General features: G+C 43.3%; 2 protein-coding genes across 2 annotated transcripts in view; one reads left to right on the top strand and one right to left on the bottom strand.

Moving 5' to 3' along the window:
* Window positions 1-6493, top strand: part of SMIM13 (small integral membrane protein 13) — a 13446-nt gene extending 6953 nt beyond the window's left edge. The window contains exon 2 of the mRNA XM_075084060.1: window positions 2859-6493. Coding sequence (XP_074940161.1) covers window positions 2859-3052 — 194 coding nt within the window. The 3' untranslated portion in view covers window positions 3053-6493. The remainder of the gene's footprint in view (window positions 1-2858) is intronic.
* Window positions 6494-19590: 13097 nt separating this feature from the next.
* NEDD9 (neural precursor cell expressed, developmentally down-regulated 9) lies at window positions 19591-59029 on the bottom strand. Its single transcript, XM_075084059.1, has 7 exons — window positions 58941-59029; window positions 41626-42066; window positions 27069-27170; window positions 25770-25871; window positions 24098-25321; window positions 23665-23754; window positions 19591-22277 (listed from the first exon to the last, which is right to left on the bottom strand). Exons 1-7 carry the CDS (start codon window positions 58950-58952, stop codon window positions 21744-21746), a joined length of 2505 nt encoding a protein of 834 aa, XP_074940160.1. The 5' UTR covers window positions 58953-59029; the 3' UTR covers window positions 19591-21743.
* Window positions 59030-71744: the final 12715 nt, after the last annotated feature.

Genomic DNA, 71744 nt, shown 5'->3' with positions numbered 1-71744 from the left:
TTTTTTTTTAACTTTCCATCCAAGCTGACAATGTAACTAGAGCAAGTGAAGGAAAGAAATCTTTCTACTTTTATTACCTTACACCTAAATGTCTCTGGTACAGGATGGAAGATGATGTGAGGTTTTGAAACTCTAGTTTCGGAGCCTGGTTACCCTCCTGCTATTATCACTGGCTGAGCCTGTTATTTTCTTTTCAGTGCACTGCATCGTGGTTCGTTTCATCTGTCTCTTATTATTGGTCTGGTTGGTTGTTGACTGTAACCAGTCTGGTTGGCTGATTATATACACTGTCTTGTTTGTTGTCTTGAGGTAGAGAGCTCTGAAATCTCTTTATGGCACTCAGTATTTTGGATACTCAGACCATTGTGCTCTAACTCAAACCAAACATTAAAAAAACAAAATTAACGCTGATTTTTGAGAGTGTCTGAGAATGAAGTGTGAATTTTCTTTAGTATTTCTATCTGCCTCTCTTCAAATAGTGATTCTGTATTAAGTGACCTGTTTGCAGTGATAGAGGAAGCATGTGGTCTGCTTTATCTAGCCCAAGTTAAAATACCTCCCTTATTTGGTATAAGTAAATACCCCATTATATTCAAGTCATACTTCTATAAAGTGCCCTATAACTCCTTTTTGGGAAGGTGCTGAATATTTTTGGCTGCCCCTGCCCCAGCTCTGCCCCCACTGCCCCAGTGTTCTCTAAGTAATGTGTCTGTTTCACAGTAATTAACTTTGCAGGTGTTTGAGGTAGGATTTTAAACAAACAAACAAAAACCCAACCAAACAATTTGTGGCTGAGAGTATGCCCCTGCACACTGCACCAGATGCTTAAGTGGATTTAGTAGAATGTACCACATGCTTTTCATGCACTTCTAAGTCTGGTGTCGCAAATCTTGGCTCTGCCAACAAACTGGGGAGTTGAAGACATTTTTTAAATTGCTTGTAATATTCTGCCTAGGTCTCACATTCTTGCAAGTTTCTTACATTTATTTGGAATATTCTATGCATTTTCTTTACCATGTAGACTAGAAATGAGCATGGCTTTTGGAAATTTGAATACTTTTAATGATGTGTAGACCCATTAGAAGAATGGATTGATTTATGCTCTTCAGAATGCACAAAACATTGAAGTTTCTGGAGACCTGAAATACCTCTCAGTGGAAACAACTTTAAGAGAGTTGCTACTTCAATTTTTACTTCTGGATCTGAAAGAAAAAAAGATGCCAAAACCAGGCATTGGCAGTTGAGGTTTTTTTTCCCCCCAGGTAAAAGAGTATTTCAGGCATTTGTGGGACATCACATTCAATTTAATCACAAGTCATTTAAAGGTTTAGGCATTAATCAAAAAAGGACATACTTGGTGTAGGCTTTAGGAATTAATTTAAATTGTAAAAGGCTGTCATGTTAAAGCTTTCCTCCGACTGTCCTCAGCAGCAGAAAAGTCCCTGCAGGATGTGAAAAGTATTCCAGGAGGGAGGGGAAGGGTGAGATCTTGTTTCCTCCTGAGCTATGGCCTGCTTGTATTGGCACGACTGATTACAGAAGAGGAAGAAAAATAGTAGTACGGTGGTTACACAAGTGCCACTTGTTAGTGTTTCTTCCCCTTGCCCAATATGCCCCTGTTGTCCACGCTCAGAAGTCTGTCTCTGCTGACAGCTGTGCGATTGGGAGGGTGGGTTTCCCTAGCTCTGTAAAATCAGGCTCTTAATATTTGTGTAGGTCTGCAGTATAGGCTTGAATAGCTAGCAAGACCACCTGAACAGAGGATGGGAGTATTAATTTCTAGCTCTACGCAAGACAGATGGTTTCTGGTGTTGCAGATGATGCTTATCTAGCCTATGTTTTCAAATAGCTGTTTACATTTTATGCTGCTTAACTGCATATTTCACAGGCCAGTTACATTCCTATTCTATGGATGATAAAATTTGACTGGTTAGCTAGAGGGCAAGGGATATCACTGCTGCTCAGCTGGGTAAAACTCCAGTCTCTGTTGACCTAAATGCTTAGATAAGGGAGACTTTTTAAAAGGAAGATTCCGGTTTAGGTTTAGATAAATTTATATCTGCTTTTTTAAGTTCCTTGGCTATCTGTTATAGAAACACCTGAGGAGCTGGATCTTAAATATTTTTTCAAGGTATATTCTAGAAATGTGAGCATCTCAACTCTTTACTTGCATAGTTTTGGGACCCAGAGCATTTTAGCAGTGGAGCAGAACACATATTTACCAGAGAATGTTAATTTTTCTTTAATGGGATTTGGGCATGGTGAGGGAACACCTTGAATTTGGGGGATTTGGTCTTTTAGTGAACATGTTAAGGAAGACCGTGTGCATTTCAGAATAGCATGTTTTATTATAAAACCTATCAATTTCAAGATCTCTACAAGTGGCCTTAATACCAACTATGTAATGCTGCTTTTAAAATATGATTTTTCAGAATGATGTGTTTGCTGAGTGAGGCTACAAACCCTGGTACTACCTTTTTACATTGCCTGTGTAATGAATCCCAACTTTGTGTTTTAGGTATAACCACAGAAAATACTTGTCTCCTGACAATTACGGCCCTCATCTGTGCCGTGGTGACCACCGCTTGCTGTGGCAGTACAACTTGGAATGTGTAGGTCCTTGCCTGGAGCTTAAATGTTTGCTTCTGGATGAGGACAAACTTTATCAAGTGGAATTGGTATTGTAGGACCGTAGAAAGGAGTGGGTGTGTTGTGGAGGGGTGTTGGGGTTGAGAGCTGGCAGTTAGATGATGGGAGATGATGGAAATTTTTCTCGCTTTTCTGGTTTACTTTGCCTGAGAGCTGACTATCAATTTGTATGAAGTAACTAAACAGTACCTTTTTTCTTTCTTCTGCAGGCTGGTACGTGGTCTGGCAATTGTTTTTGTCTAAATTCAAGTTCCTGAGGGAATTGATAGGTGATACAGGGTCCCAACAGGGAGACAACGAGCCTTCAGAGGCTGAAGCTGAACAGGAGACTCCACCCTCGCCTCAGAGAAGCAGGCAGAAATCTGCTCGACAGCGAAGGGCACCTACAGAAGACACAACTTAAAATACTCCATTGAACTTCTGACTAACTATGAACGGTTAAGCACCTCTGCACTGTGTCATTCAGTGGTTTGATCTTACTGAAAAACTGACTTAAGAGGTAATATTAACACCTGTGGACCTTTACTTCTGAACTACCAATATATGCTTCTTCAGTAGGGGATCAGGGAGGGCTTCAGCAGCAAATCATAGAATCCTGGAAGAAAGGAGGGGTGGAGAGAAATCTCCATCAGAAAAATGCTGAGCTCCTGTAACTCCTATCTCTGTACACAGATTAAAACCAGGTCCTGGACGATAGGCTTAGCCTTTGCATTAGTCTGAACACAGTAAACGATTCAGACTTGAAATGGTTTCTAAATTATTTTTTCTTCACAGCACTGTAACTACATATAGTGAAATTGGGTTTTATTTCCTTAGCTATATATGAATATATTTTTTTCTTCAGCCTTGAGAATGCATGTGAACTTGGAAAAGTTGAAAGAATATCCTGCTTTAGAAAGTATTCTAAAGTGAGATTTTTTTAAGTTGCATTCTTATATATATAAAAAGTATAAGTGAAATATGAAAAATCAATATTAGATGCACATGATTTGGAGGTTTTTATTATCTCCTTTTTTAAAAAAAAAAGGAATCGTGTGGTAAGACCTGTTTTCTTGGTTTTGACATAAGAAGGGTTACAGGTTAAACAGTCCTGCTAGGTTTCTGTATGTTTCTCCTGAACCTTTTACTCAAAGTCCAACTTGTGTTGGAAGGGGGAAGGTGCCTATGTTACGTACTCACTGAAGTGTCATCTTTGGGTTTTGGATGCAAAGCACTTCCGTAGTTCACTTTGTACACCTTTACATCAGGTATATGGTACCTGACATAACTTCTTCCCTGGAACCAGTTACGGCATTCTGACCAATTTGATAGATGTCACTGTAACACTTTGATAGTGTTTTAGCAATGAATTTGGTACCTCATGTTTGGTGGAGGACTTACTGATTTTTTAGTTTTTTAACTGGTAACAAGCAATTGCTCCTGTTTTCTTTGAGGATGAGTTATACAGCTGTTTTGACATTGTACTTCAGAATGAGAATGAAGAGCTCTGCTTCTGTTCCTCTAGCCACTCTGATGCATGAGACCTCTGGGAAGAGGGAGGACATGCATGTACCACCTCTGATGTGTGTATGAGAGAGAACTACCAACATATCATATCATGAACAGCTTCAGTTATCTCTCAAAGCTTAGATATGTGGTGGAGTTTCGATCATCAGTTCCCTGTATAAAAACTGTTAAACAGGACTACAAAATTAGTCTTGTTCTTTGAGCTGTTAAAAAGTTTAAACCTATGACTTCCAAACTTGTGGTTTGGTTCATTCATACGGCTAGAAACAACAACGTTTAGCTTTTTCGTCAAGCAGGCCTGCATCTGGGAAAACAGCACTCTTTTAGTGCCTTTATGTTTTAATTTGTCATTGGTGAATACTGTTCAAAAGCTAATGAGAGCATTCGCTTCATAAAATACATAAGATCAGCCCCAACCTTCCTTCGGAGTCTAAAAGTCTTTGTTTCGTTTACTAGCATGTATGTATAAGCATGCTTTGTATTACAGGGTTACATTTTCAAGCATGATTAGGCAGTGCTCTGCGCACATCCTTTAATCACGTGTAGAAATATTGATAGTCTCGTTCCTCTGTCCTGTCTGCTGGCAAGGGAATGCCGAATGTTGGGGTTTTTCTAATTGGTAAAATTCCCATTTATTCAAACTGAGCAAAAGCAATCAGATTCTATTCCCTGCTGCTTTTGGTCGTTTGCCTTGCACAATTTAATGCCACACTATTCTTGTGTCTGTATAATCTTTTCAAATGATGAGACTTTCAGTTTAGCAGTGCTAACCAAGTACTGGTACATTTTTCTTAAGAAACATATTTAGCATCTTTGTCTTGAGCTTTGCAATATAGGCTTATGAATAAAGATATTTTTTTGTACTGACAATAGGATATTGACACTCCACTGCATTTCACTTTTACCTAGACTTTAGCGCACCGAAGGTGGCAAAAGGCTGATGCTTACAGTATCCCTGGCTGAGATAAGTAACAGTTAACTCAGTCTCCGCTTCTAGTAGCTGTGAAGAAATGTGAAGTTACAGCAATATACACAGCTAGTCAGTATAGCTCTAAAAGTGCAAGAATCATGACTCTGGAGCAAGTTAATGAAGGAAAAATCCATACGGGTTTGAATGCTGACACTGATCAAATATGCAATAAGATGGATGTGGAGCCTCTGCGCAGCTCATCTGCTCTAGCCAAACAACTTCCTTCTCCCGTCCTTGCTGTATGTAGGTGTACATTTCACTCCCCAAAGTTATTTTCAGGCTCTTTGTTTTTAAACAGCCAATGCTATTTTTTTTAACGTTGCTGTGACATAGCTGCCAATAACGCTGTCTGCCTAGTGTATAACTTTAATCATCTTAGCAGTAGCAGGCCAAAGGTCTATATTCTGTGGTTTGGAAGAGTTTTGGAATGCTGATGTCTTCTGTCAATGCATAATTTTTCCTGAAGGAATCTGTAGTAAAATCTCTGTCCAGGGCGCTTCGTGCAAAAGCGAAGCTGTATGTGTGAAAGCATACTTGTGATAAGACCTGGGTTGTGATTGCTGGCAGTCCAATATACTCATGTCTTTGAATATTTTAACCAAGGATCTTCTGAAATGTTACCGGTGGGTAAGCACTTAATTTTGAATTGACCCATTCAAGTCTGAAACCATACAAAGGCAACAGGTTACACAGTTGGTCTTGTTTTGTTTAGTAGCACCTATTTTTAAAACTGTTTATTGCCTTTTTTGTTGCAGCCGTTCTCTTGAATGTATTTTGGGTTCTTTGGGTTCTTATTTTAAACACAGTCATATCACTTTGCAGGGGCTCTGTAACTCCAGGATAAGCAGTAATGATTGGTGTTGTACATGACAGTTAATTTAAAACAGTTACTGCAATGAAGGCTGGAACAAACACAATTGTTCCAGTGGGGGGAAAAAAAACGACAAAAGCTATTGCTAAAATGAGTGTAAACAATTTTGTTCATGTTGAATTGCGTAATTCAGACCTGTTGGGGAGCCACTAAGGTTATTATCGTGGTGACTTTATGTTTGCCCGTGAGGCTAATTCTATGCAGTTTATCCACTAAGCACTGCTGCTGTAGCTGTTTGCAGTAAATGCCGTATACTGTGCTGCAATCTGTGAGCAACTTGCTGCTTAATATCAGGTTTTACACTGAACTAGACCTGTGTGTGTACTTCTGTTTTGTTTGGGAATGACCGGCATAAAGAACGTGCTCAATGCGGTCATTTGCTTCTTCAGTGTTAACAATAATGTACCTAAAGCTTCTGTGGTTGTCTAGTTTCATCGTTAACGGTTCTTTTAACTGACTGCACAGATGAAAAATAAAGTAACCAAACTTGATATGAATACTTGATCTGAGTGGTTTTCTGGCTTTTTTTTTTTGAATGGGATTTTGCCTGAAGAATAAGACTTCTTGTTTGAGTGTGCATCACTACAAAGGAAGCCTTGTCAAAGGTCACGTTCTAGCTGGCGTAATAGCTACAGATGACTTCATCTTAAAGAACAGGTTAGTGTGTATCTTGTAGAACCTTAGTTATTAAAGGTGTTTTTCTGCCTTATCCTTGAAAGTTGTAATTTCATTTTAGCATTTAAAAAAAACAACCCCAAAAACCAAAACAACAAAAAACCCTAACAAATCAAACAATGAAACAAACCCAACAAAAACGAAACCACCTCCTTCCTCCTGTCTTGATACTTTTAAGATTGGTTGTAGACTTTCTAGTTTGTCTAAAAGTAATTGTGGTGGTAGAGTAGGAAGTTGTCCTAGTTTGGAAAAGAAAAGGAAATGAGAATGTGCTTCATTTCATCCCTGATTGCTTCTCAAGTAAAATGCATATATTGAATCCAGGATTCTTTTATTGAAAAATAAGAGATTAAAAGGAGATTTTTGGAGGGGGAAAAAAAAAAGATAAAATCTCTTTAATCTTGAGATTGAGATGGTTTGCTATTGTCCTACTCTTCTCACTTGTAAAAGCATAGTGCAATAAAATGCCATGGCATTGTGTAACTTGAGCACTTGGGTCTCTTGACTTCAAAAAGTTCAAGTTGGTGGTTTGGAGGGGGTGTTTGGGGGGGTTAATGTAAGTGGGAACGATGTAAAGACTTGTTGTTACCCTTGAGTCCTGTAAGACCCTGCGTTGAGGACGTCCTAGAAGAAACAGGAGATACTGCCTGGGGACCTGAGCAGTTGTGAGAGGGCGGAGCTTGGTGCAGGGCTCTGGCATCTGCAAGGCACGACCAGGCAGCCCTAAGACGACTCGGGTAGGTCAGGCACACCAGGTATGCAGCATCGATTGTGTTCTCTAACACTGATAAACCCCCTGAAGCCTGCTTGGTTTGTGGCTGGATGGCATCACATCTGCTGTGACTTCTGATTCTGGCACAGTTTGACCTTTGTCTCTCCGAAAGAGACTGTTCTGATCGACCTCTGATGCCGGGGGGGTGGGGGCACCTTCACAAACAACGGGCACAGGTACTTCCATATCGGAAAATGCTCATCCTTCCCCCCCCCCAGAGCAGCAGTGGGGCCATGCCAAGGCAGAAGGCAGGGAACTGGGAATTTCACTCCATGGCTCTGATTTGCAGGTCTTCTACTGACTCTTGGTGTTAGCCTCTTTATTTTCCAAAATCGTGAAGTTTCTTTAACAATTGCAAGGTTTAAGTGTTGCCAGTGATGCTTATTGCAGCCTTAGCTTTTACACTTTCCAAAGGATTTGGATACTGAGGACAACTTTGATACTGCTTTTCCTTGTCCTGATTTCCAGGATGCCCTCACATTTCTTCTGAATCCTGGAGTGATGGCACGGGTAGGGGAAAGTGCTTATCCCTGGACTGGCTGCTTAAACAGGTGAATTGCTTACAGTGCAGATCCAGTCTAAAACCCTGGAGGATTTTAGTGTCAAAGGTGAGTAGAAAGGGCGCACTGGGGCTGGTGTTTCACCACTAGATGGCATGGCCCTTCAAGATTTGCCAGTAGAGGTCCACCTCGCAGGAGAAACACTGAGTGTCCGTCGGAGCCAACGCTGTTGAGCTCCTTTGCATTTGCTTTCCCTGTTTTTTGTCATTCTGTTGGGGCTTGGCGGGGCTGGGAAGTACAAGGGCAGCTCCTTGCAGGGCTGAGCCTGGTTCTTGTTTGGCTGTATGCTTCATGCCGAAAAAAGCTGTGGGACACATGGAGTCTCGTGTCTGGGGAGCTTGCATGTTGCCCTGCAGCACAGGAGGGACACTGGATTTTGCTTTGTAAAGAAAGTGACCTCGAAAATTATTTGTCCTAAGAAGGGAGGTCTCAAAAGTGCCAGAAGGGATCTGCTTTTCTTAGGTCTCACCGTGCTAAAGAAAAAACCACCAAAACACACCACAGCAGCACTTCTTCAGGTCTTGGGGTTACAAAGATATTGTAACACTATGAACAGCAGCTTAAAAAAATGTTTTGGTTTTGTGGGTTTTTTTTCCCCAGTCCAATCACAAGGGCAAGCTGCCTGTGGTCCAGATCTCTTCAAAATCAGTTCACAACTGTGTGTTCTCACACTTCTCATAGTTTCACTGCAAAGATATGAAGTAAAATGTCATTCCACTGCAGCTGGTCTAAATCCTGCAGGTTACTGACCAGGTAAAACAGAGGCTCACAATCAGCTCAGTTTAAAATCTTCTCCCCAAGTCCGATATTAATATTAGACCAATAGTCTAATATTAATTTTAAAAATACAATGTTGATCTAATATTAATGTTAGACTGGGGAACAGAAAGCCTGTGCCGCATTTTCTTTACAGTAAAGACAAATCCTTGAGAAAAGCAACAAGATAGAGATACATTTGGAGCCTTGTTGGGTTATCCTCCTGATGAATTCTGTATTCAGGCTAAAGGAGGAGGAGGGAGCACTTTGTTGCACAAGGCTCTGGAGAAATCTCTTTTCCCTTTCCCGAGCCCCTCATTTATTGACTAGGAGTAACAGCGAGTCCCTATTAGCAGATTTAACATTTACACTTAGAGAGCTGCTGGCATATTTCTTTTCAAATGTGATTTTTTCAGTCTGTGTGGCTTGCCAGGAAAACAAGGCTTATCCCAGCTGTGCAGGTGTGTGCCTGAAGAGTCTATCTGCTCTTTGGGTCTGGAGGACTGCTGCTCTTGTGTTAATGATCCTTAGTGCTTGGCGAGACTGTCTAACTCACAGCTGAGAAGAAAAGCTTTGGGATTAAAAACTGGCTGGCTGTAATCACCTAGCAGGGCTGGGGCTGACACTGGCTTTTACACTGCAGCTCTGCCTGGCGACAGGCAGCTCCACAGGGAGCAGGAGCGCTGCTGGTAGCATGGGACTGCTGCTGGAAAGGACTTGCTTGCCCATGTGCAGGACTACTGCCGCTGTGGCTGCCTGCCCACCCTGTGGGGGCTCAGGCAGAAGGAGAAAGCCTTGGCCCTGGGGCCAGCAGAAGGAAGGACCAGCCTCCTGTGTAGGTATTATTTAGGTCCTAAACTAGGCAGGGTTTCTGGTTTTTTATTGTCTGGACTCCACCCCAAGGTTGACTAGCTAAGATCCATCCATCACATCAGGGAATACAACAATCACACCAGTTTTTCTCCCCTCTCACTTCATGTTAGGTGAGCTGTGCTCACCACCCACACTTTAACCAGGACTGGAGGATGCTTTGAAAGTAATTGTGAGGGACAGCGGGGTAAGCCTGCCCCAAGAAAAGGAAGAAAGTGTGTTGAAAGGAGGAGTGTGGTGCTGGCAGGGTTCGGTGTGTGCTTCCTGCTCCGGGAAGAGGACGCAACAGTCTGAGGACACTGTTTCAAGCTGCAGGTACACGACAGGAGCAGCATTTTTTCTAGGAATGCTAAGTACTTCAGTGGTGGCTGCAACAACAGGTTTCTTGAGATGTCCCACATGTAGATAAACAAATGTACTTAATTTGGTAAGTAATGAAAGCCTGTAACCTGCTGCCCCAGGATGTCACGAAGATACATTTGTGAACCTGCAGATACAGGCTAATGGAGGCCTCCCTGGGCAGATCCCAAGTTCATAGGGTAATGAGAGGTATAGGCAAGGCTGTATTTCCTGAACATACCCGCCTGCCCGTTAGAAACAGAATATGGGGCTGCGTGTACCACAGCCTGATCCAACACGACAGTTCTTACCTCCTTAAACATTGGCAGGCTGATAGCTAGAGATGCTCAGAGAATTAAACCAGTAGAATATTGAACACACATATCCCTCCAACTAAAAAAGTCCCCAAAGTCCAGAATGAGAAAAAAAAAATCCTTTGTTTTACAAATAGCTGTTGCGTTTACTGCTACAAATGACCAGCAAGAGACCAGCATTTCTCACCCACCTGTGCCCATGGCCTGGGATGCTGGGCTCTTCTTTTGGGCTTTGTGCTGCTCTCAAGCTGATTAGCTCCCACTTGTGCAAAAGGTGGGGTTTATAAAGCCTACCTATTTTTTTTTTTTAAATTTGTGTTCTTTACCTAAAGTGCAAGTACTAGAGAGAAATCAGGCCTGGAGGACTTGCTGCTGTGCACATGGAATGAGCTTTAAAAATAGATGCATCTCAGCTGGTGATGGGGCCACAGCTGTGGCTTTTCTGTACATACGGCTTGTGCCTTCATCTTTGTGTCTGAGGAAAAGCAGCATTGCTGAGGAAGGGAAAGTAGAGCCTGCTGAAGTACTCTCCTGGAAAGCTATGGATATGTCCAGGTACAAAACACTTACTTTACTGTTCTACTTTATTGTTTTTCTGTAAGATGAGAAGCAGAGCAAAATTCACAGGGCATAGGGATTTTATTCTCTGTTGCCTTTCTTGGGAGCAGAGGCTGGTGTTTTCTACTGAAGTTATTCTGTGTAAAACGGGTTGGATGGGTTGCTCCAAAGATCTTGGTTTGCTGTGGAAGAGATGCCACAGGGTCCTGTGCTACTGCCCTAGTGTGGGACTCTGAGCAGACAAAGGTACCTGTAGCAGGGACCCTCTGATAAGAAGCTGATGAGATGTAACTGGTTCATGTGAATTGTTAGATTCCCCTCTGTGCTAGGACAGCCTGAGGCAGGTTCATCTGCTGGAAAACCAGTAAATTGCAGTAGTCTGGGCTGCACGGTGATGGTCTGGTATCTCGTACTAGCCTCCAAGTGGGTGCTTTTGCTTCCTCCCTTAGTAGCGTTGGTGGTTTGTGGTGTAGGAGCAGCTTGAGAGTATCTTGACGCTTCCCTGCCTGGTTACCTGCTAATGAGCACAGTGCCCAAATACCTGGCTGTTTATTCCTGTGCTGCCGGCTACCCCTGCAGTTCATTGCATAGGCAATTCCTTGCTGATACAAGGCTTTGCTTGTGTCATTAGGTTAAAGCATTAAGAATAAGCTCTTTGAGAGTTTGTTCCTAAATGTTGCGAATAGAAAACCAAAACTATGCAAACACTGCAGAAGTGAAAACTTATTCAGCTGGATGTGCGTACTTACTGCGTAAGGTACATATCGTTTGCAGCTGTGTCATCCTCTTCCCCATACAAGAAAAAATAAACAGACAAAACCGGGGTGAAGCATATGCGCTGGTGGGGGAGAAGTAGTCAGAGTAAAAGGAAAAGATCTTTCACAAAACATTTCTAACTAGTAAAAGAAAGTGTAAGCTCGCTTTGTCAGAAAATAATTTTGAAACCCATGCTTCAAAGTTCAATGCTGTTCAATCTCATGAAGCTCCTTTAGCCTTCCTCGGTGATTCAGCCCTTCCCGTGCCAAAGGATACCCGCTCCAGATGCACAGCTGCTTAGCTCCGCATCTGGCACGCGCTCTCCCTGGAAACGAGTGGCTGAAGCCGTGCATTATGCTTTTTCAGCAAGGCAGAGATGTATGCAGGATTGCTCATTGTAAGGGAATTAAACATCACCTAAACAACCGCCTGATTTTTTCCTGTCCAGTCCCTTGTGTTTCCCAGCCCTGGTATGAGAAAAAGCAAACTAACCGAGCAGTGCCTGTAGGTTGGGAGCTCCTAAGCAAGCTGTCCGTACCTAGCTGGACTCTGCGCTACTGCGAGCCCAGACCCGGTAAAAAAAAAACTGCTGGGAGAGCAGAGGCACAGAGGTGTGAGCTACCTGTGCAACTGGCTTTTGCCCATCTAGCACAGAGCATGTTTTAGTTAATGGGACTTTAGGGTCAGGTCTGATGCCAGATGCTGGAGGCTGCCTGAGTGCAAGGGGAGGTGGCAGGACTCGGGGGATTCAGCTCGGATGTGGGTTGCGACACTTGCAGGCTCAGGCTCCCGGACTGCTCTGACTTGCTGAACCCACAGGACTAATGCTTAGATGGTACCGATACCAGCTTCAGGCTTGATGGGCCAGGAGGTATCCATGAGTTTCTAAGGCATTTTAGTGTTCATTTTGTGACTTGACCTGTGTATGTGGCTGCTTCAGGAGGCAGAGGTAGGGTCCATGGTTGGGATTCATCATGCTTAAAGTTTAGGAGCCTGTGATATGGTCATTTGCAGCTACTTGTGTCAGTTCTCCTTGAAGACCTATGGAGACCTAATCATTGGAGACTGGGGAGAGTTTATCTCATCCTAAAGTAGATTTAATCACATGGCTTGGTCTTCACTGAGCCTGTTTCTCCCTATTCAGTTTAAAGGGGACCCTGATGATATCTCACATGCCAATGTCTTCAGGCAGGCGAGATGAATTGCATCAGGGTGTCTCACACCGGGAGCAGAGGTGGCCTAATCCAAATCGGGCACTTCTGAGCCCACAGAGAAGACAGGAGGGAACAAGAAAGAGACTTTCTCATTTGTGTATTTCTGCCTTCAGCAGCTTTAGTCCTTGGATGGAGCTGTGGGTCTGTGTACTGCCAGTGTCAGTGGGACATGTGGAATTCCAGCTTAACTTCTCAGTGTGCAGAGGCAGCTCTGCATGCTGCAGGATGGATATATAGTGGATTCCACAACCACCTACTTCTGCGTATGTACACAGGTGAATGAGGTGTCCTGTGCAGCGCAGCCCTCCTCTAGGAACGTCCTTTTGGTCATAGTAGCAATTCCTATGAAAGTGAAATAGGTTGCCAGTGAGGCTGTGCTCGTTCTTTTAGTAAATCTGCGAGTGGACGACCAAAAGCCATGTCTGAATCAGCGAGGCCTGAAAATAGCTGCAGGTCACGCACTGCAGAATGCACGTGCTCATTCTCATTTATCAAAAATTAATTTCTCTTTGAAATGCATCATGAAGAAAAGCCAAGTTAACTTCTCCCATTCTGGAATGCAAATTAATTACAGGTACCTGCTTGCAGCTCAAATCACCTCCTGAGATAAAAGGCTTTTGGATGGGCTGCTCCTACCATCCTTCATAAAAAACAAAGCACAAGGTGAAAAAAACAGTAAAAGTCTTTTTTTTTTTTTTTTTTTTTGTTCATGGCCACTCACCCTTGTGGCTTTTTCCTGTTGAGTTCAGCCAGGAATAAAGGCAGACTTGAATTACTACTACACAGAGAAATGAACTGGTGCCTGCTACCTGCCCAAAAAGCTCTCAGATTATGCCTTGATTCCATTCTGCAAGACAATATAAGGCCAGAACAGGGTTGGGTTTTTTGGTTTGTTTTTTTTTCTCTTCCCCTCAGCTCTCCGCTTCCGGATTTTTGTGCTTGTCCTTCATTTAACCACGCTTAAGTCTGCCTTCATATAAATAGCAGATGCTTCTGGGACATTGTTATTGCGCCTTCCTGGTTGGCAACGGTTTGGGTAGCCCTGGCTACAATGTTGAGTAAGATAATGCTAAGTAGGAAGCTACGAAGGGCCTCCTGGATTTGGTTTCCTGCAGCTTTGCATTAAGAAAAGAGTTCTGATCATTTTTCCTGTAATGAAGGGAAATTACAGGAAAGGAGGAAAAAAAAATCCCCCTGACATCCGAGGACAGCCCCCCCACCCAGCAGCAAGATTTTTACCTCCCTCACTTGGCTGACAGAAGCGTGGGCGCGAGCATGCATGGAACCAGGGAATCATGACTGCTTTTTTGTGTTTGTGTGGTGGGTTTTTTTTTGTTGTTTTGTTTGTTCTTATGGTATGTGTAACTTTCTGGGAGCCTGCTGCGTGCGGAGCTGGCTGCTGCTGCTTGCACAGGAAAGCTCAGGCAGCGTGTTGCAGATGAGATGAGCTTTATATATCTCCTGTAAACCCGATGCTTTATGCTTCTCTGTTCTGTTTTTGCTGTGGTCAGCTTGATGTATTGAGCTGCTGCTTGTACAGAAAAAGAGATCTTGTCTCTTGGTGTTCAGCAGATAAAAAGAAACCCCTGTCAGGGAGGCAGCGTGTGTACTGAGTCCATTGCAGCTGCAGCAGTGCTCCCTGGGCACAGGTTTCCCAGGCGCTGGGCTTCACCCCCGGCAGGGACTGGGAGGACTCATAGAGATGGAGGGATCAACAGCAGCAAGGCAGGTTCCTATGAGGAACATTGACTTGATGAACTTTGCATGTGGGGGTACAGGGCCAGGGGTTTCACCAGGAGGGGGGCAAAACGAAGAAAGCAAACTGCAGATCCATTCTGGGTTGAGCCTAGCCTGATGCTGTCTGCAGAAAAGGCAGAACTGAAGCACAAACTGCTGTAAGGAGGTTACTACTGCAAATTAAACCCCAGGAGAGGTGGGAAAGCTAGTTTCTGCTCAGTATGGCCTCTTTCTTGGAGCATTTCAGCTTCTCCTGCTCAGAAATCCACAGTAACTGCGAGCCAAGACCATGTTGCTGTGGAGACATGGGTTTATCAGGAGGCACAAGGAGATTTCGTCTCTTTGCTTCTTGCCACAGAACTGCCAACTTCTGATTTTCTGCTGCCCTGGGAGGCTGAAGAGGAGGGCTCTGCAACAGCCAGAAGCATGCATGCCCAGCCATGCCCTGACATTTTGACCTGAAACCGTCCTTATTAGCCCTTTGCTCTGGGAGGCCGTCCCGAAGAGGTCCTGGCCACTGACCTGGAAGGTGCTGGGGTGAAAAGCACCCTGCTCTGAACCCAGCAGCTCCCAAAGCAATGCCCTGGGAAGGAGCCTCCTACGAGGTCAAGCTGCTATTTCATGCCCTGCATAACTCTCAGGCAACTGAAGACTAAATATCTGGGTTTTGAATGGAGAATGATGAACTTGTGTTTCCTTAAGTGATTGCAACTGCTGGCAGCATGTCCAGCATGATCAGGCCTTGCTAATGATGTGAATTGCACTCCAAATTTAGCTCTGATTTATTAAAAGTAGAATTGCCTCTGTGCAGTTCGTTGGAGTGAAACTGAGGTCATACAAGTTACTAAGAGTCTGTGCTAGCCCTCATGCTAGCTCCCAGGAGGTTAAGCGTCGTGTCACTCCTGTTCTCTCTGAAGTCAGCAGGTTTATGATAAGGCTGGATTAGATGTTTCTCCTGCTGCCATTCAGTTTATGCAGATACTCTTAAGCCTGGATTCAATGTCATCTTTGAGTTGGAAGAACTTCTGGGAGGATTCGCAGTGCTAGATATAACTGTAGATTAACTTTGATGTTGAAAAGCCACACAGCTGTATCCAGGGCTCTTCAGACAGAGAAAGCTGCTGTCTTGGGTGGAATTTGGGTGCAAATAGCAAAAAGAAATTATTTATTTAAAAAAAATCCACATTATCTGGACAGTCCATCTCTGAGATGGAAAAATCTTCTAGCAGAAAAAGGGCTCCATTGATTTAAGAGTGATGTGTGTATGTTCCTTTTGAAACTGCCAGCTTAACTGAGTAAGATGAAATGAATAGGCACATTTCAGAGTTGAGAGGAATGCTCTGTGTGTCCTCTGAGACTGGCAAGACCCCTTCTTTGCCCTGGAGATGTTCATGTCTAAACATGGACTAATGCTGTGAACAGTGTGAAGGGAGAAAGGGGCAAGGGAGGGTTAAGAACTGCCTTTGGAGTAAACCCTGTGAGTTGATAACGCCTTTTGACTGAGGCCAAGGCATGTTAAGATGGAACAGGCAGCCTGGAAGTGGGGTTCAACAGGGAAAAGCTGGTTTTGGAGCCGAGCAGCTACAGAGGCTTGGCTTGTGGGCAGAAGGAAGGTGTTACTGGTGCAGCAATACTCCGAAGAGTGCTGGCAGTAGATGTGGGAGGGACACTTCTGAAATGTAGCCCAGATGTACATGTCGGAGAGTGCCAAAAGCTCTAGGGTCTAGAAGTTACGGGGGATGTGAAGATGCTGGGGTGTAATCTAGCATCAGATGACGGTGTGGGAACTTGGTTTCCTTCACCTGTGTTGCCTTTACTGGAACAGCAGATGGTGGGTTTGCCACAGTTGCAGCGATGCACAGCAAATGAAAATGTAGAAGCTGCACAGCCCTTGCCTGCAAGAAATAGTAGACGTAGCAGCAGGGGGTTGTGCAGTATGGGGCGCAGTGAAGTATGTCCTGTGTCATATATCAGTATGAATTGATAATTTCTCTAAAACCTGCCCATTTCAAGGGTGGCTTCTGTCTCTTCTTTCTCCCTCGCTCATCATCCTGGAAGAGAAAGGGGGCATTTTTCTAATGAATATGAATTAGTATTTACTTAATGCCTGAAGTAAGGAGCCAACAGTGTTCTGTGCTTGCCACTAGTGAGCGGCAGACATTTTTCCACACCAGACCTCAGGCAGTCATTTCGCACTGACCATCAACTTGGTTCCCAAACAGCAGCGGTTTCTTGGCAACTGTGTGGGGACACTGTGGCTCAGGGAGGAGAGCAAAGAGGCTCTGGTTTCTGTTCTGAACCATTTTGGTAGTCCAGTCCCTCCTTTGTTGTTAGTTGACCTTTATAAATTTAGCAGAGGAACAAAATGAAGCGCTTTCGGGAAGCTGCCCTGCATCACCAGCTGTTTCGTTGTGAGGACACAATGAGCCAGACCAGGCACTCTACTCTTAAGGCTTTTATTGCACTTACGCTCCCATACAGGAATGTCTTTTGTTGGCAGCTGAGAACCGGTGTAAGCACAGAGCCAGTCCCAGGCTTTTTCTCTCCTTGCATGCTCAGGGTGTTTGACAGGAGGTAGGCCGGTGCCTCGGCAACAGTGAGATGAGAAAGTAACTTTTGGGAAAGACTGTGTGATCCTTAAAGCCACGTGGCTCTTTCAGATGAAACCCACACCCGGATAATGCTCAGCTTGGCATGTGGTAGAGGGGGGATGCACTTACCATTGGGTTGGAGGGGTGAAGGATGGCTACACTGAGCAAAGTTGCCCCTCCTGTTCCTGTGTGGATTGTGGCTTCGCCAGTAAATTCTGGAGAGGGGGAGCAGGCTGGAATGGGTGTACAGTCACATCTGTGTCCTGCCACCCCACCTTATCAAGCAATAGTGTTAAGAGGTATTGCCCTGATCACCTCAAGGACCAGTGCATGTGCTACGATGAGGTGGTTTGGGATGCAGCTCACGCGGCAGGAACAGACACCGGGAATGGGACACAGGAGTGTGGCCTGGTGCATTGTAGACCCTCATGGTTGTGTTTTGGACTTGATGCCTTCTGTAGCTGAATTAGATAAATGCTTTACCTGCTGCCTGGACAAGCAGAGAAACTGCCTGTCCCTTCTTATCCCCTCAAGCTCTCACTTTTCACTGAGCAGTGCTTACAGCATGAAGACTGAAAACAAACTCATTTTAGAATGGCTTTGATAATATTGTTATTAATATAATTAAAATATGATTGTTATCATTAATCATTAATGTTAATGTATTTTACAAATTTACAAATACATTAACAACAAAAAGAGAACCAAAGAGAACCTCCATCCTCTATTGGACGTGGAGGGGAACATTGCCACCGAGGATGAGGAAAAGGCTGAGGTACTAAATGCCTTCTTTGCCTCAGTCTTCGACTGTCAGACCAGTTATCCCCAGGGTATTGAGCCCCTGGAGCTGGAAGGCAGGGACGGATCGCAGAATAAACCCCACATAATCCAGGAGGAAGCAGTTTATGACCTGCTGCCCCACCTGGACACTCACAAGTCTATGGGGCCAGATGGGATCCACCCAAGAACACCGAGGGAGCTGGCGGAGGAGCTCACCAAGCCACTCTCCATCACCTACCAGCAGTCCTGGTTAACAGGGGAGGTCCCAGACAACTGGAGGCTTGCTGATGGGACGCCCATCTACAAGAAGGGCCAGAAGGAGGATCCAGGGAACTACAGGCCAGTCAGCCTGACCTCAGAGCTGGGGAAGATTACTTGGTTCATCTTGAGTGCGCTCACCAGGCATGTGCAGGACAACCAGGGGATCAGGCCCAGCCAGCGCAGCTGCATGAAAGGCAGGTCCTCCCTGACCAACCTGATCTCCTTCTATGACCAGGTGACCCACCTAGTAGATCAGGAAAAGGCTGCGGATGTTGTCTACCTGGACTTTAGCAAAGCCTTTGATACTGTCTCCCACATCACCCTCCCAGAGAAGCTGGCGTCTCGTGGCTTAGACGTGTGCACTCTTCACTGGGTAAAACACTGCCTGGATGGCTGACCCCAGAGAGTTGTGGTGAACAGAGTCAAATCCAGTTGGCGGCCGGTCACAAGTGGTGTTCCCCAGTGATGCCAGTTTTGTTTAATATCTTTATCAATGACCTGGATGAGGGGACCGAGTGCACCCTCAGTAGGTTTGCAGATGACACCAATCTGTGCGGGAGCGTCGATCTGCTCGAGGATAGGAAGGCTCTGCAGAGGGATCTGGACAGGCTGGATTGATGGGCCAAGGCCAATTGTATGAGGTTCAACAAGGCCAAGTGCCGGGTCCTGCACTTGGGTCACAACCCCAAGCAACACTACAGCCCTGGGGAGGAGTAGCTGGAAAGCTGCCCGGCATAGAAAGACCTGGTTGTGCTGGCTGACAGCCGGCTGAACATGAGCCAGCAGTGTGCCCGGGTGGCCAAGAAGGCCAACAGCATCCTGGCTTGTGTCAGGAATAGTGTGGCCAGCAGGAGTAGGGAAGTGATCGTGCCTCTGTACTCAGCACTGGTGAGGCCGCACCTCGAGTACTGTGTGCAGTTTTGGGCCCCTCAGCACAAGAGGGACGTTGAGATACTGGAGCGTGTCCAGAGAAGGGCAACAAAGCTGGTGAAGGGACTGGAGAACAAGTCTTACGAGGAGCGGCTGAGGGAGCTGGGACTGTTTAGCCAGGAGAAGAGGAGGCTGAGGAGAGACCTTATCGCTCTCTACAACTACTTGAAAGGAGGTTGTAGCAAGGCAGGTGTTGGTCTCTTCTTCCAAGTAACAAGTGATAGGATGAGAGGAAATGGCCTTGAGCTGTGTCAGGGGAGGTTTAGGTTGGATATTAGGAACAATTTCTTTACTGAAAGAGTGGTCAGGCATTGGAACAGGCTGCCCAGAGAGGTGTTGGAGTCGCCAGCCCTGGAGGTGTTCAAAAAACATGTAGACGTGGCCCTCCAGGGCATGGTTTAGAAGGCATGGGGGTGTTGGGTTATTGTTGGACTTGATGATCCTACAGATCTTTTCCAACCAACCTTAATAATTCTATGAATACAGGCAAGCAGCAATGTTTCCTTTTAATATACTTGGAGACTCTGAAAAGAAGAGAAAAATAAGACCAAGAGTTGCCTTTTTTATATAAAAAAGCTAATTATTAATTTTAAAATGACTCTCTACAAAATAACAAACTGTGATACAGGCTTGCAATAAAGGTTTTCCTTTTGAAAGCACAAGCTATCAACATAACCACTAAACTTAAAAACATTTTCTCATTTTAAGAATATACAGTGAAAAAATAATGGACGAGGAAATCCAAAAGAATCCCAAACAACATGAGTACAAAACAGGTTCATGTGGATTGCTTTTTGACAACTGGCTATCGGTTAGGACAGCCTAAAATAGGATAACCACCCTTTCTGGATGTTATGCCAGAGCCAAGCTCTGGAGCTGATTCGGGCCAGCTGAAGTTGTGCTGGGTCCCACTGGCCTTCCTCGGAACGTTCTGCAGACTCTGGAAGCAACACCATGGTAGCTTCACTCTGAGACAGTACATAAAGACTACAAGATTTCATGCACTGCTGAAATAATTTTGTTATCTAATACAACAAATCCCATTTCAATAAGGCACGTGCTCAGATACAGGAAAAGTTAGGCAGAAGTGCCAGTTTTCTAGGTGCTACTCACCTCATGAGTGTGCATTTATCGGTGATCTGCTCACTGATGCAAACACTCAGAACGCCTCAACACGGCACTCCCTTGAACTATGCAAGGATGGTAGTGTTTGCTTTAAAAACACCAGAATCACCTGGTATTTACCTGAGCTATTGCCCACTTTGAAGCCTGGCTTCTAGTCTGAGGACCACAAGCGACTGGCGTTCTGTGCCTTACTTTTAGCGGGTTCACAAAAGGTAACGAAGACAAATCAGTTTATACATGTTTTGGAGTGGCCTGCGTATGTGGAATTCTAAAGCAGTCTACCACTCTGCTAATGATTTTTAAGGGTCTAAATTGAAAATTACTGGGAAGGATTGTGTGTACTTACTGATGGAATGGGCCCATTAAAACGGGAGGTCATTTTTGGCAACAGTGTAGTGCAGAAGGACCAGCACCTATGCAACAGAATTTGGAGAAAAAGCCCAATACGGAAGTCAGAATTGCAATAGATGCAATTAATTCCCAAGAATATGTCTAGAAAAGTAAGTGCTATTTCTTCATTAAATTGTGTATATGCTATAGAGATGTTCAAATATCCGTTATTTCAAATTAAGCTGTTTTCTTTCTATGTGAATTACAATTTGTACACTAATCCCTCTGAAAAGGACTGACACTTTGAGACATTGCTCATGTGCAGCCTCAAAGATGAGCCCAGTTGATCCTGGGATGCTCTCAGGATAACTCTGAGTCCATGAACAGCAAGGCTTTCAAGCCTGACTGTTAAATTTAATTACCAGTGCAAGGTCATACAAGGTAAACGTGTTTGAATTTACATTGCTGGGAACCCATCCACGTTTTGAAATCCCATGTTGTACAGTTATTAGAAATAGCAAAATTTGAATGCCACGAGATATTAAACATACACGATTCTGCCTTCCTCCTTAGAAGGCTCTGTTTCTTAGATGGCCTAAAAATGTTTTTCTCCCAAATGCTGTACGCCTTGCTTGATACGTTGCTTGTTGCAGTTGTGCATATATGCCATTCAGAATGATTGAATGCTGTACGTAACAAAGGAACATCAAGAGAAGAGTTAAATTTCATGGAATTAATGTATAGAAAGTAATTTCTAAGGGAATGGAGTTCTATGAGAACCATTACACTTGCTTCATGGATTGCTACGAGTAGGTTTTACAACCAAGTCCATGTGCCAAAATCAAGATGGAATGAAACACGAAGAGTGCAGCATCCAGTTAACAAATATACTGAGGAAACAGGCAGTATATACAAAACATAGGCACTGCTTACCTGACGCATAATTTTTAAGGTGCTTAATTAATGTTTTAGGAAATGTAGCAACATATACATATATGCAGCGTATACATATCTAAATGTGTATTCAAAACCTAATATAGAACCAGATGTATTCTCAGATCCCTGATTTCATTAGATTCTCTAACACATAAGAATGTATTTAAAATATTTCATTAAAAATATCTTACAAAAAATTTACATAAAAACAGCTCCAGTTTTTTTGCTTTTCTGTTTCGCCGCTCATGGATTGGATTTCACTGGGTTCCATAAGGAGGCCATTTGGACCAGCGAGAGTTTGAACAGCTGTGCGTAATGAGACAGCTCTGTTACTCGGTCCACCATCTTCTGTAGGGTTGGCGTGTTGGGGTAGTTCAAGGCAGCCATCTTGGTAGCCAGAACAACACTCTTTAGCAGTTCACACAACTGGTTGCTGGAGTTCATCACTTTGTTGCGTATGTCCTGAGTCGTCACTTGCCTCGTGAGCATGTCCCCAATGAACACAAGTTTGTGAGCGCTCAGAATGACAAATTTGCTGTGAGCCACAAAGATTCGGGGAGGCTGAGATGCGTTGACGCAACTGAAAAAGGCGTCAATGGCATTTAGGAGGGAGTTGAAATGAGTCTCACATTGGTCAGAATAGAATAAAAGCAGCTGGCTGTCACGGGAGGTGGCAGTGCTGTTTGCAGTCTGGAGAGCGTGAGGCGGTTTCCATTTTGAGATGTCATTCTCTACCGGCTTTGTGATCTCTTGCTCCAGACGTTGAAACTGATTAATCTGAAAGGCAAACAGAAAGGCTCTCTTCAAAGAATAGTCTCATAAGATATTGTTACATATTACAATTTCACCTTATGGCTCAGGATAACTCTGGGTATCTTAGACTGGCCTTGTGCTAAATAAAAACTATTATATGTGTTTTCTAAGAGCTTTTATTTTGGTAATCAAGCACTTTAGTTACCGTAAATCCAAATACAGAGAGTTCAGAAGAGAAAAACATCTAAAATACTTTATTTGCATTAAAAAGAAACCCCAACACACACCCACCCCCCAAAAAAAGCCCAAAAAACCAAACCAACCCCACCCCACCAAAACCCTCCTGAATTTACAGGCTGTTGCTCATTTGGAATATTCTGGAATCACAGGCGAGAGAGATGGATCCAAGTGGCAGTGACTCCTACGCAATCTTTAAAAAGCTGCTATCTCTGTGGGATTTTGAGATGACAAACCTTTAACTCTCACCTCCACGCTGCTTGTACAATTTTCTGCCATATGATATGACAAAAACATATTGAAGAACAAATGAGGGCAAAGTGACAGCCCTCACTCTTACATGACCTGCTTTTTTAGCGTTAGAAGTTATGTTAAGCGCAGTATTTAATAGTATTGATGTTCGTGGAAGATGTGCCGTGGCATGCCTATTCAGTGTGGTCCAGTGATTAAGGCACACTGGATTGCAGGTCAGGAAAGCCAAGTTCTCAGGCTGGCTTTGTGACTGATCCACAGTGAGACACTGCAGAAGCCTTTCTCCTCTGTGGTAAACTCCTGGAGACAGAGACTGCTCATCATGCATATGCACTGGGCCAATCGCAATGGTGTATTGTATAAAAAAAATAATTAGTCTCTTCAATTGATATGGTTGGAAATTGTTTTGAAGGGAAAGGTTTATTCCTGCCACAAGAGTTGTCATTCCAAACACTGAGAGCTGTGGTTGTGATTCCACTCAGTTACCGAGTGGCAACAAGGAAATGAGCAGGGCAGAGGTGCTGATCTTCAGAATAGCTGCTCTGCAGTAAATACTTAAACTGTCTCTGGCATAAGCAACCACTGACATAGATGCACGGCGTCAGGAAGGTGCTAAAATCTTAATGCTCATTATTTCCCATTTTGTGCATGACAGTGTGTGTCATTGTCCTTTGCATTGATGGAGCCTGTCTGGCACAAATCCCACTTGGAAAGAAACTAACCTGGAGCCACTGTTGCCTTCACCATCTAGCACCTGGGACTTTCCAACCGCATGTGCTGGCACTCGTGCACGCCTTGAAGCCATGAGGCTAGCAGTTGCACGCTGCTAAGGGAAGGGCACCTCCTGCTTTATTTGACCAGTACTCCTTACGTGCAAGGAACACTGCATTTCAATGTGATTATTGCATCTGAGTGAACATACCTGATGGTGCTCTAGCTCTATTTTGCTCTGCTTGATGATATTTTCTTTTTCCAGCAGCTCCTTCTGTTGCCTTTCAAACTCTTCTTTCCCCTGTTTTGCATAATATAAGAAGACTGTGTTAAATCAAAACCGCTCCTGAGCTAGATGACAACTCATAGGTCAAATAACAGGCTTGTTTGTATTGTTTTTTTCACTGGTAGCGCACCGCTACGAGTATGGAGAAGAAAAGGATAGTGTGGCAGAGCAAAAGGCTATTGCTATTATGTATGCAACAGTCTTATTTGAAAGCAAGTAATCAGCCTGGTGAAATTACTCTTGAATGTGTGTTTGCATGACAATCTGATTGCTACCTTCCTGTGAACAGCTTTTGCAAACAGAAGCATCAGCAACAACTACTTGGTCTTGTGCAGACAAAAGTTTTGGGTTTACCTACCTGCAGGTGAACGTAATCATAGTCATCCATCCAGCTCTTTTCTGAGCTCTCACTGGTGGTATTGTGAGGGTGCTGACCTTTACTCAGGAGTGGAGGAAGGGAACTGCAGTGATTCTGTGCTTTTTCTCCATGATGCTGCATATGAGGATTGTCATATACATAGTCAGGTGTGTTCATGATATTCTCTGGTATGTTTTTGAAACGTGAGCTGCTCAATGACTGTTTGAAGAGCACCTCTGCATTGACACTGATGGTAGTGGTCAGTTGCTTGGCATCATCCGGGACTGTCCTTGCCACCATAACAAACCGATCCAGGTCATCACACTTGTTCTGCAGTCTGTTGACAGCTAGAACATTCAAAGACCAGTTGTAGCTGTTCAAGTCGTGACTGGTTTGGGTAAGGATCTGGTGAGAGTCCTCCAGCCTTTGCACCTCCCTCCTCATTTTGTTAAGGAGGCTGAACTCAGACAGGCAGGAGGCATTGGCTGCTGATCCTTTTGCAAACTGAAGGTACTCCAACAGCGACTGCTCTACCTTATCCACAGCAGTGTGAATTTCATTGATGTGTTTCTCCATATATCCATAAGACCGCCAATCTGCTGTAATGAAGGCCATGAGGTTATTGACAGCTGTCTCTACCATCTGCTGGAGGCAATAAAGCCTCTCTATAGCAGTGTCTGGATCAAGGATTAGTCTTTTGTCCTGTGCAGTTGATGCTGAGAAAGAAGAGTCTTTTGATGTTGTTGAAGATGTGGACATGTTACTCCTTGTGCTTCCTGTGCTGGAGAAAGACAACCTCTTTATCCCATCAGTCACATCCTGTAAGCCTTTAGTGTCTTGGAGGACTGGTGGTGGCACATTATACACACCTTCTCTTCCTTCTGGGATGAGACTTTCACTGAGTCCCATTTGTTGTCCTGGGAATGCAATTCCCCTCGGGGTATCATAAACATCTTTTTGAGGGGCAATTTGCTGTCCAAGAAAATGGTTTTGATGGTTCATAGGGATGTCATAAATATTCTGTTTCTCTGGCACTCCATCCGGCAGTAGAAGGCTCTCAGGAGAAAATTTATTAGGTTCTTTCCCAGTTGTTTTGGTGATGGAAGGAGGAATATCATATACTCCTTCTGGTCTTACACTGTGGCCCGCTGGAGATGAAAAATCCTGCAAATTTTCCCTCAGGCCTGTATCATTTCGGCATGCAGATGGAGGTGTAGCGTAGACCTGAATCACAGAAAGCAAACCATGAAACCTGTGACTAGAATAGCAAAATATTTTACATCTTCCATATAGCCTATAAAATGCCGGGATGGAAGATCTGCCGTTGACTTTCATGGAGTCAGCTACTTACCCTGAGTTTGACCAAGCGTCAGTTTTAATGCCTCACTGTTTAACATTCATCTTGATGCAATCTCTCATAAGCAGTAAAATCCAAAAAGGCAGCATGCCGCCACAAAGATAATGTAGGTTCTAATTATCAATTCACACTCCATAACATTAATAATTCTGATGTAGTGCTTCACTCTACCAGTTTTAACAGTTTAAAAACCTAAGGAAATCTTTAAAGTACTGAATCTCCTTTCCCTTCAGGATCATACAGGAACTCTTTTTTAAACACGTCTTTGGTCAGACATGAAAATACAGGATCTTGTGGAAACAGCATAATACTTACCCCTTTGGCAGATGGTATGTCATAGACTGCTAAAGCTTTTGCTTCTTCCACAGGAACTGGAAATGTAGACCCCTTAACCAATGCGGGGGGAATGTCGTATATCTAAAGAAAGAATAAATTGGTTACAGAAACAAGTCACCTCAGGAAAGCTCTGACCTCAGATGAGTGTTCTTGGTTTCCATGTTTCATCTCAAACAGCCTGAAGATGATCAGAGCTCTTCAGCCTTGTTTCATGTGGGAGAGTTGATTGAATCTGCCCGGTATTTTGGGCAGTTAGGAAGAAATGCGCTTTGCTAGGTCCCCTCCGGGCAATTGTGCGGACAGCAGGCTGGAGAGATGAAGTCACAGCGGACTTCATCCCAAGAGTTAAACCAAGACCAGCCTATTACAGATACCTGTTGGGGTGAACAGGGAAGCAGTATATTCATGTGACCAGAACTGATCACACTCTTGCTGATAGAGATTAGAGGGACTGAGGAATAAGCTGGTACTAGCACATGCTAAACTCTCTGAAACTAAGGCTGCACCATCAGCATCACCTATTTGCTTTATTGGGTGCAGTCTGCTGTCTTACTAGCAGAAAGTACAGCTGTCAGATGATTCAGGTGTCCAACTTGGTGGCATGTCCTAGATTTCAGTGGGTTCTGCATGTGTTCTAAGGACACTGTCTGAATGTCTCTTAATCCAGACTTCCCAACAGTTCCAGCCATTTGGTGTCAGTCTGTTTTACATAATACTGGGCTTCAGTGTTGCTCCCTAGAGGAGCTGCTCTGTCAAAGAGCCATGGACAGATGCAAGGTTGTTAAGTTACAGGTCCTGCAAGCATCTACTCTAGGTGCCTGTGGTCTTGGGGATTGAATGCTAAGGGTGTTCCCCAGAACAAAGACGTATTTCAAGTTCAGTGACATGGTGCGTTAGATACGTGATGAAAACAATTCCCTGCATAGTAGGTGTTCATCTATGCGATAATTTTACCCTTACTGAGTGCATTACTGTCAACTATGCAACAATAAGAGGAAAAAAATTGTTCCCAGGCAGCAAGTTTATTCTGTTTAGATATACTCTTTGATCAAAACACAGAAAACAAATGGGACTTTTGCATTTGGTGTGCTGCCAAATCTTAGTCAACATCAAATACAACTTTGAAATACTTCTGTGCTCTGTGAATAAGCCACTGCATCTAATTAAAACAATTTTTTTCTCTGAAATGAGAGAATTTGCTTTGGTCATAAACTTTTGGTAGAAATTAATCACCTTTTGTGCCCTGTCAGTGCTGTTGGCAGTTTTATTGGTACTTACCCCTTGGAGAGGGCGAACAGGGGGGATATCGTAGGTGTCCTTCTGGTATTTGGAAGGGAATTCATAAACATAACCTTGTCCTGACCTGACTGGAGTTATTACCTGTGGGATAAAAGAAAAAGAGGAAATAAAAGCCTTTGAGGATCTTGGCATGCTCCCTCTGTAGCTGTGCAGGGTATAAACAATCCAGTATGATTAACATTCATGCTTTATGTGGCAATGTTAGTAACATAAGTCTACATATGCTTCTCACAGTTGAACATTGCAAAAGTGCTATTAGTATCCACAAATGCACTACCTTTCCCTTCCAGACCAGTTCTGACACAGCTGCTTGCTACTGCTACAATATCTTCTATTTGTCAAGCACAGGTTCTCCAGCAGGCCTAATAGAGCTTGGTCCTTTCTTCCCATTGACTGTCCATTAGAACAGACCCCACGATGTGACTGTTACACCACCCACTAGCTGAGATCAGGGCTATGTACCTTCTGCTCCTCCCACTAAGGTGCTGAGTGTCCCCACTTACTGACAGAAGCTTAAAATACTATGTTCAGGCTCTGGGGGTCTTTGCCCTTTGCTTGTGGAGGTATTTTCCACCTACTCCAGCAGGACATCTTGCGTTACTGTGCTCCACAGCACAACAGCCTAGATGACTGGGTGTGAGCTGTGGCTTTGGAAATTCTTTACATAGAAAGGCTGTGCTTAAACCTTCCAAAGCAGGACATTCAATTATGCTGTCTCCATTTGGTTTGTCCATATTAGTGGCTAAGAGATAGGAAATGTTAAGCCATTCTTGAAGTATATAAAGCAAGAACAGCCTCTGGGGAAAAAAAAACCCAACAACCTTAGAATTTTTATTTTTTGACATTTTTCTAAACCATTAACTACCATAATGACTTAAAATAAAATTTGGTGAAAAATAAATGCCTTACGTCTTGGACAGCATCTGCATGGCAGAATTTCAGTACAGTGTGGTATAAATGAAATCTTACCTAACCCTCAGAAAGAGCTGGGTTTATGGTGGAAATGCTGACACCTTAACCCCTGCTGGTGTTACTTAGCTTTAACAAAAAATATAAATACACCAAAGGCATAAAATGACAAGTTACATATGCCCATACAAGATGTGGCTTTGTCCTCAGCAGGGGAGAATTCTATACCAGAGGTACCTAACTGTCTTCAGAAATGTACGCAAGATGTAGAACAGAGTTTCTGCCCAAATGCTCAGTGAAGATCCTGTAACAGTTTTTGCTGTAAGGAACCCTAGCATCCTGGCCAGATTTCACACTGCATTTTGCTTGACTGAGGTCTGCAGGAAAAGTCCCTGATGCTAACCTGCTACCTCTTCTCTGCTATATTAACAATGCAGGCTTTTATTCTTTTTACTTGCTGCCCAAATATTGCTGCATAATCTCTGGCCCTGTACCATGAAACAATCACTGGATTTTCCCCGAGGTGACTGCCGTATCAGTTTTCAGTACAGGTCTGATTCAACATGGGCAGCCCAAGGCAGTGCGCCTGGTAGTGCCAGCCTCTGCACTGACTGTGTGTGCCTGCGGTGAGGGAGGAACATCCACGCCTAGCAGGTGGGGGAAGACAGTGGGTTTTACGGCTGTTTTTCCTTGAATTAGCGTCAGAGGACAGGGAAGACAGGAACTGGAAGCAATATGGTCTCCAGAGCGCTGGGTCAGTTTGCTGTCTGTGACAGAACTCCTGCTGGGTGTGGGGTTAATAGAGCTTATGTACATAAGAGTTTTTTTAAAAAGAATCTAAAAATGTATTGAATTTATGACTGACCATTCCTCTCCCACGGTCAGCTACCACACTGTAAAAGATACCTACAGACAAAACCCTTATGAAAGTTCTCCCTTAAGCTACTGGAAGTTCCCCTAATGGACACTCCAGACATCACCCCTCCCAGGCCGTTCTCATGTAATGCTGGGATTAATGTTGTTTGCCTGAGAAACTTCTAGCTTGTATCAACATTGCTCCCTCACGCCTTTTCTGTCAGTGAGGGCTAGTGATCAGACTAGCATAGTTTGCCACATTTTTTTGCATCTTTTTTTCAGTTGGATGCTGCCAGTCAAATGCTTTCCACCCAAGTCAGGAACAGAAGGATTTGGTTTTAAGCAGTGTTTAGTCAGAGGTTCCTTCCAGGGGCTCCAAAATTACACCATGGTGTTGCTTCAATAATGAGTCATTGGGTGTTTAAAAATGATCTTCCAGGAGAACAGACAATGCACAGTAAAAACAAAGGGCTGCTTCCTAGGTAGCCCACCTCCACAAACCCTTTTGCTACTGTGGACACTGTGGCATTAGGTTGCTTGCTAATATGCTGGGAAACTGCTTGACCATCTCTGAGCGGGGAAGGAAAAAACAAAACCCAAAAACCCCAGACCGTTCATGGCAGGCAACAAGATGCTCCATGCCAGCCCTGGAAGTGGGGAGGACAGGTGCACTGCTGCAGTTTGGCTCTGCTTTACGTACTGATTGTAAGGTAAAGCCTTCCAAGTCTGGGAGTCAGGCTGTGTCAGGCTCCAAAAAGATGAGTACTGGCCCCTCAGTCTGAAATTTTTATAAACCCTTGCTCAGTTGTGGTCTACTTCAGAAGCTGAGCTCTATCCTAAGCCCAGATCAGGAGTCTGAGTTGAACAGATCTCCTCCAGGCCTTAGATGTGTGATGCTCCCCTACAGCCCTGCCTACGGAGGAGATGTACAGCACCTGTTGCACCTCTGCTGCTCTTCCCTTCCAGCACTTTTTATTAGGTTAAACATCCCTCTGGACTACTTGCTCTTAGTCAATTCAGAAGAGAAGCTGCTCAACACCAAAGCATATCTGGAGTGAACATTTTGTAACAGTAATTAAAAGAATACCCATGCTACTTGACGAAGTGAAAACATGGAACATTTGTTCTGACTGTCATGTCCCCAGGACACTAGTACTTCACACGGGAAGCCAGGACATGTGGTCGCACTGCTGCTTCTGTATGGGGAAGAGGGAGGCAGCTGGGTAGGTGAAGGATGAAAGCTACCAAACCCAATAGTTTTAGTACTTTTGATTTCAGGTATTCACCCACAAATACGTTTTATTAACTCGCTGCTTCTGAATGTGATGCTCAGTCTTTTCAATGCATTGTTGAACCATTTTTTTAATGGTTTTGAATGTCTGCTGGCAGTTTAGTCTTGAAGATGTACTTCAGAAGGAAGGAGGTGGCTGCAAAAGATAAGTTCCCTTTTTCCCACTTCTGGAACAGCGATAGCAGCCCCCTCTGGTGCTTAGGAATTTATTTTCTAACAAATGTCACTGACCTTCAGGCCTCATGAGTATTCTTTTTCCTTTTACTACTTCTCTTTTAAGAATGCCTGTGGTCATCTGAGTTTAAATAATCCTGCATTTCAAACCAGCAATTTTCTTTGTTTACGTGTTAAAGGAAACAGATGGTGTTCCCACAAACTATCTAGCCCAACATTCTCAAAACATTGTTAACCGCTTAATCCATGCAGAGCAACTAACCAGGACCAGGTTTGGCTCTGGTAAAACATGTAGTGAGCCTACTTCAAACTTTCAGTACTGCAAAACAAACACAACTGAACAGAGAGTTTGTTCTGTTCTTATTGAAGACCACACTCTTCCAAAAGCAACTACTTGGGTGTTTTCCATGCCAATGGCATGTTCTTAACCAAGAAAAAGAGCTGAATGGGCACGTACTTTGCAAAATATCCAGTCCTGTGGTTCGTTAATGTCTAGACTGCGCTCTTCCTAGAAAGGTTGGACTAGATGATCCCTGAGGTCCCTTCCAACCTGGGATTCTGTGATTCTTCCTTAAATATAAGGGATAAAAAAACCCGTTCTGTTTCTTCTAGGATTAAAATGGATGTTAGGCTGCAATAGAGAACCCTCCTAACTAAGACAGCAACAAGACAGTTCTTGTGCTTACAGCAGGTGCACGATACTAGTTTACATTGTTTAACAAGAACAAAGAGCATATAAACCTACTGAAGCCAACAGGATTACTATGAATTTATAGCACTGTGGAGGGAAGAATTTGGCCTGTTCCTACGAACAGCAATGCCCGATATGCAAAATGATGGGAAACAAGCTTTGCTGAGTTCTGCAGGTGAGAGAACTGAAGCAGAGGTATGTTGCATCTCTGCAACACCTTGCCCACCCAAACCACAGGCAGACAGGAGCTGAAAACGGTAGCGTGCTATTTCCCAGTATGGCCTCTTAACCCCAAGAACCTACTGATGCCTGCTGACTACTTTTAAAATAGATCAGTACTTTTGGGAGCTAGAAAAGAAGAGACATGTGAGGTAAATTTTATATATTTATTTTAAATGTGGATGAAGAATTGTATTAAAATATATTTCCTCCTGTGATGCTCTCCTCTTCAGCCCATGGGTAGCTTTCAGCAGTTGATAAGCTATTGCCATCAACTGCTGCTAAGCTTACCTGTCAGTCCTCTATCTATTAAAATCAGCTGTAGCTTAGCCTAGGAAGAGTCCTGTCCTGGAGGAGGCCAAGTGGTGGTACATAAAATGGGACTGTTATAAAACCTGGACATGGGAAAAAGGAATCAAAATATAACTAAAGGAAAAAGATCATTTTTGGCTTCTGCTGTGAAGCATTTCTGTAAATTTAATACAAAACTCTAGTTGTTGAAATTCTGTTCCTAAGCCTCTTAGGTGGATATATACAAGCTACCTGGGCTCTCTTAGGCTTGTAAGGAGAATGAAATAGCTAAAGAGAATATGGGAAAATTATAAGAGAGCGAGAAAATTGGGGGGGTGGGGGGGACGACAGGGAACTAATGCCTGCTCTCTTGAACTCCTAGTCATTTGGAAGGCAGTGGCAAGAGCCATTGAACGATGCTGGATCAGGGAACGAGCTACCTCTTGGCCCTTCTTTCTGTGTCGCCACATGCACTTAGGAAGCTAGATGTGTCTCCTTAAACGTTTTTTCTTGGTAAGGGTCCTGAGGCTACGTTGAACTGCAAGAGGGTTGTGTTAAAGAGAAGAGTCTCTAAGGTAGTCCGGGTATTTGAAAGAACCTGGCTAGCTGGCTAAAACTGTCCTTTTTACAGAAGGCATAGTGTCTCCTCTCCTGTCTTTTGCAAGCTGCATCAAGATTTCTAGTGACTGGTAATTAATTTTCTGATGGTAATACCTATTGTATCACTCAGTACTGTCTGCTGTAAAAAAAAGAGCAAAAATGTTTTTACAAAGCAGTAGCCCTGACTTATTATTCGCTCTATATGATGACATACAATGTGCTTCCTAGTTGTCAATGAGTAAAGGTTGGGATTTCATTCTCACATGTGCTAAGGATACTTGCTCCTATAAATGTTTGGTTTTGTAAGTTGCCATAGGTCTTTGGATTATCAAATCATAACACTTTGTTTTAACCTAAATAATGTATGAATATTGGGCCACTATAAAATGCTCTAGTAGAGTATTTTCTGCCAAGACTGAACTGTTGGAGAGCTTTTGATCAAGGCTCACTAGCTGAAAGAGAGGGGAGGAAGCCTATAGAGGTATTTCTTCTAATGCACCAGGCTTGTAGCTGCAACTATGAGCTGTTTTTAGTGCTATGAGCCCAAATGTTTCTGCAAGGCAAGATGAAATCAACAGAAAATTACTATTTTTCTTTCCTGGCTGAGTTATCACCTCTGCTGTGTGGCGGAAAGAAACACAGTATCAACACGCATAGTGACATTGCCGCTTGTCCTGATCGGGTGTTCCCCAGTGAGTTTTCTGAGAAGTATGATTCAAGATGTGTCAAGATAGGGATACATGATAAATACTACCCTGACACAGAGCTGATTTATGGTTCTTGATGTTGCTTCCATCTTCAAAATACCTGCTTATTTTCTCCTATGCTTCATGTCCATTTGTTGCCCAAGACCTATATCTATGAAGATCTGCTTTTGTGCTGTAACTGTACGTGTTCTCAGGGCTAACGCATGTCCACATGTCACTGATTCATGGTGTGTTAATTAAAAATGCTTACCTTTGCAGGTTCAGGGATTTAAACAGAAACTTTAAAATGTGACTATAAAGTGCCTCACCAGTAAATGCCCAGTCTTAAAAAATGCCCCATGGTATTGTAATGCAAATAACAAGTAATGAAAATGGGTATTAAACCTTTCTTCTTCTGAGGTTCTATTATTTCAGTCAGATTTATGCAGGTTTTGGGTTATGAGTCTTGAAGATGTAGAGCAGAAGTTGTGAAACTGATTTAAAATAAAAAATGGAACACCATGAGCTGGTCTTGATTCAAACTGCTGGTGCCATGGGTATAGCCCACTGCTTTGCTACTAGCCTATTCCCCACTTCTCAACTTCTGGTGTGACCCTTTCCATTAACCAGCACAGAAAAGCAGGTTCATTACACTATTTTTCAGTTTTGTATTTTTCCTATATCTAAAGTGCAGGTTTATTGTCCTTTTTTTTTTTTTTTTTTAAAATCTATGGAGTTACATAAATGACCTAAGCTCCAATTAGCATAAAATGACAGGGCTGTATTAAGTGTAGTGGAATGGTGCTGACTTGCATCAGCTGTAGCTTTGGATTATGGCGTTGAATTTTTGCTCACTGCTGGTGTGCATGATCACAAACTAAATGCAGATAGAAACATCCATCTCTCTACAGACCTTACTGAATGAGTGATACAAGGCACAAAAACGCTCAACAATTTCGTCACTGACAAGATTTTATTACTTTCTTTGTTTTAATGATGCTTTTGTGACCTGATCCTGCTCTCACTCACACCAACTCTGGGGCTTTCTGCCAGTTGCGTTATGAGCAACATTTCTGCTTGTTTCAGTGGAACAGGCTTGGTGCTGGCTGGTCTTGACTTGCAAGGCTGACTGGGAAGGGATATTTCCTAGCTTCTGGTGCAGTCATTCTTGCTTACAAGATGTGATTAAAAAGAGCACTTCTGAGGACATCCCATTTTTTGAGAGGAAGAGAGCAAGACACCCAAAGCATACCTGGTACTATTAAAAGTGCTGATAATTTAAGAGAAGTGTCAAAGAGGATACTTGTCCAACACTCTCACTCTGAGTTTTACCAGTGCCATCCCTGTGACAATTACTCATTTTTACAGACGGTGACGACATCACTTCTGCATGTGTTGGCCAACAGGGCTCATGAGCTGATGTGTTACTGCACTGGTGATAGAACAGGCATGCACCCTGAAACAAATGTCTGTGGATGGATCTTAGAAACAAAATCCCCAAATTGTTGTGCAATAAGTTCTTCTAGTGGAGAAATACATTCATCTGATAAAGCATTCTCTGGAAACTTGTGATTAAATTTGAGTTAGACTTTTGATTAATGAGAATGGTGTGGTGAAACTCGGCACCTCAGCATTTTGGTACCTTGCCCGTGATAAATACTTAAAGCTGCGTCTTGCTTTGGCCATCCGAGTCTGTCTAGTCTTCTAATTTTAAAAAGGCTGTCACATGAACAACCATTTGGCAAACATGCACTTGTTTTCTATGCTGGTAATACTATGACTGTCTCATCTCAAAGACAGAAGCCTAAATTTAGGGCAGGTTTGGAGGAGGAGAGGAAATGAAAAAGGATGAGAGGATGAGGTGCTGGGAGAGGTAGGGCAGAAAGCAGTCCTCCTGTTATGAACAACATGAAATCCTAAAGGCTCTCAAACAATTAACCAGTTTAGTTCAGTCCAAACAACTCATTTTAATTCTTTTGAGGAGCTTCATCTTATTTCTGTTATTTCTTCCCTCCTATATTGAATTTCTAGTTGGAAAGTTGGGGGTGGGGGGAAGCTTCATTTGGGAATTGTTGAAGTAGGGTATTTCCATGACTTCTTCCTTCCCTTCAAATATCTTCTTTCTTTAAGGCATTTCTCAGAACAGATTGTTCCCTGTCACCAGTTTCAGTTGTGGTGAACAGGCATTTCCCAGTGGGCAAATGATGGTTGAGATTAAGCATTGCCAAAGAGTTTCAATTCCACAAGAGTGCTCTCGGAGGTACACTTGGGCAGAAACAATGGAAGTACCCCTAAACCATTTAGGTTGGGAACTATGTTGCTCTGAGAGAACTAGGCAAAGAAAACCTTCCACCAGGAAGAAGCTCAATTTAATTTGATCTGTAGAGGTTCTCTGGCTCACAAGCTATCCTCTGGCTCCATTTCTGTATGGGTTTCTCAAGGCAGCTGTAGAGACAAGTGCTCCTATAACTGGTGTTTAGATTAGCATAGCTTGCTTTGGCAAGTTTATGGAAGGTATAGACACCTTTTAAACAGATATAAATTCCATCCTTAATTGCCTGTTGCATCTCTATAATAATTATACCAGACTGAGTGTGCATGTAAAAAAGTTGTGATGATAAGATCCAATGGGAATATGTCAGTCCTTTTAAGGATTAAGGATGGACTGCCTTATGGAAGGTTTCTGCCTCCTAAGAGCTTAACTGTATTAATTTCACTTCTATTCCAATGATCTGCTTTGGGAGAAAACTTAATTTATATTATTTTTTTAAAAAAATGATACAATATTACCACTGCTATTTAAAAAAGAAAAATTGAAACATTTCATGCCAGACACATGGACTGATGATATTCTGATGCTAATTAGTCTTCCTCCAAAACAAAACATCTACAAAAATCATCGAATGCCTGCAAAGCCTTTAGATTTCAATAGAACTATGTCTTCTGACCATCAGCAACCCATTTTTGTCTATCCATTTCCTCTCTCCAGAAACCACACTTCCTCCTTATGATGACATTCGCTTTCTGAATAATTGGTTTTCCACTCATGTTTTTGTAACATGCTCTGCTGCTGTGCTTGGGTTTTAGTACTTACAGGGAAATTTAAATTACCCTAGCTTTAGTGTTTGGTTAGTGTATTTTCAGATGTAATCAAAGTCCAGTTAAGTTTCTAACCACTAAGAAAGAGCCCATGATCTTGCATTTTAGTTTTTATTATTGTTCATTTTTAGCTAAGGTTTGATCCTGCACTAGTGCCTGTGCAGGCATATTTGTGTCCCTGGTGACCTCAGTTGTTGGATGAGATTGCAGGACTGGCTTTTTTCTGATACTACAGGGAAAAAATGCATGCCGCTGGTCTACAAATAGAACTGATTAAAAAGAGCCCTGTGCTTAGGGAGAAACAGGGAGTAATGTTGAGCTCATATGTTTGCTCAGCCTAATAAAATGCAGTCTTTTTCCTAAAATACTTCTCTACAAATCACATCACTGACTAACTACTGCTTACCCTGACTTGCGGATGAGGGTTTCTTCACTCAGTGGTTTTCATGGAGACCACTGAGAATAGACTAACTGCACAAGCTTTTTATCAGTAAAATGGCTTTTCTCCTATTAATGTCACAGAAAGTTAAAAGTGAAACTCCCAAGTCTAAGGAGAAGGCTGTGTGCTGTTTTTACCATTGAGTTTGCATTTAACTTGAGAGAATTTCAGCCTTTAAGAGCGCGCTTTGTGAAACAGAGCACTGACTGTTGAGGTATGTGTTACCATTCCTGCTGCACTCAGCAAATTTGCTGTGTGTTTAGCACTTTTAACACTGAAGCAATATTTTGTTATGAGGGATACAAATCCCCAAAGTAGAATTTGTAATGTGAAAGCAGAAGAAAAGAGGGACTGTAAGATGACTGTTTGGGCTCTTTAAGTAAACCATATCACAGGAAGCTGTGGTATTTCAGACTTGAGGGTAAATGGGGACATTATTTTGTCTTGGAATGTAAATACATTTTGCCAACAAACCACAAAATACTAGATATGCACCCATTCTTTTTCATGCAATGCAACTCTTTTCATGCAATGCAGTTCTTCATATATCTGCCATGCAACTCTGCTATGCTTAATGTATGTCTCTTTTTACCTCATAAATGTGAAAATCGGCAAGAAAAAAGTTGATAATGTAAAGGCAGGCTTATTTCTGGAACAAACGTGATATGCAGCCATTTGTTTCCTCCCAGCTAAGACAGTACTTGTTTGATTGGAAGGAAAAATGTCATAACACAGCTAACTGGCTTCTGCTACTGAAGCCTGTGCCAGAACTGTCAGGGTGGTGCTGCGTGTGGGGTGCTGTTTCCACTTGCTCATGGATTCAACCAACATGAAGACCAGGGAACAAGGTCCGTTCCCTTAGCCATGGTTTACCCAAACCTCCTGCTGAAGGCAGTGAACCCTTGAAAAAGGTAGAGGTCACAAAGGTGACGGGTGTGTGAAACCCTTGATCTGTCAAGGGCATGTTTATACTTGGGAAATAGGCCAGGGATGCTCATGTGTGAATATGATTTCCTTCCCTATCCTGCTTTATCCAGTTTTAAAAGGTGGATAAATCTGAGTGTTTCCTGAACTGTAAAGTTCTAGTTCGAACAGAGCAACAAACAAAAAAGCTGGTATGTTCCAAGTTGGCATTAATCTCTATTTTCCTTGAGTTAGTCCATGCCTTGTGGGAGCTGTAGTTCAGGGCTGGTAACCCCTGCAGTGCAACTCTTTCCTGGTCAAACAGCTGTGGTGTATCAGCCTCATATTCTGTTTTGTGCTGATCTCCCTTGATTGAAAGTTCTCCTGAAAGCTACTGGTTCCTACAGAAAGCTTTCAGAATGTGCCAAAATGGTTTTCCAACAAGGAAATGCTTCCCTTAAATTTTTTGGTCAATACTATTTTCAGGATGGCAGAGACAGCACAACAGATCACTTAGGGGAAACACTGAACCAGAAAGTGTTTAAATTACAGTGGTAACTTTTTTTACATATAGGTTTTCCTAGTTTAAAGCCCATGTGTGAACTAATGATTAATCACAGATGCAAAAAAGACTTTGTGCTTTGACAGCATCTTTTCCAAAGGATGTTCTCAAAGCAGTCTGCACAGAATGAGTTCCCTCATAATTACCCCACATATTTTGCAGATGAGATTGCTGAGGTGCAAAAACACTACTAAAAGTATGCCAAAGTCTGTGGCAAGGATAAAACCCAGGTTTCCTGAATGTCATATTTGTCTGAAGGTTCCTTCTCTTTGCTGGTTGCCGCAAAAGAGAGTAAGTATGAAGGCAGAAAGAAGGAATAAATTCTAAGATACAGCTCTTGTATCCATATGCTCCTCAGACACTCTTCACGCTTAGGGGTGTGACTGTTTTGTGGCTAAACTCGCTAGGACAGTTATAAAAGCTTGGGGCTAACCAACGCTTTTTAAAATTGTTCCTCATTATCTCTGTCATTTGTAGGGTGAGTTTTAGAAGGTGGTATTTTTATTTGATAGAAGGAGCCGATACAGCTCTGCTGTCAACAAACAGAGTGGCCAGAATCAATTCATCATTATAATTACCTGCCTCAGGACTCCTTTTTGACTTGGTTTGCCTCTCTGGCTAACGAGATGCATTATCTCAGCACAACTTCATAACATGCCTGCTGTTGATTTACTGTTGCTTGAGGCTAGACAATTCCTGCCTGACAGCAGTTTCTAAGCTTTGCCTGTAAAACTTGTATGGCAGCCAAACCACACATTTGCACAAAGAAAACAGGCAAATGTGCACAAAAATGGATAGGTTAGAAACTGCTGCTGGTCCTGCTTAGAAGGGTGTCTAGAGGAATGGTGTCTTCTCTAGCTACTGCTGTGGGAAGGGAGAAGGCCTGCTTACTTATAGGGTGATTGCATAGCAAACCCCTTTCAAAGTCCTTAAAACCCAAAATGCATAGCTTGCTAACCAGCTGTTTCTGTTGATGGAAGAAGGCAGAGTGGCTCATTTAAGCCACTGCAGCAGGTGTCACAAGTCTGAGAAAAGAGATTCATCATTTGGAAGTCAAAGCAAAGATTCCCAAAATCAAACCTTCAAGATTTCCAGCTTTCCTCAATACTAAGGATTGTTTTTACTGATCCCCAGAGGAGGAGGAGGATTTGGAGGACAGACCGTTCCCTCAAAGAAGACAAGTGTTAAAGTGCTTCCCCTTAATTAGGCTTTTCTTTCACAAAGGCATCAGCAGATAGTTGCAGCTGTAGCAGTAAGAATCAGTTTTTGCAAGATCAGGATGATGAAGAATGGAGTAGGTTTTACCTGACTCTTCTGTTACTAATAACCCTGTGGTTCTCTCCTGTCTATCATGGTTTCAATCCCAACGGGCTCTTTTTAGTGTAAAACTGGGCAATTCCAAGGGACCAGAGACAAGTCAGCCTCTGATCAAAGCAGGACACTGCCAATAGGTTTCCCATCCACCAAGCCTGCCATAATGCACAGTGAATACTGAGTAGATTTAAAGTCAGGATTAAAGCAATCCTATCCTAAGTAACAAGAATTGGTTAATGCTAAGCAGGTTGGTAGCTACTTTGCTGAGAATAAAATGCTTTATAAATGTGTGTGTTTAGTGTATCCTACCGTTGGCACTGCAGCCATTTGTTTTCATGCAGCATAGCTGATCTTTCATAGGTTGCAAGGAATTAAAAGAAAACAGTTATAAGTTGGCCAAATGGTCTTAATTTTCGAGATAAGGTGACTTGAATTCAGAATGCATATTCAAGCTTGCTGAAAAATTTCTAGGCAGAAACTCAGAGAAAACAGGTGCTTTAGTGCCTCTGATTTTTGTATCTCATCAAGAAGTTTGCACTTAACTGAAATATTTGCTTTAATTTTCTCAGTGTATCTAGGGTTTTAATACAGTCTCCGTAGCAACCAGGTTTTTGCAGAATGTCCTCTTAGTTTCACTGGAGCTGGAGAGGGTGGGGGAAGGAGAATATACTTTGCATGCAGAATTTTTTCCTTGCAGACTTACACTGTGCAGAGTACACACACACTTGCATTATGCTTAGTAAACTATGCTAATGGTCATTTTGGCAGGTCAGGTCCTAAAATTAAAGTACATCGCACTTATTCTGAGCTAATACCTTGCGCTTCCCAACAGACTTTAAAGCAGCTCTGCAGTATGGTGTATCTCCTGCGGCCAAAGCCGCCTAGCTGAGGCATCTCTGCATAGCGCTGTAATGTTTCATGCAGGCATACACTAAAATGTGATCTCTTCTGTGCTGTGACGTCAATAGGCTGTTTACCAGGTGTTCACTAACTACCTTGGAGAGTGTCTAAATGCTGCTGCGGATAGGTAAACTGTACCGCCCCTGAAAAAGACGTCACTACATCTAGTCTATAGAGAAAGGAGAAAAGAAAAGATTTGAGATTTCTGAAGAAAACCCACATAACTGCTCCAACAAAGATCCTATCTCTACCTGTGCAGCAAGTACAATTTTCTCATTCTATCTTCCTGCACTCCCTACAAAGCGTAATTGTGGAAAAGCTGAGCAAACCAACCTCTTCAGAACTTGACTTGGAACGATTTCACAGATCTTTTTCTCTTGCTCAGAAAGCAAAAAATTCCATTTACTCTTATCAGGGAAAATGAAATTATAACAAGGAAATAAAAGCATCAGAAGACATCTTCCAAAGGCCTGATACAAAAAAGGCTGAGTTGTGAGTGAGGCAGGGGAAAAACCTTAAAAAAGACTGTCTTGCCAATCTCAATAAGGAGATGAAAGTTTAAAGCAGTCAGGAGCTTCCTGACACAGACATCATCTGCTCCCATAACTTTGATATAAATACTATGCTTTAAGCTCTACAGGTAAGGAGGATGCTAATAGCTGGAGCTGGGAATGGAAGGACTGTAGGAACTTCTTTTTGGCTTGGCAATAAAGGGCCTGGAAGGCCAGGAGAATCGCCTTTCTCTCTCAGGTACCTTCCCTAACCCTTTTCAGCCACCAAGGCACTGTATGCCACCAGGGTACCTGGCAAGTACCCTGTGCAGGTAAAATGAGGGAGTGACAGGGGATGGGGGGAACCTGAGAGGAACAAGGAGGGGACCCACATAATGCAACACCTCTCCCTGATGCTTGGGAGCTCTCCACTTCTGCAACAATGACTGCACCATGGAGCTATTGCAGCTCCCGCTTTCAGTCAAGAAATTTAGCTGTAGATAAACATCAAGCTCACTCTTATAAACTTTAGATCTGGTCTAAAAACATCCCTTATTATCATCATCCTCTTACTCTCTCACCCTTCCAAGTATGGCCTTGTCTCATCATTCATTGCTTTCTCTTTGTGGTTTAGACTCATTGGGTCTTCTGCAGCAAGGCAGTACATAATTTTTAATTAAACAAAAATTACTTCGGCAGATGATGTAACTGTTCATTAATTTGTGGGAGAGTTAATCTCACCGCAGCAGCTTTCTTTTGAGCATATAATTCAAAAGTGCCATAGGCCAGATGTGCTTCAGCCTCCCTGGGGAGCCTGTGAGGACACAAGATCACGTAATTCCCCACACCTTTAGCAGCTGCAGCAGCACAGCTCCAAAATGCACTACTGTGTCTCTCAGTTGCAAATTAAGCAAGCTGTTAAGAACTGGGCTTTTCTTTTTCTCCCACAGCAGTGAAGTTACTGCTGTAACTTTATACAGTTAAGATATACATATATATATTTATCCTTCCTATATGAAGTCCCCAGACTATCGACAGACATTAACCACCTCACTGGTGGTCAGCACAAGTGACCTGCTTTGGAGCTATGACATGAAAGCAAATGCACGTACCTTGTTAGTCAAAACCGGACCATCAAGACATCTCTGCATGGAGGGTGGCACCTGGTAAGTATCTTGTCCCACTAGACCGTGACTAGTGGGTATTTGGTAAATTCCCTGATTCAGATGGGAAGGTGGCACTTGGTAGACAGGGTCCCGTGCTGAGGCATGTGAGCTTGGCACTTGGTAGATCTTTTGCTGGTTGAAGGATTGATGCATCAATCCTGAATTGGACATATCCTGGCCAGGAGGACTGTCCTGTACCACTGGACCTATCAGGAGTTTCACACGGTTGCCTGGAACAATGCCTTGCCGGCCGTGCAAGGAGCAGAGCCACCATCCTTCAAGACCTTCGGTGTTCTGTTCTATCACTGTCAAAATGTCTCCTTTGCGGAAGGCCAACTCTTCTGCGCATTCAGGGATGTTATCGTACAGGGCTCTTGCCATAAGATTCTGTGGAGAAAGAAGGGCAAGTAAATCAAATGAATAAACAAGCTAGAATTTTTCTAAAACTTCAAGCATATTCTAGGTGGAGAGAAATAAGAACTGAATTTGAAAAAGTGTGCATGATATCAAAATAACGGAGAAAATAATGTAGCATTCCTCTGTCCCGCTTTGGAGAAATGAGATTCTTATGCATTACCAACATGGCTAGTGAGAACTTTTCCACTAGGTCAGATAGAAGCTCTTTATATGGTCTATTCACTTGCACAAAAGACAAGAGTTCTGCTCTTGGCATTGAGATGCTACTCCTGTGACTGGGATCTTGTACCTTCATCTCCTGTCGCTGATATCCCCATTAATGTGCTCTGTGTACCACTACAGCTAGCTGGCTGGTATTTGAAATAAAACTTGAACAAGACTTTCAGGGACATAATCCAGAGCAATTGTTTCCAAACATTTTTACATGTGCAAGGTCCCAAAAGACTTTCCACTAGAGATGCAGAACCCATTAATGTAAAGGCAGTGGGCTGGCTTTTCTTAGCTGCCACATGCAGGCTCCTTAAAGTCAGGGATCTGGAGACCAGCTGGCGAGAAAAAACAGCATAAAATACAAATTGACAAAATGTCACAGCTTTTGAACTATGATGCTCATGTTGGTATGTAGCTCCATCCTTCAAATTCTTTCTGAAAACTTCCTTGGTGGCACAGTGCAGCACAGCACTAGAAGAGGTAAAAACTTCCTCCCGCCACTGGCCCAAAACCAGTACCACCAAAAAAACAACCACCTCAAAGGACAAGGTTCCTCAGAGTCCAATTCTCTGTAGTAAGATCTTGAAGAGAACATTATTTAAAAAATGACATGCTCAGTGACCCCAGCTGAAGTCATGCCTTTGCCATTGGGAAAGCTGTACCAACCTATGTGGGCCTGTCCTTACATCAAAGAGCTTAAGAATTTAGGTACGAAATGTTACCATACAGTGCATCTCTATGTAGCTTGGGAGGAGTCTAAAGCCAGCCAAGGAGTGTCTTTGACCTGTGTCAATGTAGGTTAAGCATTCTTGTACACATTTTACTTGATCATGCCAAGTGAGGCAGTAACATTAATACAGGGAACCTCACAGAGGTCTACTCCCAAGCATTTGCCTAGTGTTTCAAGCAGGGTTTGCAGCTTGCCCTGACATCCCTCTTGTTGTGGCTATGCTACTGGTGGCTTAAAACTTCTTAGCAGAGGTGCTGACTCCAAGCTGATGTAAGATTCTGGTCTGTGCGATACAGATGTGTAACTAACAAGTGCCACCCCCTCACGGATTGAATCGGCTCCCTTCCCTCTTTCTTTACAGGCCTGTATGGCACATCTAGTACTGAATAATTGGCCAAGCTTAGGTACTCAGTGGAAAGTAGGCAGGCTGTCTGTACTGGCATTCTTGGATGCCTCACAAAGGCCATGAACACTTAATTTCTTGGCTCTGGTGATGTTTCCAAATGCATTGGCAACAAATGCTCCATGCCTGCCTGCTTTTTGGTGAAGGCAGTCAGCAGAGATGGTTATAAAGTAATTGTAAGCATTTGAAAAAAATATAGGGAGGCCCAGATCTGGAGCATTCTAGCTAAAGTATTTGGATGCAGTACACAAACTGAAATGGTGCTAATCCACTGTAAGATAGGATATGCAGCTGCCGCGAATATTTATCTTCCCCCGTTAAAGGGACAGTGTCACGTACAGTTTAGTGGTTTTATCTGTCATATTTATCCTCCTTCTTGGACACAGAAATCTTAATTTTTTATGCCCCACTTGTTATATCTTTTCCCACTGACACACAGTGATGTTTTCTTGTCATCTCTGTGCTTCATCAAGACAGCAGACTTCCATTTGACCTTGCTTGGTTCAACTTTTCTTCAGTGTAGCACACAGCCAGGTGGTTGTATGAAGGGCTGACTGGTGGATGGAGAAAGGGGAAGCTCGGATGTCACATAAAAGGTAGATGAATATGCTTTTCCCAAGATATGGTGTTGAAACAGGGTGCATGAGATCAGTTTTCTCTTCTCTAAATGAGGGATCAGCTTTCAAATGTATGAGAAACATTGCCTTTGCCTTTCATCAGCATCATTAGTGAGGTCAGTATAAATTAAGCTTTGGCTTGGAAAAGCAGGACTGCTATTTTGAACTCCCATGTAAACAGCAGCACTGGGGCCCACCATTCTCTGATGTACGTCTACTCAGCTCATCAGTCAACAACACTAAGAAATGTGAATCAAGATAAAGCAGGGAGCAATTTTGTCCATGCCTTGGCAGAACCATAAAACTACTCTTTAGTCAAAACCGGTGGCGTCTTCTTGAGCACTACATCTACACTCTTCTGTGTTGACCTGGCTGCTCAGCTGAGCCCAAGGAGCTCAGGAAAAAACAAGCTCCTGTCTACTCTTAACATTCAAGTTACTCTCTTTCTACATTTCTTCCTAATGTGTTTTTCACAGGTGAAATCTACGAACAGGACTAGCTCAGCCTGTGGAACTGACTATTTAAAGGAGACTATTTAGGAGACATGGTAGTGTTGGGTTGATGGTTGGACTTGATGATCCTACAGGTTGTTTCCAACCTCAATGGTTCTATGATTCTGACTTGCAGAGGATGGTGTTCAAAGGAGGAAGATTACAGGGGGTGGGGGTGTGTGGGTGTGTGAGACACAAAACAAGCAAGCTAAATCAACGATAAGTGCTTGTCCTTCTATAGTTTGGTGATTAAAGGTATTTGAAAAGCCTGATTAACTTCTACAGCAAAGCTATTCTCGGAACAAAACTGGAATGGTGGTAGAATTAGAGCAGATAAAAGTTCCCATGTGATTTTTTTTTTCCAGTTGCTCATTATCACTGTCCCAGTGACCTTCTCACCAGCTGGTGTGCAGTGTGTTAATACTTTCTGGATGTGCTTCAAGAACTTCTTTGCTGCAAACAGCTTCAGATTCTTGTTGTCAGTGTTAGGTCAGGCACCAGCATGTGAATTTTACTAACTGGTTGCCACTTGTTTCACAGCAATTTCCCCAAGGCCTTTTAAATAGCCCAGAGCCATGCCATCAGCATCAGTCACTGATGGGAGCAGTGAAGCAGGCAAAATATTCCTGCAAATAAGCACTGGGACCAGAAACACTAAGCCTGTTGCTTGTTGCCAGCAGCATAGGCACTGTTCCTGCTAAGCGAACCTTCTGTGTCTTGAGTATTTCCCTGACTTCATTCTTCCTTCCAGAATTTCTTAATGTGAGCTTCAGGAACAGAGTCACTATTGCTTTCATTAGCCAGCTGAGTCAGTCTTGAGAAAATGAAATCGTCACCACAGAAGGTCATCAGGAGAGCTTTTAAAAACCATAGAGGTATCTCTAACCTGCGGTAGCGATCAAAATGGTAGTCTCTGCTTTTCCACACAGAAAAAGAAGTCCTGATCGAAGACACCTCTCCACGCTTGTGGGCTTTACTGAATTGATTTGCCAAATTCTAATAACTTTTGAATACTGTGGACATCGAGCTCACATATCACAACACTCCCTCTCATTGGTCTCATCAGCTGGGGAAGGTTATCTGGAATTAATTGGACTTGCTCTAGGAGCTGTGGATCTGTCACTCATCTGTCTGTGAAATAGGCACCAAAGAAGCAGTAACATCTGATATGAGAAGGCAAAGGTAGAGCGGTGACCTTTTTGTATGATTAAGGGTTAAAAACCCCTCATCTGTTTCCTAAACAAATTGGCAATAGAGAAAGGGCTGAGCAGAAACTTGTCTTGGAGCTTGTTTTGGCAACTGACCAGTGTCAGAAGTCCCTTTATATTTCTAATACAAAGAGGAAAAAACAGGAGGGCATCAGATTCAGAACCACAAACTCAAGTTCCATAATGGCAGGGGAGTAAATGATCTGATCCTAGATAAGGGAAAAAATTTTGGTTTGCCATCGAAATCAGCTGTGCTTCATAAAATGGACATACTGGCAGCTACCACCTTCTTTTAATAAGATAAGGATGGAAATCTCTTGCTCTCTCTTGGTTCAATTAAACTAGCTGCATGATACAGGCAGCGGTGGTCTCCTCAAAATCTGAAAGTACCTGTGGTCTATATACAGCTCCATTCTCCTGAGCCCTCTGTGTTACAGGAGCCATACTAAAATTAATGAGTGCTTCTCTACAACTAATCATTGACTGGAAAGATTCAGTTCAGCTTTAGTATCCTCAAGCCTTACTAATAATACTGGGATGTTTGGAAGTCAAAGCCAGGGTCAGGCTCCCACTGTGTTAATATTCTGTTCAGGCAAAACAAAACAAAAAAAATTGTTCTCAGGAAGCTTAAATTTCTCTTAACCTTGGACTCTTGAGTGTAGTGGAAAGCATCTTCTGTAAAATCACTGAAAAAAATTAAGTTTTTCAGTCTTCTCTTCAATAAAGTGCTACCCCAGTCATCAGCAGGTCAAAGCAAAAGGGAGCCTGACCCTAATGACTGCTGCCTGGGGATTCCAGCCAGAATGTGCTGTAGGAAAAGGCTCAGCAGACTTCATTGGTGCCTTGTGTCAGAAACTCTGTCTAAAGAACTAAAACTGAAATGGATACTCTCTAGAGTAAATGTGGATTACAGTGCCTGTGGTCCCAACTTTATATGTTGGTTGAGACAAAAGTAAAGCTTTCAAGCTCTCTCTAGGTAAAGCGAACCTGGGATTTGAAACTTCTATCTGAATTTTCCTTTAATGCCAGCTCCAAGTCCATTAGCTAACCTCAGAAAGGTGTTATTTATATTCTCTGCACACCTTAGATTTTTCTCTTTTGTATCCAGGATGCATGTCCTGGTAAAACCTGACTGAGAGCAAAAGAGGCTGCCCTGAAAGCTGTCAGCTGGTCTACTTGGAGAACCTAAATTGAAAAAAAAAAACCACAACCCCCAAAAAAACCCTCTGCAAACTATTTTTCTTCTCAGATGCTGAAAGGATTACAGGCCAGATTCAGATCCATAAATAAGGTCTACTGTCTACTGTCAAGAACAGTCAAAGGTGTCTCCTCTCTCCTTAACTGACTGCAACTGATGGTTAACATGCCTGCAGTTGAATAAAGATGCATGAAAATACTTTGAAAAATATGATCTGTTTTGGTTGGCCTTCCCTGCAGCAAAGGGAACTGATAGAATTCTGTAATTTGTGGCTTGGAGGATGAAAAGGCTGTTTGTTGATGAGGCTGAGTGGCAGGAAGAAGAGTCAAGAGTTAGAGTGGTGAAAAAGTCTACTCTTTCTGTTAGAGTAAACACATTCAGTGACATGGGTAACAAGAGTGTGTGAGGTGCCCACAGCCATGGAAGCAAACATGGGAATAATAAATGACACGCTATGAGATTAAATACAATGGACTCTTTAAGGGCTGAGTGTTACAGTGCCAAGCTCCTAGTGCAGGGCTGCTGACTTGACTCCTCAGCCAACTTTGCAATGAATGAACACTCGAGGAAAAGGTTCAACCAACCATAAACTTGAAGAATTTCAGTTGCTTCCCTCAGAGGTGTAATATGAAGATGTTCCAGAGCACGCAGGCTTGTGGATACTGATCCCTGTTCTGTGCTTGGCTGGTGGGGCATGTTGTTTTGTTCTGCATTGTCGTGTTTTTAAATACTGCTTCCTATGTGTAGAGTTTATGTGAAAATAGAACCAGGGAAATCACCTCTGCCCTTAAACCGAAAAAGGGTGGGACCCCTTTTTATTCTGTTTTCTATTATTGGACAAATTGTTTCTTAAAATGCAAAATGGCTTCTCTCCTATGTTCAGCTAGCTTAGGGGAAGGAAGGAAGAGAGGAACAAAGGAAGGAAAGGTGAGGGGAGACACCCCAAAGAGCATCTATGCACAAACCAGTAGCTTCACTTTGGTTGGATTTCTTTTAACTACCCATCACATAATATTTTTAATAGAGATTCCCCTCTCTCCTTTTGGTTTTCATTACCCCTTGTTTCTGCTTCAGGTTTCTTCAAAAGGAATCGCTGTCATTCCAAAGTAAGCTTAAGCATTTACATACCCTTGTGGTTGTAATAGGCCTAATAGTAATGATTTGCCTGTGAGACTGAAGAATTGATCTGAAAAATCTAGTAAAAAGTTGAGTTTTATTTTGAGAGAAATAGTTTGGATAAAAGCAGTACCAGTAGAAGAGAGGGAAGTTGGGCTTTCTGACAGAAGGGGTCCAGTACAAGAAGTCACTGGGCAGTTTAACATTGGTGCTTTTTAGCATCCATCTCCTTTTCTGTTCCTCACTGTCACTGCCCTGAAATAAGTAATTTGTTGTCCTGTGTTTGCAAGGAAATTGCAGAAAGGCACAGTAGGTAACAGGTCTATCTATAATAAGCAGCTTTTCGTGCAGGCTACTTAACACAAGTAGACAGAGCTCAATGAATAAGACATTGAGTCTTGAAAAATGACTGTTGCTGTTCTCAAGCCTGGAAGAAGGCAGTGCAAACAGCAAAGGCAGTATCTAGTATATGCAAAGCTGCAGCAGCACATTCTTAGACACGTTGCTTGTGGGCACTGGCATGGAGAATGGACTGCAAAATGCTGCCTTGCTGCTTGGCCGTAAGAACCCCCACATGTGTGGAGACCTGTAACAGCTAATTGCCAGCAACAAGCTGTGTGCAGGAATTTACTTTTTCTTGTAAGTTGATAGCTACATAGAGGAGGCAGGAAGTGCTACCACAACTTGTTATGAAAGAGATCGCTGCATTACCAGGGTGTTGCAGTCACCACAACTTCAGCAAGAGGACTAGAGGACTCTGAAAGGCCCTTAGCATCTAGTTCAGCCTCCAGGTCTGCCTGCTAGCTCCAGGAACTGTGAGCTTCCTTGGCTCACAGCTAATGACAGAAGAGGGAGCCTGGTTTCAAATGCTCAGCATAGTAATGTTTCGGTTGACTCTTGTAGGCAAAGCCCAGAATTCCACTTTTTAGGCACTCTCATGCCTAAAAATAAGTTTTGTTTTAGTACAGATACTGTTCTGGTAAAGTGTTGCTAGCCCAAATGATTACAAGTGCTGCTGGATGGAAATTAAGCCAGTTTTCCATGCAGAGATTTGGAAGGCTGATTTTACAGCTAATGAGAGAGTGAGCTATGAGGTTAACAGCCTGAGCAGAGCCTTAAGGAGGACATATCTTCATCCACCCTAAGTATCCTTGTGGTCTAGTTCCATGCATCCCTGGAACAGAGGCTGTCAGTCATGCTAAAGCATGCCAAGTTGCCTGGAGGCTGTGATGTGGAAAACCTTGAGTCTGCAGGGGAGAAAGGCAAGTGAGTGTCTTATTTCAGTGTTCTACCAAGCTGTCCCAGACCCTCTGTCTGGCCAGAGAGGCCTGAATTTCAAAGTTTACTCTGGATGGGACTTTTTTTTTTTTCCCTTTTTAGTGTGGCCAGTTACACAGAAAGTAAGGATGAAAAATGGGACTGTCCCCCCGCATTGGTTCACACGCAGGTAAGCCAAAGTAGGCATTATGCCTTTCACACTCTGGATATATATGACCATCATTTTGTGCAGGCAGAATGCTCTACCCAGCAGGGGTGGCAGGCAGGTAGTGAGCAGAACAACAAGGGCCCAGGCACTTTGTGCTCCTGCTCAAGACACTGATGCAGTCCATCAGGCACCCAAGGCTGGGATTTAAATGTAACGTAAACATGTGAGAGATCGAGTGCTCTCCGGCCTGAGAACACTTTAGTTTCAGTGTAGCTGTTCTATTTTAAGCAAAGATGAGATATTTGTGTATCCAGTTTTTTGCAGTCATTTGGCAAAGTACTTTGCAAAACTGAGGCACAGCGGTGAACCAGCAACTTGGGAAGGAATTCAGAGGGTAGAAAAGGTAGGGTGGGGGAAGTATAAAGGAAAAATGTGAAAATGAAGGTTAGTGCAAGAGATCCTAACTGAAGCTTGGGCCCGTGCGAAAAAAATACTTCATTGCTCTGCACTGAGCGCATCTGCTTATTGCTATGCCTGACATTTCAAACCGGACAAGTGAGTTGAAAAGAAAGTTTTCTGCCTCTGTATCTATTAAGAGCAATAAAATGATAATGCTACATTAGTTAGAAGGATAATAAGCCAGGCTTTGTTTGTTTGGACTATATTCTTTTGTCTCTTGATTGAGCTTTGATTTTTGGCTTGGACAGTTTTATTTTATTTTAATTAGAGGGGATGTGAGGTGTGGGGGTGCTGCTCTGCTTTCCTGGGCATTACAAAGGTAATCATAGAAATATAATTTTAGATCAGATGTTAAAGAGTTGATTTACCCCTTCTGTTTCTGATGCAGTGAAAGATGGATGTTGTTGTGTCACAAACACCATTTGAATTGCACAAAACCTCTGTGGTGCTCAGTGAGCATGTAGGGGGAGTTTAACAGAAGTGGCAACTCCCTTTTACTACACAGCAACCTTCTGTTTGAAGTCTGTGCAGTGAGATGCAACAGGTCATAGCTACGCTAAACAAGGACATATCTGAGGTAGTACTCTTTCGCTCGGCTCTGGGGAACAACCCTGAGATAATGCGCACTGCTCCTGTGTTGTTAGACCACCCACCCTGTTTTGGAGCTACCATAGAAGGCAGATACAGTTAACGACAGTAATATTTACAGTGAAGCAGAGCAGGGATCCACTGATGACATATGCTGATGTTATTCCCTTGCCCTTTAAGTTTCTGGGGTGCTGAAATACTTTTTTTTTTGCTCCTTCCAGGAAGGCATACCACATCCCCTGACTTACCTTTAAGACCTATTAATATTTTGGAAAATTCCACCACACCTATCTCACAGAGTTTTCTGTATATGTTTAACCCTTATAACCAGTTTCCTTTCCCCTCACCCAAGGAAGGGTGTGATCTAGTTCCATGACTTCAAAAGAAGGCGTTTTCAAATCTGCCTGGGGGTTTTGTGCCTTCTGCGACATCAACGGCGCGGGGGGGGGGGGGGGGGGGGGGGGGGAAGGGGGGGAAGGGGCGGGGCAGGGCAAGGAGGAAAAAAAAAGGGCAAACAATAGCCTTAGAGTAAATATGATCTCACTGTGATTAAACCACAGTACATCAAAATCAAAAAGCAGATGGAAAACCTAACCTCTTTCCCTCAGGCAAGCAATTAAAAACTTAATGAAAGGAGATCGGATGTTGAATGCTTAAGAATTGAAGGAGCAGAGCAGAAGGAAAAAAAAAGGATGGAAAGAAAGAAAGAATCCTGAAACGTGTTTTGAGTTCTCAGTTTTCCATTTTCTGGCATTTGTGAGCAGTCTTCTCCCAGACAGTTTCCTTGAAAAAAAAAACCTCCTCAAATTTAACCCTTGTCTGTGCAGCTCTGGGGAAGCAATCACAACTCTACTGTCAAGACATCAGAGCTGTGTAGACATAGGACCTCAGCATTCTCACCAACTCATTTCTGCCTGATGTCTTCAGCTTTGGAAAGTATGATTTTTTTGGTTTTTTTTAACTTTTTAAAATCTAGAACTTAGCTGAACTGGGATATGCTGCTCTTCCCGAGTCCTTCCAAAAATTCTCCATAGAAGGGAAAGCCACTCTTCTCTGTCATTTTAGTGTCACCATCTGGGATACTACACAGCAGCCACAACTTGGGGCGTCCTGAGACTCCAGCTGACTGAAGAAAAACAAGCTTGGGAACTCATGTTTCCAGGCTCCTGCCAGCCCTCAGCAGGGTGGTGGTGGGGATAGGCAGCAAGGTGCCCATGAATCAGACACACTTCCAGGGGAGCAAATGAGGGTTGCCAGGTTCAGTCAGAAGCTTCTCTCAACCACAGGGCACTGGCCAAAAGTCAACAAGCCTCCCAGAACAGCTTGATTTTGGCAAGCTGACATTTTCTAGGGAAGTATACCCCTGGAGAAGGGAAAGGAAGGGTACGTGGGTACGTTTTAACCAGCTATAGTTACTATGCTTTAGTCTTAGATTGAAACACAACTTTAACTGTATTCTTTATCATGTGAGAGATTGGTTTGTGCAGTCTCTGGGCTGTGAACAAGATAAATCAGTACAAGCAGGAAGAGAGGAAAAAGAAAATATATCTGCTTGTAAACTAGGACCTTCTGTAACAGTAAAAATTGTTTTATCACCCTAAACATTTTAGCTGGATGTAAAGTCCATAGGACCAGGGCATTTATGACCCCACCTACTGCAAGCTGTATGCTAAACAGAGTGCATACTTCCAGGTGTTTTGTACTTAAACCTTGGATCAAAAAAAATTCCTTTGAAAGGGAATCACTGAATTTTCATGGTCTGTGTTTTCCTCCCCCTGCCTTAAAATAAGCAGGACATTCAGTGGGGGAATGTAGTTATAGGATTCTCCAGCATTTTCTAAGATTTGTTGTCACCAAATGATTCACAGTATTGCTCCTGCTAAAGATTTCAACCTTGCTGTGAATGAGGCCTGCTTAAGAAAGGGCTTCTGACGCGCTGATTGCATTCCTGCAGAGTAAATCCATTCTTATTACTCTTCCTTTTCCGGGCAGGCTAATCCACTGACTGTGAATGAAGTGTTTTTAAAACAAACACAAAAATAGAAAGTGAGAATGGGCCTTATCCCTATAGAGAAAAAAATACACGATTTTTGTCATGCTATGCACTTGTGTTTCTAGGAGCGCAAACTATAGCTTTAGCAGCCGTGTTTCTTGTCAATTGCAAGCTACGTCCAAATCTGCTGTGGAAAAATGAGCTCCTTAAAATTAAGACAGTTTCCACTACTGTAATGTCTAGACCAAAAAGCAAAAGAAAAAGCGCACTTGCCAAGAGCAGCCTGTGATAGAGAGGCAGCAATATTCAAGGGCTGTACTCTTAGCTGCTGTAAAGCGGCCCAGCCTCTCTGACACTAAGAGTTGCAGCCATTTACAGGCAGCAAGAAGTACCTTGCTCCTGTAATTGCAGCTTTACTCAGCAGTACAAATACTGCCAAACACATGCTATAAATTTTCTTTTGTAGGACAGTCCCAGAGGACTGTCTGATCAATCCTACTGAAGACCTAGCATAAAGCATCTTTCAGCAGTCAGAGCAATGTTGTAACAGGGAAACATCCCTTGCTTTCATGGATGCTCAGAAAGAACGCATTACATAAAGCATCATCTTGAAAAGTGACTTGAACATTTACGATTCCAAATATCACTGAATGTGGGCTCCTGCAGAGGTGTAGGGACTTAGTGTCTCAACACGTTTAGCTATTTGTCTCCATCAAGTGCAGCCAGGAATGGGAACAGTAGAAGATAAGGGTTCTCCACCATTGCTGACACCTGTGCATGTTCCTCTTAAGTACTTACATTGCTTTAAAAATGAAATTAAACTCTAGATCTTAGAGACAGGTGGGTTCCTAACTGCTGTTGGTATGAATGGGATTTAGTACTTCAGTGTCTGCAATAAGCTAGTCCAAAGAAAATAAGCAAAACAAAAGTAACTTTACCTACGGCCCTAAGTGACCTAAGCCCATCTATTGTACGCAAGTCATTCCCATGCCCCTAACATCTTTGATGACAGCAGTATGACAAGGAGGAAGCCCTTTGCTCCAGTCAGGTTTTGATCCTTTGTAGGCAGAGGCACAAGGCTGTTTGCTATTTCCAGATACTGAGGAAACATCCTCTTCTCCTACACTTCCATGCAAGAGCAGGACCTCATGCTTGGCCAAGTGAGTGCAAGCTCTTTGCGACAAGACTAATAGGTTTCTTGTCCCTACCATTTCTAAAGGTGGCCAAAGTAACCAGCAGATATACCTGTTCCAGCAGTGGTGCATAGAGGTGTGTGTCACTCAGGAGAATTGCCTCATTCAAACTTTTATTTGGATCACTAGACAAACCTGGCCTTGATACAATTATTCTGGTATTTGTAATGGAGCATGGGCAGTTCAATATATAAACCTCTCCTGAGCCACCACACGTAGGAGTTCAATGTTCAGTGATATCAGTGCAAGCATGATGTTTTCTAACCCTGCTTATTGCTGTACTGGAGATCATAAGATTCCAAAGGTGAGTTGGTACGTTGTATTATGAATTGTGCCCCAGCATTTAGCAAGTTCACAATAACATTTCATGAGACTTCTCCAAAGGCTAGCCTATATTCCGCAAAATGGTGGTTACCAGCTTAGAAGGGTACAAAACTCTCCTGAAATGTATTTTAGTTTTTCCTTTGCAGAAGAGGTTTCCATAAAGTCTTACTGTTAGGCAGCTCTCCTGCTCTCTGATCTGGTAGCCCCACCCCGATCAGGTCTTTTGATAGTATTGCACTGTTTGGAATGACTAAGGTTGGGTCAAGGTGCCTCAAGGCAAACTAGTAGTTTAATGTGACTGCAACCTCTGTTTGGATCTTAAAGGTAAATCCCCCAGATTCAGATTAGTATCCAAGGCTTCTTGTATTATCTAGGGTCAAACTGAATTGTAGCTCTCAAAAATATAAGGAAGACTGTTCACGTGGCAGTTCTGCTTCCTCATCATATACTAGGAACTACCAGACAGAGACAGACTAGACTACCAGTTTCTTGATGAAATAGACTTACAGCTCCATTAGTCATGAGCAGCTGTTAGCACAATAACACAGAATTTTAGAAATCACGCAAAAAAAACAGCATGCTGTTACCTATAATGCTCTGTGATGGCTCTTCTTCCTCTGAAATAAGTCCTGTAACATCCCTAACCCTCAGCACCTCCATCTATAAAACAGAATTAATAGCACCTTGCTGTCCTACCAAGTTTTTAGGAGGGCAAACAACTTCCGTTGTGGGAGTTTCTCAAATACCTGGAGGTACTGAGGCAGTTTCTCGATTAGGTATACAAATACATACCTGACCCAAAACTGGAGGCTTATAAGCAGTACATAAGTCTACAGGGAGGGGGGCAGGGGGGGATACACAGAGGCTACAGAGGGGAAGAGCAGGAATCTGAAAATGACAGCGGCCCTCCAAGCTTTGGGAAGGAGCCAGTCCTACTGCTACATCTCAGTAGTGCTGCTGTTGATTTAGGCCTGACCCTGCTAGACTTCTGCCACCTCCCTCCACACATGCCCAGAGCAGAGAAATATCACGAAAATTCCATTGCAAATTCATGATGGTGAGAGAGACGGCCCAAACTTGGACAGTTTTTCCCTTTGTCAGTTTGTTCCTCTAGCATTACCTTCTACAAGGTTTTACAGTTCCTATTTACTTCTAAGTTTGATTGTTACCCTGTGACAGCTGAGCTACATAAAAACACACACAAAAAAAACCACAAAGAGGGGTGTAAGGAATAAATGAAAGAGAGGATTTGGTTAGTAAAGTACAGACAGTTCTTTTTCCTTGACATGGCCTGACACATAAAGCCTGTCATTGCCAGGGTTACAAGCAGCTTTTCACAAGCATTTCTGGTTGGGAATATAGTATTTCTTCCTAGTGGCACTATTCTGTTTGTTTTGGCATGCAGGCATTGTAATTGAGTCTTTATATTACAGGAATTTGCCTTAGCACAAATGGCATGCATTTCAAACCCTATTTACTTAGGTTTCTTCCTTCCCCAACAAATTGTCTAAAAATAGATAATCAAGACCTCATACTTAACATCTACGTCACTCCTCTTGGCTTAAATGAGGTAAGGAATGTAGTTTTCTTTTTCTCTCCTCTTCCACTAACCATTTGGATCTTTTAGTAAAGAGGTAAGTCCCCCTTTCTCCTTCCCCCTCTTTTTTTGTCTTGCTTGTGAACAGCCAACAAGCTACAAAAGCCTTGTTATGATAATACCTTCTCCCTTTTGCTTCTGTCACACTTCTTTGCCTAGGATAAAGGCGTTGGAGCTGCTGGCCAGATATATCCTCTCCCATCCATGTTTCTTCTCCAGTCATGGTAACCCACTGGTATTTCTGTTCCTACATAGTACACCTTAGCTGTAACTGCTTCGTCCTTGGAATCACAGTTTGAGTTTGGTTTCAGAAAGGGTTGAGCCTATCTTCTGGATTACAGAATACTGGAATGGCATCCTGTGCAAACTTGATGGGATGCAGTTTTGCAGTACAGGGAGATTTAGTGCAGAAGGATGCTGTTACCGTCACAGGAAGAACTGGGGTATTGCCATAAAACAACTGCACCCTACAGGAATTAATTTCTGAAAGTAGCTTTTAGACAAGTACGACTAAGAAATGCTCACAACCAGCATACAAGTGTTTGTTATGCTTAACATTTCCTATCACTCAGTTAGAACAACTTTTGTGTTCTCCAATATTTAATTAGTATGTGAATGGTAGAAAACGACCTAATGTAGGGTCAAACTTGTCTTTGCTTTAAACAGTCACATCCTCACTGAACTGCACACAGTGCGCAAAAGACAGACAGACCTGTAGAGACATATATATGGTAAAATTTTGAACTTGCTGAAATCCACAGGAATTTTCCCACTGGCCTTCAGAGGGCTTGGACTTGAGTATTACATTGGAAGACTGTTTAAAGAGTGGGATGGGCAATAAAAGAAAGTTAGGTGGAGGAAGAGATGGAACAAGTCTTCAAATCCTTTATGAGCAAAAAGGACAGAATGAGCAGCAGAAAGGACTTCTAGACCAGAAATTACCTTGGGTTTAGTCACACTGAAAGTAAAGCCAGGATTGATGGAGAGATGTAATCAGGGTCTCACATGAGCCAGTTCCTGTTCTGTCCAACTGTTAATACTCTTATTAAACTTTAACAAGCATCTAAATGATTTCATTAAATGAGGCCTTGCCTTATGGACTATCACAAAGTAAAGAATGACAGGTCCCCAAAAAAGACCAGGAGAAATTAAACAGACCCAATTCTGCACCTGGAAGATAAGCCACATCTGAAGTGATGGTATGACCCCAGGCAGGCCATGAGCATGTTTATGTTCCTTTATTCTCTGTATATGATAAAAACTACATTACTTTTGTTTTCCTATAGAAAATAAAAGAAAGAAAATACAAAAAGAAAGAAATTAAGAGACTGAACAAGCAGTTATTTATTTTATGTGTTACTCCAGGAATAAGAATTAGATCTAAGTATGTTTGTCCTAGCTAAACAGTGTTAAGTAACTACCTCCCATTTTCCAGGGAAAGTAAACACCCTAGTCTAACGAGAAGGCTTTTGAGGCCAAAATTCTCAGGTTCTTTTTTTTTTTTTAATGGCTAGTTCCTTCTTTGTCTAGCTTTCTCTGTCTAGAATTACGTAATCACAAACCCAAACCAAAATGCTCATTCCAACCACACAGGGCAAAGGAACATTACAGAGCAGTGAAGCCTTCCCCCTTCTAAGCCACCTTATCGTAGATCCCTATTCTTGCAGTGCCACTGGGTTACATATGAAGCATGATCCCCTTGCAGCAGAGGAAGGATAGATAGTGACACAAGAAGTCAGGAAACTGTATAACCATGCAGGACCATTACTGTGCCATTGGGATACGAGCCTTACTTAGCCACGGGCAGCTGGAATGCAGTTGATGAGCTCCAGACTAACAGTGACGCTGCTCTTCTACCCCCCAAGAGCCTAACATTTTGTAGTAAGAGTTACAGCTTTTATAAGCAGGTATAAAGTCTACCTGAGCTGATCTGAGGGGGAGTAGAAAGGGACAGGAGATTAATTAGATCTCAGACTTCAAATCAGTCAGTTGATTAAGACAGAAAAAAAACCCCATAAGTTCCAGATCAAAATTTTCAAAGTCATGGTGTATCTTTGTCTGTATCTTACACAATTTATTTTTCTTGGTTATTCTTAACCACCATGAGATGGAGAAACTGGCAGCAGCTTTGAAAACTTAACCAAACTTTGGGAAAATTCAGAATTATCAGAGATCCTAAAAGCTTGGACTGAACTAGGATATATATGGAAAAGCATGAAAATCTGTGTATATTTGCCTAGGTGCCACTCACACATCTCACTCTACCCACGTTCAAAAGCCTTATACAATGTTATAGCATCAGGACTCTTCTACACTACACTGTCTAAATTCAGTAAGAAGACAGACTTCACTTCCAAAGCAAGTTAGTCTCCAAGTAAGTATATAACGCATGACATTTGGAAATCACCTTTTTTTTGACGTTCAAGTTATTTTTGGCAGAGGAAGGCAAGTTTTTCTTTCCTCTTTTTTTTTTTTTTGTTCCAATCACACACGATTAGCGTATGTGTGTACAGTAATCTAATGCCCTGTGGGCAATTCAGTACCTTGCCCAGACATTTTTAATTAAAGTAATATTAGGATGAAAGCCTCCACATTTGTGTCTTTTGAAAGAAAAAAAAGCCAGCCCTCTGGTAAAAGGTTAAGCTAAAATCACTTATTTAACACAGGAAAGGGGGACAGACTACCTTTTTTTTTAAATATACGGTTGTTTTGGTTTTTTTTCTTTCCCCTTGCTTGTGACCCATCAGGCAGCCCTGAAAACCTGCACCGTGCTAACAAGGCATTCACAAAGGGCTGGAAAACGGGTGCGTTACTCCTCGGGGAGAACGGCCATACCTGTCCCAAACCGACGCTGGGCATCCCCGCGCGAAAACCCGCCCCTCCCGAGGCACCGGCCTCGCACCGTTACCCGGCGCCAGGCGGGAGAGGGGCCGCGCCACCGGCCGGGCACCCGCACCGCACCAACACCCCTTCTCCCCCCTCACCACGGCGAGCGCCCCCGGAGGCTCTCCCCCGGCTCCACGTCCCCTCGTACCCCACGCCGGGCACCTCCCGTGGGGGGTCCGCGCCTACGGACCCTGCGCCGGAGCAGGCGGGGGGAGGTTTGGCCGGGCCAACGGCTGTACCCGCCTGCCCTGCGGGGAGGGGGGTGCTTGAGAGGACCCCTGAGCCGGCCGCCGGCCCCTCAGCCAGAGTCGCCCAGCTGCGCTGACGAGCCCGCCAGACTCTGAACGCCCGCCCCAGCCCCAGGACGGCGGCCGCCCCGGTGCCAGTCCCGGTCCCGGCTCTCACCTTGTGCTTCATGGCTGCGGAGCGCTGAGGGGGGCCGCACGCAGCTACACCGCCTCCCGCCGCATCGCCGCTGGTTCTCCGCGCCCCGCCGCCAGGCTACACACCTCATTTGCATGGCGCTCCTCCCATTGGCCACTGCTCGGGGAGAAGGTGGGCTCTACCCGGCCCCGCCCCCGGTCGCAGCTGCCGTTAGCGCGGGGGCGCCGAGGGGAGCCGAGCGGAGCCGAGCGTTGCCGAGTCGAGCCGCCGCCCGGGGGTGAGCGGCACCCCGGTCCCGTGTGGAGGCAGGGGAATCCGCCCCCTCAGAGCGAGGGCGGCCGGCCAGCCTTCCTCTGACCCAGCGGCTTCGCCCGTGCCGTTTCACAGCCGCTCACTTCGAGTTCTCGGACACTCGGAACAAAAAGCTTTCTGTCTGCCACCACCCCCCACCCCCCGCCCCGGGGCTGCCGCCTCCTCTGCTGCGGGGGGAGGTTCTGGCCTTGTCAAGGTTCAAAGCGCCCGGGCTGTCGGTGGAGGCAGCCGTGGGAAGAGTGGCTCCGAAGCGGCAAAAGTGGCGCGGCACCAAGAAAGCCCCTCGAAGCCTGGCCTGGGCCTGCAGGGCCGGCGCTGGCCAGGACGGCGCCGGGGGCCCTGCTGCTGCTGGACCCCTTCTGTAACCGCCTTTTGGAGGGGTTGAACGCTCTCTTCTGCTTCATTCCGTCTTTCCGATCAGTCTCTGTTGCGGTTTGTCCCCAAAAGACGGGTCTTTCAGCTGCTACCTCTCGAATCAAAACATTAAGTGTTCGCTGGGCCCGCGAAAGCCTGCTATTTAAACACGACACCAGAGACCAAGATGGCTTTAATGATCGAGCGACATCCGTTACAGAGGGTGGCTGTGGCGAACAAGGATTATTTGGAAGAGAGTAATAATTAACTCTGGTATCTTGGGGGCAGGAACGAGCAGGGAAAATAAACTTGTGGTGATCCTCCATGCTTTTTAAGTCAGACGCCTTAATCAGGCATGATTAATATGGTGCACATAATAGGAATCTTTGTGTATGGGACGTACTCCAGCCTGTTCAGATGAAGTAAAAATAAATTCTCTCCTTTTTGCCCAAGTTGGATCTTAACCAACATTTCTAGGTCACAGATGGACTCAAGACTATTTCTAGAGGCCTAAAGAAAAAGAGCAAAGAATAATCTTGTACTACCAGATTACAAACATAACTTGATTCCATAGTACAGTGATACCCTTAAATTCTCATGTGACTAATCCTCTAGAGAGGGATTCTATTGCTAAAATGGCTTCATGGCTTCTAAATAATGTCATACTTTTAGCTGCAATCTCCTCTGTTCTCTAGTTCCAGCATAAAATATGCAGCTGTACTATAGAAATTTACTAAAAGAATGCAAACACTTTTTTTTCTGTACTGTCTTCTTGACTGTACATGCCCTAATAGTTCATTGGTATGAGTCTCTGTCAGTACAAAGGATGTCTCGGTTATTAGTGAGGAAAGCGAGCTGCTGCTTTTTGCAGTGCAGAGCATGCCACTGTGCCTGGGCTTCCTATGCAGTGCTATGGCTTCACTGGCTATAACCCCTCATAGGGGTTTTTTCTCTGGGTTTTTCTTTCCGTTTCTGTTGTTGATGTTGATTCTTCTGCTTTTCCAAGAAGACACTTGAAAAAGATAAGGTTTTATATGCGCTGAGTTTGGGACAGTGTTGTTTTAAGTGTAGCATCAGAATAAATTTGGGTAGCTTCGAGAGAATACAGCTCATTTGTATGCTGTGTCCTTATACACTTTGTTTAAGAAAATAATTCTTCCAATGATTATGCATAACCTGCTTACTACTGGGGAGAGTGCAAATCTCTTTGGAGTGTTTCTCAGCTGTAGAGTTTGACCTTTAAAATTTTTTTTGCATGTTTTTGCCCATCAAGGATAAAAATTCCTCTCAGGAAGAGAAAATTTCTCCTAATTACAGAGGACAAAATGGCTAAGGCGTTAGTATGGTATTGGTCCAGCATCCAAATCCCTTTCCCTGAATAAGGTCTGTATAATCTCTTTATGTGGCACCATTGTAATGAAGATAAATGCATTAAAGACTATAAACTCACATTAATAAGAACTGGGTAAGTCAGAGACAAAAATAAGAAAAATAGAATCATATTTCTGACTTCACCTATATTTAAATGCAGAGTGCATCTGGGTTCCAGTCATCCTGCCGATAGCGATACTTTTCATGTAATTGGTGAATTTCCTTTTTGAGAATGCTTTACAATCACATTACGAAACCTATAGCGCATTTGAAAAGCTGTGCCTCCTGCTTTTGTTTTGGTTTGTATTGCTTTTAATGCATGTAAAATATCCCTGACTGATCTTAATGTCAGGTAACAGATGTGTTAATGTAAAATTCTAGTTGGGTTGTTCCCTTGTATATATCGTTTTGCCTTTATTGCCCTCCATATCTCATATTAAAAACTTTTAATTAGATGCCACTGGAATGGCACTTTGGGCATGAAAACACAAAGTCTATGAGTGTTGATAGCTATACTTTACAATTCTGAAGAAGCAGGTACAAGAATTGGTATTTTACAGGGAGAAAAAGAGACTGCTGTCGCACGCCAGCTCCTCAGTGAAGTTCCACTGCCCGTTTTATTCATGCACCCTCCCTCCCCCTCTCTCACCTACTCCGTTTACTGTCTTAGGTTTTCTTTGCACTTTGAGGGGGTTTTAAATTTCCCCAGGGGTGAAACACTCCCGCTTAGTGCAACACTTCTAGCAGAGCTGGCAGCATGGCAGAGCTCCCTGATCTATCATGAATATCAGGAATTAGATATACCTTGAAAGAGAGATTTGTATATATGATCCCGTAACCGTGACACATTACTATAAGGAGTCAGGACTGTGGCAAGCGCACGTTTGTGGTTAGTGCAAGCACGCTGCTTTTCTTGACGACGTTGTCGGCTGCTATGCCTTTACTATGTAATATTGTATTTCAGGCGTAGTTTAGGAAAGTTTTGAGTTGGTTGCCTTGGATAATCAGCTCAATTATACAATGGAACATGCTGATGAGGTAGCCAAGACCTGGCGTTACTGATGTCTGTGCTGTAGAGGCAACTTGAGCTATATTGCCAGGATTTATAACTACAGGGCCCTATTGAAGTTCTCAGGAGGGTGATTCATGTAATGTGTCTTTTTGCTTCACAGCACAGCAATGGCTTGATTCACTGCCTAATATTTTATGCCGCTGCAATTCTAGCAGAGTAGCAAATGGGTTCTGTGACTTAGTCTTGTGCCTGCATCAATGGCTTTTGTTTATTTCTTTGCTTTTGCTGAGGGCAATTAATATTACTCTTTGCTCATTTGGGTGACCTACTGCTTGCCTCCTACTCCCATACACCATTCTGGTGAGCTTATCGCTTGCTTTATTTCTCACTGCACCACTGGTCTGTGTCTTCCTTGTGCCCTCCTGATTGCCAGTTGGGGTTCTGGGGTATGTGGGGGACAGCAGCAGGGAGAATGGTGGGACAGCCACAGGGACTGTTCGTCAGCCAGGCTTTGCAGCTCGCCTGCCACAACCCTCAGCACACAATACGAAAACGGAGCTGTCAGCCAGGCTGGGAAGGGAATACCCGTTGAAGCAAATCAGCCAGCTATTGCCCTGTGACAACTGATAGGAGAAGAACACGAGACAGATATCCTGCTCTGAGAGGTTACTTGAACAAAAATCCCTTGTTCCTGTTTCCCCATGACACAACCTGAGCAAAGAGAGACACAGCAGAGCGTCACCCTCACAGTTGAGAGAGTCTTTTCAGGAAGGGTCTCGTTCAGGAAACACTGAGCTATCTTTTCTTTTTCCCCCTGCACAAAGGCCTAACTATCCTTTGGATAATGTTGTGCGGCATCTGCATCAATTCTTGCTGTGATATTTGGCTAGGGGATTGGGATTAAAGTTGATTTAGTTACAGTGCCACTGTACTTTACGAGCAAGGGAGTCGTCGTAATTAGCCTTCGTCCCGCCGCCTCTATAACGCTACCCAGACCGGTTCAGCGGGTACGCGGTGGATGGAATTTCTTTGGTATAAAATGGTTTTATACATACTCAGAATGGTGGAATTTGCTTGCATGGACAAATCTGTTAAAAAAGATGAAACGCTGCTGTTTCCTGAAAAGGACGTTAACAAAAATTCACCACTGATGTGGGCAGGCTTCTGTGTCTGTCTGCACAGAAAGGCCCCCTCTCCCACCTCACTGGGAGATAATGAGAAAAAGATTTCATTCTCACCCAAAGAAGGGAATATTTTGCATTTCAGCAAACCAAAACAAAGTCTGCTCTGTTTTTCTTTGACCAGTGATGGAAGTCTTTTCAAGCAAGCCGTCTATTCCATTTAACAGTAACCAAAGTCTGTCCTGGCAGACGGAGGGCTGGGTAGTGATTGCTGTAGTGGTCAGGCTTAAATAAAAGGGTTGAATTGTGAGAATAAAAATTGTTAATAGATGGAGCTTTTTTAATTTGACTGTCCTTTGCCATTCTACCTAGGATGCCTTTTAACCACAGAGCTCGTTCACTTGCCGTGCTCTAGAATTCTACATTTCCTTTAATATATATGAATCTTACTGGTATCCCACCCCCCTTCACAATAAAGCACAAAGGCTGTTCACATTCTCAAGAAGGGCACTTTATGCAGTGTTTCTTCAGGAATCGCTCATTTAACTTTGTAAGGCAACCATCAAGGCCTTGTTTAGTGACCCTCCTCCAGATAAAGGGAATAAATGCAGCTCCCTCTATCCTCTCTCTTGTGCTTCAAATGCCAGCCAGAAAGAAACATGCTGGTGTCCTCCCACCCAAAAGGTTTTGAAAATGAATCCAGCCTTTGTTAGCTTGAGAAATCATGGAAGGCAGTTGGAGTTTAGCTATTCTGGCGCTGGCTATCACTAAACCACCAGTCTGATCCAGTGAATAAAAACTGAAAAGTCTGTTCTTTTTTTTTTTTAAAAAAAAGGCAGGGAGTGGGGGGAGGAAAATAAATACCAGTACAATTTTCGCTTGTTGTGAGAAGCAGACGGTCACCTTCTCAGGGGAAAATGAACACAGGGAAGGGAAACAGTGGAATCACTATTAAAACAGCATGAGGGACCCACCTCACCCTGGAGAAAGGAAAGGAGGAAATGTTAAATATAAATTAAATTTATCTCTGGTCCAACGGTGAGTACTAACTGCAGATGAGGATGGAAAAGAATAGCTTTTCCAGGTCTGTGGAGAAGAGCAGCTCTCCAGCCGTCCAGCTGATTCAGAGCACGTGGGTCAGGGGGACTTCATGTTCTCAGCAGCCTTGGAAGGAGTTTGTGGAAGACGGCAGCGATCGTAGCTGAGCTGCCACAGGTGCTTTGCAAAGCCAAGGCAAGTGAGAGCTCTGCGAACCTTGATAGGTGCACAGGTGGAGATAACACTGGGGCATTGGGTGAAGAGATGGGAGAAGCCGGTGCCTTCAGGGTGGGTGCAGGTCTACGACAGACTGGGTCCCTGGTGCTTGCCTGCCCACAAACTGGTGGCGCTGGGAGGGGAAGAAGAATGTAAGGTATGTGGGGAAGACTGGAGAGGGAGAAGAATGTCAGGATGGAGCACGCACTGGCCTATTCCTTCCAGAGATACTGTCAAAGGCTTATTCATTTCCCAAACAAACCAACCAGTCTAACTGTCGTGATCGCAGAATACACTCCTTTATTTTCCCCTCTGGCACTGAATATTTTTAATACATGGGTTAAAAAATACAGGCTTGCTTCCAGACGTGTGGCGTGCATGCCATTCAACCTACTGATGCCAAAAGAGGAGTTTTTTTCGTTTGTTTTTCTTAAGAAAAGCTGAGAAATAGCACAACTATGGAGACTGCAAAAGGTTTCTGTTCTCTCTGGTTCACAACTGTGTGGATGAAATATGACAAATGCAATACAGGGAAGTTGCTCAAGAGGAAATGTATGTTTAGACATCGCAGCTCGTTTAAGATGAAAGCAATCCAGAATTGGAACCGGAATTGCCTCAGATGAGAAACTTAGGCACAAAGCTGAGGCATGTTAAGCTTTTCCTGCAGTCGTAAGAAGTCATAGTGATGTCGTCCAAAAGCTCAGATCTTTACCTGAACTTTCTACTTGAACTTTCCCCAGTTTGGGTGAAACTCTGGAGCTGAGATTTTATCCATGTGTATCATGTTACGTTATTCCACCAGGTATTAAAATGGTTAAAATAGGAGTGAATGGAGTAAGGTGGGTTTTTCTGTTTTGGGTTTTTTTGGTGTTTTTTTTTTTTGTGGAGGGCAACCAGCCCACCACATCACTATGATCCCAGTTTGGAAACACCCCAGGCTCTTTTGGATACGTGCGTTCAGCATACTAGGTTTGTGGGAACGAAGTCCTGACTCAAATAGCACATAACTGACCCACAAAGAAGTTCTTTCACGAAAGCAGGAGTGTGGACAATTAAGTAGGAAACAGTGATCTGGAGTAAAAAGGTTCACTTTCCTGTGACATCCCATTCGATGTCTAGAAGGATAAGGTTTTGTAGACTAGCACAGTAAGTTTCTTCTCAGCAGGTGCAATCTCTCTTGCCTCCACACACATACACACAGAGTAATATGCAGTAATTCCCACCCTCAGAAGCTGTCTTGAACGCTATAACATATGGCTCTGCTCTTTCCAGCCTCTGGTGCTCTGCTCCTGCCTTCTCCTCCTGTCTACCTCTCCCTCCCCTCCTGCCTTCCCAGTCCTGCGGTCGACAGGGTGGAGAGCCCCACTTCCAAACACACATGCCAGCGCTTTCGCGCTTTCCTCTGAATTTGTGTGGAAGGAGGTTGTGCAGAAACATGAAGCTACAAAATGGCATATAAAGAGGGGTGTGCATCGAAGTCCTTACACATCTATTAGATACGTTTAAAATACTCTATCAAAATCCTTGAAACCCCATGAATCCTCTATGCAGAGCATTTCTGCATCTTGGCCCCATTTTAGGAAGTCGGGACCAAAGAAACCCTTGTCTAAATACTCTCCCCTTCCCCGTGATTTGCAAAATGCACACTACATTAACTTGGCAAAAACTCGAAACTGACCCTAAAACAGAGTTTCTCCTGACTGTGAATTGTCTGTCAGTTTTATATATCACCCAAGGAATTGTCCTGTGACTGGGCAAGCCAGCTGTGTCCATTTTGCTTGCAAAGCCTGTTATTTTTGTTCTCTCTGGTTTTAGGAACCTTTACTTGCATATCTCCCACACTTCTTTTAGCAAAGCTGTGGTTATAGTTTATATCCTCATGTTTACCCTCTCCCCATCTCTCACCAGCAGCTCTTTCATAGCACCAAAAGCATTTCTCCCTGGTAGGGCCAGCAGCTCAGTTGCCCACTAGCCAGCAACCCGTTCTTTCCACTGGGAGGTGGGGAAGCAAAAATGAAAATCTAATAAAATGCAATTTAGAGATTTAAAACAAAATAAAATCAACACAAGGGGAAAAGTCCTGTTTTGCCTTCATCACCAAGCTTCCCATGAATTCTCAGCCTGGAGGTATTTTGAGGCTTGAGGAATTTCAGGGAAATTTGCTTCTTTTGGAGGTGTTTAGAGGGAGTATAGGGAAATTATAATCTTTTCTGTCTTTTGCCTCAGCCAGATCTGTGGAGGTCAGCTGATGTCCATAACACCAGAGAACTGCACGTGAAGTGTCTCCCACTGTCTGACTTATTTTTCTCTTCTTTGGGTGTTGGTATTTAAGCTCTCATCTCATACTCAGTGTAAATTTGCATCTCCACAAAACTGCCAAAAATGGTTATCTTTGCTGCCATCTAAATCCGTTTATGGTCTACTCTCCCAAAATCATTCTTTAAAGGAAAATGACTGATTTCCAAACCCCTCCTCCTCTTCTGTTATTTTTAACAAGCAACCCAGTCTGATGTTGTTTAAAGAAAAGATCATTGCATTACAGCATGTTGCAGGACTCTCAGGAAACAATACTAGGAGGAACGTGGGAACTCTGTTCCATCTCTATTCCATTGCTATCATTCGCAAACTCTGAATGCTTCCAGCAACAGGGTAGCCAAAGATAGGGTGAAAAGGACAGAGCACATTCCCATTGGCAAAGCTTCCCTCGACTTCACTGGGACCAGGATTTGGCCCACGCTGCATAGCATCGCGAGCCTTGGCTTTGGCTTAATTGGCTCCTCACAGTAGACTGTCTCTGCTGAGGGAGGAAGCCCTTGCAGATAACTCGGCTCTCACGAGTATCCACCACAGTTATTTCTCTGCTTGATTCAGTCTGGATACTTACACTTGCACAGCTGATAGAAGCGCCAGTCTTGGGATCACATGAAAGGAAGGCTGCACACAACAGTTTGCTGGTCTCTCCTTCAGCACCTACGTTCTCTTCTCTGTCTGCCCTTTCCCTCACATCCCAATTGACTCATGGTGTTTTCTCCTGAAGTCTGATAAGGGCTTGAGTCATAAGGGTTGACATGAGTCAAGTTCACCTTCTCAGAGTTCAGCCATCTCTGGGATCTGTAAAGATCTGTCTCCACATGTGCTCATGGCTTTTGAGGAGGGGCTTAGCTCATTTGTTGTGCCGTAAGGTCCGAGAGAACGTACGTCTGGAAGCCATTGCTAAACATCCCTGTGAGTGTCAGGGTACTGGAGAGACTCTCCTTTAACTTTAAAGGTTTGAGGTAGAGTGTGTTGGCTCTGGCTCTCAAAACAGTAAGTAGGCATTTTAAAAGGACCTTAGTCATGCTTTCAAAAGTAGGGCACTGTAGAGCGCCGTAGTGAGCGCAGCTGCCGTGGGATTGGTCCATAGTAGCTATTCTAGAAGTTGTTGCTTGCAGTGAAAGACTGTGGTATGGATGGGTGTTTGCCCAAAAAGAAGGTCATGAGGGTCATACATACGCAATTCCCTCTCCCCAGAACATAAGCAGTGGTCTGACATGACCATATGGTGGTATAAACACTGGCTCAGAAACATGAAAGTCAAAGATGTATGGGAGAGCAGGTTTCAGGGTCAAAAGATTTGGACTAAACCTGGTAGAATAGGCTGCTTAGGCTGGTCTTATAATTTCATTTTCCTTATTTCTCAGAGATGGATCTTCAGGTGCAGAGATCAAAAGTGGGAAAGCGTAAGAAATGCAAGGTCCCAAATAGTGATTCCAGACCTAAGCACATGGGTGAAAGGAAAGACCATCGGACCAGGTTGTAACCACTGTGGGGAGGAATGGAGGGAGACATTTCTTTGATTTTTAGGAAAAGGGAAGGAGGGCAAGAAAGGGAAGATGTACAGAGAAATAGACTATTATTAATCAAAATAATGAGAGAGAAATAGTCAGGGGCATTAGGGATACAAAGCACCCCACACCTTATGTGGATCAGTACAGATTATTGCCTTTTCCGTCTTTTGAGAAATCTGTTCCCCTCCTTACTTTGATGTTTAAAACATTCTGCACACAACATTATTTGATAAATAACAAAAAATATAGTTCTTAAAGACGAAACCACATTCTGGTAGCAGCCAAGATAACTTTATGAAGACAGACAAACTTGTGTTAAATTAAAAAAAAATATATATATCACAGTAGAAAGTTATGTAAGATTCTATTTTAAAATCATCTGGTCCTAATTTACTAAATTTACTGCCTCAGAGCTAATGCCAAACTGCTACATTTGATTTATAGAAATACTTTAGCACATTTTTCCATCAGGCTATTGTAGAGTATATTTACTGCCTTTTTATTCTTGTTAAAAATGCAGACTTCTTTAAAGGAGAGGAACATTTTTGAAGAGCTTATTGATAGTTTCTCACAGGATGCCAGGAGACATGCAGATAGTAAACAATGCTGTGTGCTTAGGAACATTCCACTCGATTTTCAACTCCTTCGCCATCTTTTTTTTTTCTTGGTAATTGAACAAAGTGATCCATCTGGTAAATGGATGTTTGAAAATGTCTGATTTGTGCCAAACCACTTTTCTTAAGTACAGACTAGGTTTTTTTGAGGCAAATATTTAAACAGCAGCCATACTGTGATGCATTGCTAACCATTAAAAAAACACACACAAAACCCAGACAGTGGGCAGGGGGGAGTCGGGGTGGAAGAGAGCTTAACAAATATTCCGTTAATAATCTGTCTAAAAATATCATGCTAAACAACACTCCCTCTTCCCTTTCTCTCCCTGACAAGGGTTTCCACATGGGAAATGACTGCTAGGGAGTAGAACCTATGCCCTGTGTTCGGCAGAGTGATTGAACGCATGCTTAACTTTAAACACGTGCTCAAGTCCTTCCTTATTCATTTGTATGTGCGTGCTACACTGAACTGGGTCTTTGACGAGTCTTTGTGTGCTTGTGCCACAGAACTGTGTTCCAGAAGAGTTATATTTTTCAAGATTTTGAGAAGTCGTCATAGCTTTTTTTGACCCAGTGTCCATCTCCCATTGAACTTACCCACGAAATTTCCACCATCTGCAGTGAGTTATCACATTTATGTATATTGGGTGGAGCTCTGCTTCAGGCCTTTCCCTCACTTTTATTCATCTCTGTATACTGATCTTCAGAACCCAGAAGTGCCAAAATACCACAAGCAGAGGGAATTTTTCTCCTATTTCCAGCTTAAGCAGAAGTAGGTGGTATTAGACACCCCCTCTTCTTCTGTGGTAAACTCAGAGTAATTCAGATCTAATCTAGCATCTAGTCATACCAATACCTCTTCTCCAAAAGTCCCCATGCAGTTACTTGAAACTTGTATTGCCTACTTTCATTTTGATACCTCTCGTTCCTCATCTAGCTCTACAGCTGCTCTCTGTTGAGTCTTAGATTCAAATTCAGAGTTTCCTGAAGTCACATAACCAACTAACCAACTTCAGGGACTTTAACTTCAGCCCTGTTTTGAGTCCCTAAACTCCCTCCTATTTTAAAGCCCAACTCTCTGAATAATTTTGAAGTTCAAGGGATTGATATTTTTGCCTTGATGCATTTAAAGTGTCCGGTCTCAATAGTCGTATTTCCAGATGAGCTGGGTTTGCAGAGCTGAAGATGCTGTTACTTCAGTAAAAGAATGAGAGGGTGTAATCCCGGTCCTAGCACAGCTGTCTGAAGTGTGGCTGTGGCTCCACAGTATCATCTGTTTAGTCTCAAGACAGAGAATACTTAGTCAGCTATCCCAGTCTTAAAGCGCCAAAGCAAAACAGATGCCTGTTTTGTATCCATGAATGCCCTGCCACTGTGTCTGCTTGTAACATCCCGAGATTTTAGGGCATTTCAGTTTTGTGAAACAGGGTACTAGGCTGTTGTGTTTTTTGTAGTTGCTGTTATGGTTGTTGCAGAAGGACTGTCAGAAAAGGGGAATTGTGTTTGTTGCCCACCATGAAAGGCTCCTCACTGAGAAAATTTCCCTGCAGCTCATCAGGTACAAATCCACCCAGTCTTCTGAAATGCTTCTGTGATATAGATGCATGAGAGCCACTCATGAAGAAATGGACCAACATGAAAGGGAAAGAGGGTAAGAAGGTCGCAGCTGGGAAAAGAAGTGATTCAGCACTAGTTTTTGCTGGCTGGCATTTGTGTTTGCAGGTCAAAGTCAGTGTAAAGTTGTAAATGTTCTTCTCTGTTCTGCTCGGTGCAAGACAAGCAAAGCGCTAAAGTCTAAATTTAATTTGACGCAGCATGAAAATCAGACAATTGTGTGCTAGCTGGTTGACATCCAGAGATGTCACCTCCCATTACTATCATTTGTTGAGTAGTTGCCAACATTTGTCCGTTTTTACAGCCCCATCAGTGTTATAGAAGAATATTTCTGGGACTTCTCAGCAGTCTGAGGAAGAGTGGAGCTTTGTTTTTCAGGAGCTAATCCCCTTAAACCACTTCCTCTTCCCATTGGAGTGGGGTTTTCTTAATGCCTTTCTGTGTGTTTTGTTTTGTTTTAATGACCAGCGCTCTCGGGGCTGTTTCCAGGTCTCCCTGAAAGGTCAGGTCTGCTTTTCTCTTTGCTTGCCATTCATATGGTGAGTAGCAAGTGTTCCTTCTGCCCCCTTCCCTCAGGCTTTGAGGCTGCTCTATTTGCTGACCTCAGTTCTGTTCTTTGAGGTTGGCAGCGGTTATTTCATTATTTCACTCTTTAGGTAAATAAGAGAGTTCCTTAAAAACTTGTGACTTGTGAATTTATATCCCTTCTTGCTATTTATCACCCCTTCACCCAAATATATGGCGAAATAAAAAGTGCATCTGTATCTTTCCACCTTTTCTTTGCACAGTGATACAATGAAAGACACCTGATGCAGAGAGATTTTCCACCTGCAGCTCTGGACAGCTTTCAGCTCTGCTTTAATGTTTGTCATGTCATTTTCTCTTACAGGGTTTGTCTGCATTTCAGAAAACAAAAACAAACACACGTGACATTTATATAGTCATGGTTCTAGACTTCGGATGTATTTTACGTAAGCAGGTGTCCCCAGATAATCTAAAATATATTGGGTGTGCCATTTTTATAGACCTATATGATATAGTCACTTAATTAAACTAGCCATACATCCTAAAGACTGCATCTGTCTTTGATTTGTGCAAGATCTTGGTGGTGTTGAGAATCCGCAAGCTATACTGAAGTTTCTCACTTTTATGAGCGATTGCTGTCTCTTGGTACCGGTCCAGCTGATAAAGCTTATATTGAAGTAGATGACAGTTGCATTTGTAGGTGTAGGGTAATAATTCTGACTTACTACATACAGATGAAGTCACATAGATGAATTCTAAATGCTCACCATGAATGATGTAGTTGAATATAGAAAATTCTGTTGGGATATGAGGAGATTTAG

The sequence above is a fragment of the Phalacrocorax aristotelis genome, chromosome 2, assembly GCF_949628215.1.
Source record: "Phalacrocorax aristotelis chromosome 2, bGulAri2.1, whole genome shotgun sequence".
Classification (NCBI taxonomy): domain Eukaryota; kingdom Metazoa; phylum Chordata; class Aves; order Suliformes; family Phalacrocoracidae; genus Phalacrocorax; species Phalacrocorax aristotelis.
The sequence above is the reverse complement of the archived record's forward strand: the minus strand, read 5'-3'. Positions and strand labels throughout refer to the sequence as shown.

Coding starts and splice junctions, on each gene's coding strand:
- NEDD9 (XM_075084059.1), bottom strand. Junction 27,171..41,625: donor GTCCGGTTTTGACTAACAAG/GTACGTGCATTT, acceptor TTTATCCCACAG/GTAATAACTCCAGTCAGGTC. Junction 25,322..25,769: donor ACATACCATCTGCCAAAGGG/GTAAGTATTATG, acceptor TCTGTGATTCAG/GTCTACGCTACACCTCCATC.